The following is a 64,796-nucleotide window of genomic DNA, read 5'->3' on the forward strand; positions in this document are numbered from 1 at the left end:
AGTCTAATTGCCGTTTAACTAGGTTTGGCCTAGTTGTACAATAGGTCCGCTGTTGAGCAAAAAGATATGTTTAAAAAGGCTTACAGGAAACTTTTCTTGCTTCAGTCAGAAAATCAAAGCATTCCCCAGCCATAGCATTGCAGTGCAAGTAGGGTAAAAGTGCAGCATACCTCGGGCAACTTAAAATTTTTAATCCATCTTGCTCCAGCTTGCTGCAATTTTATACTGATACCAACAGAGCGGCCATAGTTGCTCACACAATTTAATTGAGCAGACCGTTTAAAACGTTGAATCTCTCAGGAAGGAACATGTTCGGTTGGCACCCACAGTGTAACAGGAAGCCAAAGTGTGTAGGATTTACTTCCAAAAATTGCGTTTCTTTGGTTTCCCGGTGTTTCAGTGGTAAGTCGAAGGTGACATGTTTCACTGCCATGATCTTTGCGTTACCGGTTTTGATGCCATGCGCCTATAATGTTTCCATACGTTATGCCTTAAGCCCAACGCAGGTCACAGTACACTGAGGAGCAGCTTCTACAGACGATTTATTTTTAAGAATAAATAATTCACCAACTGGACGCTACTATCTTACAGGCTCTATGGTCTCCTGAGGACGGAGCGGGTCTACGGATTTTGCCTTCTCGCAAGAAGTTTCAACGCTTGGAACCAAAATCTCCAAATGTGGACGCCATTTCACAGCTGGAAGATCATTTGGTGGGTTTTCAGGAGTTAAATGCAACACAGCGTCACTCACCAGCTAGCACATAAAAGTGCAGAATATATGGAAGGAACAGATGTTTTTCAAAGGCACTGTTTCAGGATAACATTCCTTAGATCGGCATTACAGCTATAAGATGCCCCAAAGAAGGTTACCATATAAATGATTCTACATATACTCAGTCACACGTAATAATTTCAGGCAACGCCTATGCAGATCCTGAAAACAGTAAATCTTATCAAATTATTTCTCAACTTTTTGTATCTTCAAGTTGAATATGTATCTTGAATGGAACATAAAAGCAATAATATTTCACTCGGAATACCATTCCCTAGTTGGTAATATTTTGTCTGCAAAAATCAGTCTCCTCTAAACAGGCTACTTCGGGAAGTGATCGCTGTCAACTTGGGGGGTTTTGGCAGGCTATTGTAGAGGAGTCTTAGAATATAAGTTTAGTCTTAAAAATGGAAGAAATTTTTGGAATCAAGCTGGTTACACACAGTACCTTTTGACTGTTAGTCAATGTAGACAATTTCAAAAACCTTATCAACGTGTGCTAACTCCGCGTAAATTCGCCACCATTTAGTTAGTACGGGGAGTGTTTGCAGGTGTTTTAACAACATTCCTTGGAGCAAAATTAAACCGAAGCCATGTCGTGAAATGCAGAATCCTGCAAATGCACAACATGCATACTAGAAGGGATTACAAACAGCGGTCACTCAGTCGCCAGCATGTTGAACGAATTATTCGACTGATTTTACTTGCACGAAGAAGCGTGCTAGGTCTTAACCCCATAATAATACCTCTTAAAGAGCAGACTTTTTCAAACACGTACGACATAGTCGAACGACTGCCTTAGTTCTGGCTGCCACATTTTTATATCCAACTGATTATTTGGAAACTTTCGTCAAGCTGGTAGGACAATCATGTGGTCAAATCAAATGAGATAGGTGTGACGAAGTACACTGCAAATAGATTGATCACATACGTAGGAGGAATCAGAACAATCTAACTCATACCCCATACCCATATCCCATACTTATACTCATACATGTGGGCTGATTTTGCCTTGGAGCAAACCTTGTTAGAGGTGAAACTACCAAAAACACATCTGAATTTTTCCTACATCATCTTCATTCATTAGGTATTTTCTCACATTTGAAGATAAAACTAAACGAAGCTGCAGATTCGCCGAGCATATTGACTTTCTGTCTGACCAACATTTATGCACAATCGTGACCAAAAACTTTGTTGAATTTAGAATTAGTCGTTTTTTGAGCCATATGTGTTTATGGTAACAAGAAACTCGCTTTCTTGGCGTATTGCTGGGTCTTCTGATGAAGCCAGTGGATTTTTTAGGTCGGTGAATTTTGGTCTGGATTTTTCTACGCAAGACGTGAAAAAGATTTCACAGAGCTGCTGATGAGCTCTTGTTCTCACGAGCTTTTGTTCTGTAAAAATTCAACATAACGCTTGTTCTGTCGACAAGCTTCCGCATTAGTCTGGTCCCACTTTCTTTTGTTCCAGCAATTTTTGTTCCTTCTTAAAGAAGTGGAGAGAAAAATTTGTTTGGTTTGGGAGCCGTTCTTTCACAGAGCATAAAAAGTAAGGACAAAGGTTGATATGCCCAGTAAATCCTCGCAGTGCGCCAGAAGGCTTAAATTATAAGAAGCTACAACGGTCCCAAAGAAGAACATCAGGCTGATTTTATCAATGTTCTATTATCAGTTTTGCCTAGGTAAGTGCAAAATATTAGTATTTTTAGTAAGGAGAATTGTACTGCTGTGGTCCAAAGAAGTAAATGAGCTGAGATTTTGGTTGTTGATTTTGTTACCTAACATCTTCGACTTAGAAAAATAAATGGCATTCCTTTATTAAGTTTCAGTGAAAAGTTTTCACCTACTCAGTTCTTTGGGTGTAACCGAAAAATTACCAGATAATTCACTGATGATACCCACTCGAGTACTTGGAACCACTTGTACATTCGTAACTCACATTGTGTGATATTTACCTGAGAAACTGGGTTGGCAGTATATGGTTACAAGCCTGCCCCATCCGATGGATATTTTCGAGGGATCCGTATTACGGTACTTCCGAGGCGGTTCCATGTATTCTGCAGCTAGTTTCAACTGGTGATATGCATAAGTTAACTGATCTCATTGCGAAGTTAAGCCGGTAAGTCACTGTTTCCGAAAACAGTATAATGTGGGATATTTTAGCCACATTAACAGCATGTATGCTTTGCTGAGCATCATATATAAAATGCTCACACCCTAAAAATAATTCGTTTCCGAACCGCCAATCGTCCCTGCAGTGGCCTTAATTTTCACTGGACTTCAGAGTTTGCATTCTCGACCTTTTCATAGACTGACTCCGAAGTACATTATCAACAAAATGATAAAAACAGAAGTTCATAAACGCTGCTCTTTGACCGATAAGTTAAACAAAAATGGTATAATTAAGTCCGACATTTGTAACGGCTGTCAATAGAGTCCCCACAAAATGACGATTCAAAGTAATTCTGTTAGCTTCAGATGTCCCGCCCAAGTGATCTTCACGTCTGCTGCTTGCTGATTATGAGTTACTTTTACACTAGACCAGATATACCAAGCGGGTTCAATAAAAATATACACAGGATTTGAAGCCCTCACAATTTGCTCAATATCACTAACAACCTCACAAACTGGTAATATCTAACAATATACACTAAAAAGTAACCTAAAACTCGCAGTAAAATGCAGCATGTTCAGTAAAAAAGTGATATCGTTTGATGTATATTTATATTCCTTATTGACGGAAGAAGTTATCAGAATTTTTCAGACCGAGTGGCGTGTGAAAAAAACAAGAGTTGTTTTCTATAATGTTTTTCATGCCAAAAACTATGACTTTATATGAAGATATGTGGCAGGTACTTTGTTGTATTACACAGAACATCAGTAGCGACGGATGTAGAAGAGGTACGTTAGTCGTACCAGGAGAAATGACATCGCTGTTAGTTGCTAGAATGCAGCCTGCTTGATCTTTGGCCGACAGAGTTCTAAGCGTGGTACTATCCTTTTATGAAAGCAGAATTGCGGACTGTATAATTAAATTCAAATAGGAAACTACTCACAAGGTTGCTGAAAACTCTTCGACAACCCCCAACCATTTTCGCCCTTCTTGGGACTCATCAGTTTTAGAATATCATAAACGAGGGACTCAGTTGAGTCTCTCGCGAAAACCAAATTGATTTACAAATGAGTGTATTTCTCGTAAATTCAAATAACTTTCAAATCTGACTTTTCATGGTGCACGTGAAAGTACTTATTAGCAAAGTAATAGGATTACTCCTATTTCCGCAGCACGTGTGACGCAATCGCACTTAATCCTATAGTTCTTGTTCCGAGCCACTGTGAAACATATTTCATTTCCTGTCGTCAGTCAGAACAACACATTGTTCTCAATCCGCCACCCACTCTTAGTCATTAGCAAATGAATTAACACATACATTAGTTGATCAAGGTTCTTAGTAGCTTACTTTTTATTTGAAAAATGATGACAATTTTGAAAATGAAGTCCAAAATCAAACTAGCAGCTTTACAGGTCGGATCAGTAATTTTCCACAAGCATCTGGTAATCCATGATGCAGCCTAACTTCCGTTAGTTGACGGACTGAAGTAAGTCTGTCTTTATAGAGAGGTGTCATTTTTACAATCTGTCTTGTTTTGTTACGAACTGTTTGATTTTGCCAGTCGTAGTAAAATACTGTCTCGGAAATATTTTACTGCGAAATGTTTGCAGCCGTTTTACTGAGGGGCTGTATTTCCTTTTGCTTTTTCTTACACATACTTATTTTAATTTTGTCCAATTTCATATCTTTTGTGTTTGCAGAAGCAAGTTCATTTTTTGGAGCTAATCATATCAGATCGTTTCAAACGTGCTATTTCTGGGTAATAAACCATTCTCAAAGGAGTTAATTTAAGGTTCATCATGCCAGAAAGGATTTCGATTTTTTGAGTTCTCAAACACCTTCTCCTTAGGTAGTTGCTGATTTGCTGAGTAAAAACAAAAATTATAATGCTATTGTTGCAATAAGTGATTTGAAAACTTTTTGGGCATTTTAAATTATGCGGATTTGGAAACGTAAACGCAGTTGAATTATTCGATGATCCCATAATAAATCACAGTCTTTATTTGCCTCTTGGGCTCTTGCTTTGGCGATAAATTGCTTTAACCATTTGATTTGCCGAAAGCTAGCTCAAAATGGGCGACAAGGCGCTAACCAATATCTACCCTATCTGAGCTCCTCTCGTCGTAGTTACCCATAGTTTAAAGCCAATTGAACCAATGGTTTTGAAATTTTAATTAGCTATATTTTGAGCACATTAATTTGTATTTTATTGCAACCACACTAGGAACAGTAGTTCAGGCTCCATATAGGGAAGTATACAAATTTTTTTAAGTTTCAAAGCCAAGTCACATTACTGAGTCACTGCGTTGGCATCTATTGTAGAAGTGACAAATGTCCTTATTAAAACGTACATGATTGACCACAACCATCACAAAGATTACAAATCAGGGTGACGAAGATAATTATTCATGACCATTTGGATGTGGGATTATTCCAAGTTTCCTGATATTATTTGGGATTTGATCCGTTAATTTAAAATGTGTGCAATCCGTACGGGGCGCAGTGGTATATTCTATTGTGTTGGGGATACTGTATGGGAAAACAAAAGTTACGGATCTCACTTGCTTATGCTCTACCATACAAGATGGATTCGGGAATAGCTTTAGAATACTAGTGGCTAATATTATGGTTTCACCAAGTAATAATCAAAGGTATTGGGTTAATCACTTAGAAATGTGCGCTGTTTTGGAGGTGCACAAGCATTTCTTAGCTTTTTTCTTGATACTTCTGCAATACATATGCTTTACAAAGCAAAAACACTTGATGTTTACACTATTCGCCACGAAGGTTCAAATTTAGATGTGATTTGATTTATGTAAAATGAATGGCAACTTTTACCGAGAATAACGTCATTGACAGCATTCCCCACATCTGATCAGAAAGAATCGTCCTTCCGGGTAGAGCATAAAATTTGCGTAAATGCTTCCATAACATTAACGTATTAATTCGTATTGTCAGACATGAATGTTCCACTTTATGTTTTTTTCTTGCACAATATATATTTAGATCACGTTGCTTTTGAAATATATATGGCATAGAATGAATCTGTACTTTGGTAGTCGGTGGTGCTCGATGTTGATGCTGCAAGAACAAAAGAAAGACGCATGACAAAATAGAAAACGATGCTTACAATCCTTACTTAGTTCACTTTCACATGAAGACCTCAAATAGAGCACCTAAAATCACCGATTATTCTGTTATATATCATGTCCAAGTTTCTCGGGTAGTTTGTTCTGGAAAGCTTGTATTTGCGTGCTGAATAAAAGAAAAAATGTCTCGAAATTAATTCCCAGTGATAGACCAAATTATCATATATGGCATTTTTATTAATTTTCAACCATCAGTCACCTAAATCTGGTTAAAAAATTAACTCCTTATCCAGCTTTTGGGTCCAAAAATGAGGGGCACATAGAATTATTTAACAGCATGGCATAGAGACCGTAACGCTTCACCACCCAAATTTATTCGTTTCGGGATGACTGATTACTGGTTTTGACCCACTGGTTTTTTGAAGACCGTTGTGGTATAATATGCTCAAATAAAACATTCATTCGACGGTCTCAATGCGCCTAGCCTTTGTTGATCCGCCAGCTGTGAATACACAATTGTGGCATCAGATTAATGTCGCTCAGGCGTGACTATCTACATCCGTTCAGATTTGATAATTCAGGCGCGTCTGGTGTGGGATTGTAGAGTGAGGTTCGGCATGCAATGACAGTAATCTTCAACGAATCCAGCACCGAGGATGATTGCACCAGTCGAGTAAGGTAAATGTCTGAACAAAGCTAATGCATCCATATGAAAAAGTATAACTTTTGTTCAACAAAATTTCACAGGTTTTAATGATTCAGTTTTAAACGGGCTGGTGCACTTTTTGAAATTCATACAATTACGGTTAAATCACACTGGAAAATGGACAAAATCTTGAGGACTGCGCGCACTTAATGAGCTGCAAGATTAATGGAATAAGTTGTGGGCTGTCTATTTCCTTTTCAAAAGTCTCGTGAGTAATCTCCTTCAAGATCCAGTTTTGTCCTTTTTAAGGCTCCTATTAGCAGGTAAAATCAGAAAGCAACTGCTATTGTTAGGGTGTCATCTCTTGAAAATTTCTATTTTTGGCTGGTCAGCAATGTCCTCGTTCTCTGGGTTGAGTCCGTTAGTCGCCTGCCAAGTGTCTAAACGTACGGTCACAAACGCACTGGTGGTTTGCTTTTATCAAGACTCAGCTCGAATGAGTTGAAGTAAGCTCATAAAAATGTACTTTCACGTATCTCTTAAAAAACTGTTAAAACTGCTGCTGAAATGTTTTCCGTTTTCGTGGTTTCTGGCCTGTCGAACACTTTCTGTGTAATACACTCTCCCTCTCTGCACAAAGATAAGCAGAGATCGAATTGGACATTCTGTTTAAATGTTCAACATTTAAAAGTTTAAAAGTTCAACATTCAAGTTCTGATCTAACTAAAACCAATATATAATGGAATATTCCTTTTGTTACACCTTGTTGGGATTGTAATAAAAATCTGAGGCACTTAGTTACTTACTTAGATAATGTTGTCCTAGTAACACTATTGATTCAAACCGCGGTACGGCAGTGATCAGATCTACGAACAAAGAATTTAGGTATGATCTTGTCCTCACCTTGTTTCAGCTAAATCAGAAGCTGTACTTTAAACCCCGTCTTGGATTGCCGGAATACTGCTTGGTGTCTTGGATTATGATCACTTTAGCTTTTAAGGATTCGCAGAGGATCTTCATGCCTCATCCCATTCCGTAGTAATAGGGAAATGAGATCCTGGCCAATCGCTGTATACTTGCTTAAAGTAAAACTGATTTGGAGAATGTTTGTTGTACGCCCCTTTCAGCATCTCATTAGAGCACTGCATTTCAGTTTACTGAAAAACGGAATGTTTCCGCGCGGTGGCAGGTCGTTTTAATCGCTTTGGATGTAACAGTGAACACCACCGATTCTACCTCATAATAGCAATGAGTAGCGGTGAAACTGTGGAACAGTACCATTCCTGGTGGTTGATCAGTTTTGGCAATTGGCTTGCGGCAAAAAGATCAACTGCCAACTGATCAACCACCAGTAAACACACCCGAGTTGCCTATATTTCGACAAATTGACAGTACCATTGCTATCGTGGTTTCGGTATTCAAAGACGGTACGACTCAAAGGATGCGTCTAAATCTGCTGTGCAAATAGATTGGGCAGGTACTTTGTAATCAGAGTGCTCTCACAGGAAGCTAATAATTTCGAAACAGCTCTGTGACAACCAAATTGAACGTCTTCGGGTCCTTCTTAGCGGGCTCGGGTTGGTAGACTGATCACTCAAATGATACTGAATCAAATTTTCTGAAAGGTGTCACATTCAGTGTGACAATGACCAGCTTCAAGCACCGAGCATTTTTCGAGGAGCATTAACATCAATTTATCGTTCTACATGATGTTGCTATAGTTCGACGGCCTTACATTTAAGCACTTATGTTATTTGTGTTTTTTTCTGCGAATATCGATTCATCGATATTTGTCAGAAGAAAATACTACAAGTTAGAAGACTGAAACTCAGCCGCACTTTAAGCAATCTCTAGATCCCCTTCGTGAGGGAACTTATTGCTTTAGTTAGCGCTTATACGGATCGGTAATTTGTGATACATCATATTCAGAGAGGTGACCAAAGTATCACACGCAATAAATTTTACCGGAGGGCAGGTACTCTATTACATATTGTCGTTGTTTTCACATATGCTATTCTTTCATCAAGAAGCAATTCGATAGGATGCCTGACAGCACTCTAAATCACAGCCCCTTCAAACAAGACAAACCACTTTTTCAAAGCAGCCTGTATCTTTTTTTCATAAAAACTACTCACAAGGCTATTGAAGAATCTTCGACAGCCAACAACTGGTTTTGACCTTCTAGGGGCTGATCAAGGAGGCGCAGTCCCCGAGTTTTCGTCCGTATCCTGCTTTTGTGTTTTGTAAAGTACTTAACACCGCACTTTGCCTGCGTGAAATCGGCCATTTCGTGCACATATGGTTGTTGCTACCCTATAGGTGTCATTCATCATGTGATGCGGGCTAATCTGCATCTTTTGACTCACTCTCTTTACCCCAAACCACTCATTAATTGCACCCATTTTTCAGATAGTCCTCAAATTCGTCCAAAAATGTGTACTCCACCAACCAAATATCGACCGGTCACGGACAGAAGCATATCACCCAAAGGGAGCTGCATGACTAAGAAATACGATTAATGGTCAGTTGAAGACCATTAATCAGTGTGGTGGAATGTACACTTACTCTTTTCTATTTTCGTGCCCGAAATCCTCGTGACCAGCTCTTGGTTACTAGTTGTCCAGTGGTCCACTGTGTCTCTAGAGCCAGGCGTGGAATTCATCATACACTAAGTCACTTGGGTGTCATTTTTCACGTATCACAAATGTAGGGCGGTGCAAGCATAGAATAGACCCAAGAATATAAGCAGTGTGGAAGATGTTCTGCTTAATTTGACAGTTTTACCACATCATCCGCAGCACCATCAGGCTCCCTTCAAAATAATTTCCCAATGGGTTCCTTTTGGTAGAGCTTACCTTATGTGAAAAGTGGCATGCATCAGAATTGTTCACTATGAATGTTAAAACGGAAAAAGGGACGAACGCTCACCAAAGTCTCAAAAGCTGAATTTATGCTGTCCGAAGAATTACAGTAAGTTTCCATCATACATTAGGTTCCGCCGTGGCTCCAGTCTGAGCCTCAAGAGCCAGCAGTTGTGCGCGGTCCCAGTGAAAGTGGTTTTGATCACATCATTTCAGAATTTTAATTGGTCTTATATGTATCAGTTAATTGATGCAAAATATAATGTGACCGGAAAGCGATTGAATCTACCAAAGAAACCAATGTCATGATCGAAAATTACCAAGAAAGCACTTGTACTAGCCATAGACTGCACTGATAGTAGGTTTTGCAAAGTGTAAACATTTCCTAAAGGGAAGACACTGAAACCTCGGACTGCGTCTTAGTACAGCAAATGTACTTATGATACAAACACTACAGGACATCACTGGATAATAATATCAGTGGAATTCTATTTGGCCATTATAAGAATTACTTACTGCGAATTACAGGATTACGTGATAGGAACGATAGCTAAAGAATTCCTTTGCAAATTTAGAGATGATTCTCCCATCTCAAAAATATCAATAGCAAGGGTGCTTCTATTGGTCGTCTTGCGGATGACAATTTACCTGTTCTAGGAGCTTGACAGTTGGCTTATCTGCAGATGAGAATATGGTGCATGCTCGACGCCGTTCAACATATAATGGCAAAGTATTTACCAAGGACTGTGAGAAATCACCCACTAATTGCTTGGAAGAATGCACTGAGTTACTTCTCTGACACGTTTTGGAACATACCTCACGAATTTCTACGGAGCAAACCCGCCGGGTAGTCGTTAAACACCGTAACATTTGAAAAAACATTGCCTGTTAAGGCTTTGGCTACCTGGCATATCTCATCCCTTGTGCTTCCTTCGGGGACATGGCAGTTAGGCACCGAAAGGGTACTACAACTGAACGATTTTTTAAACGTTACCGACAAAAGATGTAGGTTGGCACTGCAGTAATGTTCCATGCTGCCCTTTTACCATGACCACGTGGGTCGTCATGCAATTACTGTCAAGTGGATTTTTGAATGGTGGTTGTTTAAATCACAAATCCATGAAACTTTCTGATCTGCATTTCCCAGCCGGATGCCAAAAATTAATACGCATGACATCATCACTGAGATTACTGCTAAGGTAGTATAAGGTGTGTGTAAATAAGTAACCCACAAGCTGGTACTACCCAACCAAGCATAAATTCCATTCTTTACACGACCTGAGTTTCGTGAAAATCATTTGAATTCTAATGAATCTAGTAGACATTGTAGTCCGTTGCAAAACCAGTAACCAGAAATAGAAACCTATGAATTAAAATTTTATATATTTGTTACATAGTCCAAACAATATTTATGTCGTTTAGGTTTCACTGAGGTTCCTAAGATATATTGAAGGGAGTGAACAAAAGGATGCGTGTCATATTCTATCAGAATGGTTCTGCTCACCGTGCCACTTATATTATTGCAAGCTGATTTGTTCAGTCATTTCACAGAACATCACTGTTCAATAGAAAGTCGGAAAGCAACATTAGGTGGAATTATTTTCAGGTATTAATAAAATGACAAATAAGTAGAAGCAAGAGTCCTCCAACAGCATAAAAGTCATGATTTTGCCAAAGCGTGTCCTTATCTGTTGCTCTAATAATCTTGCACTGCACAGACAAACTTTGAACTGGCAGTGGAATAGTTTCTCGTTTTTCTTTGTTCATTCAAAGCAGAAAAAGTCAGCATCTTCTGAAGATGTTTCTGAGATTCATTGCTTTCGTTTCGTTTTGAATCAACAATGCTGTATCACCGTTCTTCAAAATTTATTCAGTCACACACACTAACTCTTGATTGAGTACACTGTGCCTTACCATGATTCTAAATCGAGCACTTGGGGAATGGTCTGAGCCCAGCCAAAAGCCTTTTACGCACAATGCAAACCGTCCGAACGTTGAGTGTCACTAGACGTTTCTATGAATGACATGCTCTTGTTTCTTGAACACAACAATTTTCACATGATCAGGTGGATTATATATTATTAGTCATTTATTTTCTAAGGCTGTGATGTTTCCTTTGAATGCTTCTATAAGAGTGCTGTAAGTGCTTATAGTGCCAGGGTGTTTGCACGCACCTATGGAGCATTGGTTGACGTATCCTCAGAGTACATTTTCTGCGCACTAAATAAGGCAAATATGACTGGTAATAAATATTTTACGTGCCTCACTTATAACATAAGGGATAGAATGTTGAACCTTCACCAGAGATTATAACTTTTCACACGAGTTATTTTACGCCATTTTTTGCGTACACGGATGGTTTGGGAAGCCCCAAATATTTTCCGTCGAACCAAGGCTCCGTCTCTCCCACAGCAAAAACACCTGATCCCAACTTTACAGGAAAGCAATGTATGGACATTAGGAACGTATTCGTATGAAAACGCTCGGGATTTTTGAAAAAAATGCCTGTTCAAATTTCAATTGCTTGTGCATCTAATGGCCACAATGTTGTTGGCGAGATTAAATTAAGTTGGCAGTGAAATTACAAAAATAAGTTCTAAATACTGGAAAATGTGAAAAGATTGTTGCCTTAACACTCTGTTTATTAAATTATGGTTGTAATTGAAGGCACATTCTAAATTAATAAGCTTTTGTACAAATGTGATGTTTGTATTTGGGTAAATTAACATAAATAAATTTCTTGATCAGGTCGACCAGATTGAACCACATTTCACAGCGCTAAGGCCAGTTTTAAATATCAACAGCAAAGAGGCCTAAATAAGTCGTTATGTGACTGGATTTTAGCAGTTGGGATTAGTCACGGCCAACTTGCTTCTTCAGTGAAATTTGCATTCAACATACTCAGGGACACTACTATCTGGCAACGATATCTGATTTCACTAAAGGCCTTTGATGGTGATTCCCTGTTTCTCGAGATTCTTGTCGAAGTTCGACATATCACTAAGAGTCTACTGAAAGATATTTGTTTTCAAGTAACTGGCGTAAATACCAGCATTTATGGCTTTCGTCTTGTAGATTGTTTGGAGTGTTACAGGTAATTGCCTTTTTGGCCTGGATTTTTTGTGATAGCAGTGCCTATTTAACAATGTCATATTTACAGAGTGGTAATAAAAAAAGATACCAAATAAAAACACATGTTCAATAAAAATATGGTTACCCGTTGGAGGAAACTGGCATAAAAACTATGCGCTGGAGGCTTTGTGCGATTTTATCATAAACAAACACGTGCCAGCCGAGTTGCGCAATTTCGACCTGCTATAATTATATGGGGTTAAGAACTGCAGAAAAGCAACACCAAGATGTGAAAAGACAAGAAGAAAATCACCCTAAATTAGTGCAATTTGGAACAAACCCTACTTATTTGTTCCTGTTCTTACTTACGTGACTGAGTTACCGAGTATCTCGCACAGTTAACCAACACAATCTTTTCTGGGGTGTCGTTTGAAAACTATTTGTGGTGAAGGTCGCTTTTCTATTTGCATGGCTGTATGGTAACGTTTGGCTTGTCCAATTGGATTTTCCATTAAAGTTTCGGAGTCCATTTTGATGCGTTTAGCTTAATTTTGTGGTCAGCATATATATCTCGATTCTATTTTTATGAACTGTGCTGTGCCCAAAAACCATCTTACGGGGGACGAACATTGTCATTTTTTTAACCACCAGATCAGCAGTGTCTCTAACTTACTGCGGGGGGCGGTATGTGCGAACGTACACGTACACGCGTAGATAAACACAGATGTCCGTTTCCATCCAATCCCCATTTGACCAGTCAACGGATGATGCATTTCCCACAAACAGAATCCCTTCTCCCAGTTCATAAACTCAAATAGCCATTCGTCCAATGATACTCATTACATATGAAACTCAAAAACACCTATAAAGCATGGACCCAAAGTCACTCGACTAGTATAACTCCCTTTAGCGACAAATTGGAATCGTTCCACAATACAATATTGGGTGTGTTGGTGTCCACTCTGTTATTTAGGATATAACTCACATGAACTTCTGAAATGTGCGTTACCCTATGTCCAGCACAAACTACTCTTACTATAAAGCCAACATCAGCATCAGCATCTGCGTTTTGGACTGACAAACGTGGACATTACTCACGACTTTCCTTTGGGATTGCAAGTTGGATGAGAACATTTCTGATAAAAACACTACTTTCGCTTGTGGTAAATGCCTTCATTCAAACAGAGTTGCGATGTCTGAGAAACTATTCTACCATCACTATGACGTCTGCGCTTATTGTAAGACCTAGATTTTCTGGACCAGCCCCATATTACTTTCAAGCACCAACTAACAAACAGATAACATTCCAAGAGCGAAACAATGCCTTGCACCGTGGATTATTTACACCTTGGGAATCTGAAATAAACAGCACATCAGACGTCGAAGAAACTCCAAATGAATCAGAAATGAAAATGACGAAAGGGCGCATCTTGTCGGAGGCAGAATCATCGCCTCACCAACCGTGCCCCAGCTCAATCTGGGGGCTTCCGGGAGAACAATGTGGCAATTCTGTTGTGGCGGATAACACAATTTCGGACGAAAAATACGCTCACGAAGATGAAAAGATCATAGCACTCTTCCAACAACGAATGCTGAAGCAACTAAACTTAAAGGAGCCCCCCAAGGTGACCAACTCATCTTGGTCCTCTATCCCGCGGTTTTTGCAGCGACAGCTACAACATACAATTGAAGGCCACAATCACATTTTGGAAGATCCAGTTGAGCAGAACGAAGAAAAAGAGGTCCTAGTTCTGCTACAACCTCGTAAGTAGTGTTGTTGGCTACATTCTTCCTACATTTCTTCATATAACATGCTAATGTAGCCCTTGTTGAACTGGAAACAAAAGATTGGGTACTTTGGGCTCATTATGCTGCGTGGGTAGTATTTTCTAACAATTGAGGCCACAAAGAAGCTTGCGTACAACAGTGTCCAAACATAGGTGCAGAGCCGCGACACGGCAAACAAAAACATTGTTGCTTATAGAATGGTTATTTGATTTGTGCATATTGATTGAAATAGCGTAATAGGCTGGAAGATCCTAGTGTAGCTGTTTTCCAATTATTTATACATTCAGAATTTATTGCAATGATAACAAATCCTAAGCACTGACGTTTAGGAAACAATGGCAAGTTTGAATTCCCATTGTGATGAATTACTAAAGTTCGAGGTTCTTCCCCATTAAATAGGTAAGAAGCGATATGAGCTCAAAGTCCCTCTCCTGTAAATGCGAAGAAGCGAGTTACACCTTTTTGGCTACAATAGAGTTAACACTTGAGAGCATTTTTAGCCCACAAAATGGAACTGCCTGTAGTTGACTCTACGCCACACCATACTAGGACGAAAATTCCTTTTCCACATCTGCTTCCTGATCTCGAGTCATTGATCAGCCAGATGAGTGTAAGTCGCATCTTTTCGTCGCATATAAAAGTGGCTTTCAGAATCAAGTAAAAGGACAACCTTCACTGCTGAACCTTCGACATGGTACATGATTCCACGAAGCGTTTAGCTATTTTTATATTTCCACCTTCGATGTTTGCTTCCAAGGCAACTAAGTATTCGTGTTCTCCTGTGGTGCTGTTATCATTTATGATGACTTTATTGTGTTCCAAATATTTTACACATAACTTTTTCTATTTCTAATCACCCGCATCTTTTCCTCTGACTAAGTGTATGCAATTAACCATCAGTTGCATTGTTAACTTATACGATTCCGTGCTGTAGGTCTTGGAAATCGCAGAGGAATGTTGTTTGACAAGATAGTAGTATATCCTCTTATCACCCACCCATCTACTTACTATTTCCTGTCCCACTGTCGTGGACTTAAAATGTAAAATAACAGGGTGTGTGATTCTGAGGCATTTAACCGAAACGAATGCACCAAATTCTGGTCCATTTGAACAGTCTTGCATATTCCTTTCGGAGTTAATTTACCTTTCAATGGAAAACGGGCACAGTTGGCCACCGCCCATTTATCAAGAGGCTCTTCTGTTTCCATCACTGATATGGATTTTCGATAACAAAAGGATGGTCAGACTACTCAAAAGCAACCTAAATTTTGTGTCAGCAAATAAAATATGGCAGTGCCATGGTATTTATTACAAGAACAGGTAGACAAATTTTAACCTAACATGCCTGTTCCTACACAGGCCAAACAAGGATAGATAAATCTTCTTGAGTTTCACAAGAAATGAGCTAGCATGAGACACTAAAACTACATTTCTGTACCAAGTCGCTTTACTGCGTTTGTTATCTTTGATCATCCGTTGGTTTCATACTACCGCAGACTTCTTTGCGTAGTCTCAACTAGTGATTTCGCGACGAGGGCATGTCCAAAAGGGATGAAACAGTCGTTTTCCGCTTTGAATACAATGAAAAAAATATACACTTCGGAAATTGGAAAACCATGCAATATATAATATTCTGGAAGAGAACAACCGCACACCCGTGAGAATAGACCATCCTGTCAAGAAAGCCTCGTGGCAGCAAGTAGGACATAATTAAGCGGGATTTTAACGAAGGCTTAGAAGGTGTTTTTGTTCGGCAGAACTCGACTTCCTTTGTAAACTTACTACAACCATTGGTTCCTTTTAATTGACTGTCACGATCACAATACATCTGAAAACATCCTTCAGCCGATTGACTTTTATGCAGAAGAGTCCAGCTTGGTAGTTCCATCCATGACAATAAACCGAAGTTTCCAAGCCATAAAAACGCGTATTAGCCGAAATATCGATTGAAAGTGTCCAGTTTCCAAAACGTTTGCTCACTTGCATGCCAAAATAGTTGTTAAAATACAATAACATGTAATGAGACAGTAATCTGTTTTATTTTAACATTTGAAATTATATTATAAAGCGGTGAATGATGAGTTACAGATTCAACAATGAACTCCATGCTACGTTACAAGACCTCTAGACTTATTATATACCTACGGTAATTTGCATACAGTGTTTTCCCACAAGGGGGTGGTGGCAGAACAGTGTTATTCCTGACAAAGTAGTGTAACAACAGCTCAGTGTATTAGCTCTCGTATTTTTAAATGTTTACTCCAGCTCTCCGAGAGAGTGCAAGTCAGTACATGAAAGAGTGCCTCTTAGGATAGAGTTCTTCCAGTGGAGCAAGATTTTTTGCCTCTTCGGAGCGTGCGTGCTCTCCGTAGGAACACTATATATAATGGTTTTAATGAATATTCTGTCCTGTAATTGGAGCCGGTCCAGGCTAAAAAGCCGAGAATCACCGTTCAAGTATTTCAACTTTACTGAGAACCATCAAAATTGCATATCTTGCGAAACCCCGGGGAATCTCCAACCCAAGACCTCCAGACCAGTAGATTAGACATCTGACCGTTTGGATAAAGGGAGCCGAGAGTCGAACTAGCGAAAGTAATTCAGTGTGCACATACCTACGAGTCCACAACTAGCAATCTAATAGACTAGCAATGGAAGTTTGTGATGTCTTAACGTAAAAATTGAAAATCGTCTTTTTTCGGTCGAGTTTCTGGAGTTGGTGTAATGCGGTAATTACCCTCAACAATCGTAGGTCAAAATTATTTAAGAGGATTGGGTCGATGAGCAAAGTGTTATCAAAAATCCCAACACGAATGGTTGCATGTTTAGTTTCAGTCAGCTGGATTGCCCGAATTTTTTGCATTTGTATGACACCTATTTCATGTGGAGAAAAATTCAGACCTAAAATGCCTCGCATGTCATTCACTCGGATACACCAAGATCTGCTCCACTATTTTATCGGGACGAAATCCGGTGAATAGCATCATCTTAAGTCATTTTACTGGCATTATCCAATACGACAACACATCATTTGGCAGATTTCAAATGCAGATATAGTTCTAGAAGTACGATAAAAGACTTCTTAACCAAGTTGAGTAAACAATATTTTCGGGTTAGTTTGCGGTTATGAAGAACTATAGGAGTTTCGAATGAGCATTAGTTGAAAAACACTGACAAATGTGTGAAAATGTATGTGGGGAGGCGGCACAGTTGGAAGTCCGAAGCCAAATAATTAACCATTTTGTAAAATTGTTAAACCAGGATTTATTTGCGATTAAGCAAAATACACTCACTGGCTTGTAGCTCCGCCGAAGTGGAGTTTAAAATTTCTTCGGGGCAAGATAGTCTGGAAAGGCCACCGTAACACCGGATTTGAAAACCACAAAACTACTCCACTGGTAGGTAAACATTTGCCTTTTTTAAATAAAAAACCAGTCATTTTTAACTAGTTACCTTAGACATTTTGGGGCTTCCAGTTTTGATTAAGTTTTCATTATCAGGATTTCGCCCAACCAGTAAAACAAACGCTGGTAGAAATGAAGATATTTTTGGAAATACTTAGACAACATACTCTTTTTTCATTATCAGGATTTCGCCCAACCAGTAAAACAAACGCTGGTAGAAATGAAGATATTTTTGGAAATACTTAGACAGACATACTCTTTGTGAGTCTGAAAACGTCCACGAAATCCCTTTTCATGGCTCGGAAATGTCAGACCACGTAATTCCAATAATAATAAAAATAATATTAATAATAGTTCATTCGAATTTTATGTCCAAATTTTACTTGATTTTTGTCCTCCATAAACTATCAAAGCATTCTTGGCAGTTTGCTTCTCGATAAGGTGATTGAGCACGTCCAATTATCCAGCTGTTTACGATGGTAATGAGTAATATATTCACGCATTAATAGCAGTTCCTGAATTTCCTATAACAACAACCATTGCGCAGTCTTTGGCTAAATAACCTGATCTGTGCATCAAATTGGCCATTCATCTACTGAAGACTTCTACTCATCCTTTTATCATTTATTAAAAATTATATGAAATGTATATGATATACTGGTAATATCACAAAATTTTTCACTAGTCTGTCAAATTTACTCGTGTGGATGTTTTGGTAAGTCCAGGTAAATTTGCTGTGTAGGCTTGGTGAATGAAAGGCGACTAAAACTAAGGCTGTGTGTATAAATACATCTGAATTCTTGTATGAATTACATACATAAGTTGGGAATAGTCAAAAGGAGTTCAGAGAAACTTAGTGAAATAGTGCTAATGTTGATGCCACAATTTCCGTGACCCCCAAATTCAAACTTATCTCTATTTCTTCCACACAGTAGAACAACTCAGTATTAAAAGTTACTTTAGATATACTTCAAAGTCCCGTGAAAACATTCAAAGTGCCACAAGACATCATAGCATGCTATTGGATCACTGGTAGACATGCGTTTATGTAATTTTAGAGTTCTGTGGAAAAGTTTTGGCTTGAGATAGAAGCATGAGTTTGTAAAATAATTTCCTTACCCCAGGCTCAGGATCCTACAAGTCCCGCTTTACAAAAGTTATCAAATTCAACATCCGAATTAATCCCCGTATCGCCGATAACAATTAACTGTGCTTTCTAGCGCTCAAACATTTATTAAGCACAATGGCGTAAGGGTGAATTTGCATCTTTCACTTCTTTGCTGACGATCAAGCAATTTTCGCAAGCACACTGTTACTATTCAGGTTGTTCTTATCTACCATCTACTGTATGCCCAATAACACCAAATTATTTTTACAATTTTCACATTTTTGAGATACCATCCCTCAAAGATATATAGATTACGCTTGATACCTGAAAGCTGTCAATAATACTTGAAACCATTGTGAAGGCACATCATATTTGGTCTACGGATCACTATGCTGTCATACGCGTTTTAAGCCTGTCTTGGAAGGAACTAGTGAAACGATCCACCACTATTCGACGTGGGGTGTGGTGCCAGTACTCCCCTGGGTAAAGGCTCAATTTATTGAACACCTTTCCCCAACAGCGTAAACCACGCCTTGTGCGATTTCACAGGTTAGTTTATTCGACGTGGGGTGTGGTGCCAGTACTCCCATGGGTAAAGGCTCAATTTATTGAACACCCTTTCCTGAACAGCGCAAACCACGCCTTATGCAAATTCACAGGTTAGTTTGTCTGTATGGTGACTGATCATTACGAGTTAGCAATAAGCGGAGATTTTGTTATCCTTCAGGGATCATACAAGTACAAGTTTCGTTGAGCGTGTTGAAGCTTCCCTACGATGTAGGTTGGTATGAACCTTTAAACCAGTTATGTGTAGCGTCGAAGACTAAGGTGTACGCCTTCAATTCGCATTCGCATTTACACTAGTTGACGGTTTGCTGACTTAATCACCAGGTGTGTTATGCTAGCAGACACACTGTTGCTACTCACCTGCAGCCAACCGAATTCAAATACATCATACAGATTAAAAGCATCCCTTCGCTCTAAGATACAACGATCTTATTAGCCTATAGAAATACCTGTCCACGTAGAGATAGTTACAAGCTTTTGAACAGTGATGATTTCACTTGAAATTATGCTCGCGTTCAAATATGCTTGTGGAAACAAAAATCATCTAATCTTGATGTCTTTCCCTGTGAAGGGAGACATCAGAACGTACAAGGTCATAATTCAACTATACTATACCCACACCATGCTATAAATAAGTTTGTTTTATCGTTTACTCTTTCAGATCCTATTCAGCTCAGAAAAATTCCGTCTCTAGCTTTCACTGTGAAGCTTGTAGACTACATCGATGATCGACACATTCTCCGGGCGCGCATACATGCGGAGGTATGATTCAGCGTGATCTGATAATTTTTGTTATTTCTCATAATATTTGAGACTATATTGGAGCTTATAAATTTATTGTGACAATTCCGCTACTCGTTGTTTAACAGATAATTAGGGGAATTTTTGCTGAAAATCAAGTGGAAAAAGCTTATTTTCGATTTTGTTTGACAGCTCTTTCTTATACACATCGCGCTCAAGTAGGACTACGGCTCACCAGTGAAGTCATATGCTTCAGATGCATTTGATTTGCGCCGGTAATGCTCTGGTTGTCAGTAGGTTGATCCCGAATGTCACATATCTGGAGATAAACCCCTACAATGCCTAAGTAATTCATTCTTTATGCCATGTGTTGCCAGGAAAGAGTCACAGACTTTGAGTACTTGTTTAGAGTCCAGAAAACAGGGACCAAGTTTCTAGGATCAGAGGAACAGGTTGCGGAACTGGCTTTGAAAGGCCTACAATTCTGTTTCGTTATTATTATACTGTCTTTAATATGGGCTTCAATGTAAATGTCAAATTGTTGGCTACAACAGTTCATGTCTCTAAACTGGAACGGTCAATTTGATTAATCATTCTGGATATTTTTCAGGCCTTCAGAGAACTACCTTATGGTTCGGAAATCAGTCTTTGGGAGATAGTCCGACCTTGGCCCGGAAGTCATACGAGACATCCAAAAACTCAGTCATATGATCCCTGGGACGAAACGCATGTATTTTTATCCGGCTCTGGTGCACAGCTTTCGGAGGACGCCTACCCTGATGAACGTGGGGTAACACCCTTTGAGGATATCTCCGTTGTTGGACAAAAGGTGGCGTCTGCTCTCGTATACCTGGATGAATCCGATAAGGTCACCTCTGTGACGTTTAACATTACATCCAGATTGGTTCAGTGGATCAAACACCGCAACCGAATGGTCCTAAATGGTCGAGAGAAGATAAATCACAGACCATTTGTCAAACACCTGCTTTTGATATGTCCAACATGTGCTGGCAGTCAAATCCCAATTGATCCACGAAAGGTGAGTGTTTACTGTCGTTGAACAAATTTTCTTGAGATTTTCTTGTTCACAGTAAACAGACGGCAAGCAGTCCACGGTCCTCTACCTTTAAAAAGCTCTTGGAATTTGACATATTAATCAGCTATGCGCCATGAACCGCTGCATGTCTGTCTGTTTATCAGGCGCTGTGTTAATCACATTTTGGCACGTTTCAGTGCACCTCACCTACCACTTCTCAACAATGGCGCGTAAAGCTGACTCTCTTATTTTGTATCAGCTCTTCAACGAGTTTTCATGTAACCTGGCACAATGGCAGAATGCTGCGCGATTCTGAAGACTATTTCATGGTGTGATTTTTATACCTCGGGTATTTCTTGCCTGGCTTCCTACAGTATATGTATATGTATATATTTGAGTGTGTACATATCTAGAACCCGAATCCTTGAACTGCAAGTTCACGTGGTGAACATGCTGTTTTGTCCCATTACTTGGTTCCCACCTAACCTAGAAAGAAAATTTCGACAGAAATCAAACTGGATTCACGTGAAAAACATCGCACGGTGCATGTTGCTGCATGAACCGACCGTACGATTAACATGAAGAAAGAAGAAAACCTGCTTTTACCACCTTTAGAGTTTTCATTCTTAAAATAAGAGAGGGCAAAAATATATGAATTAAAAGTATTTTAAACAGGACCGAGTGAAACTGACCCACAGTGATGTACCGATATTTACCGACGTATTTACAGGTACCAGTGAATTGTCATATTCTTTGGTACCAAGAAATTGATGAACAATAATTTGTTCAATACAGTGAGAATCCATCAGTACCAGCAACCGGAACGACGAGTTTTATAGCTGTCAAAACAACGTTCATCACATAAGTGAGGGTTGAAGGGCTCAGCCAAGCGGACAGACAATATGACCTATTGGGTCACAGCAGATCAATTCTGCATACATAGGGGAGGCTTTGGTTGATCTACTACAATGTCCCCGGCAAACCTGTGAACACTTTTACCTCGGTGGCGAAGAAAGAAATGCTGTGGCGTTCAGATATTTGTCTCTAGATAACTGTGGTGTCTTCCTGCCACAAGGTAGCCCGGTTTTTTAAACGTTATTTTCTGAGCCAGGTAAGTTCCTGCTGTAGTTTTAGACTCCTACGTGTTTTACCAATGTCACCCGTGCCGCAATGCCTTATGCAGTGGGATTCGCTGCTTAGAAAGAAGCAGCATATAGCTGTAGCTATCTAGTTTCAAAATGCTCAGTTGAATAAGCAATATGACTATGGACACAAAGACGACATATCAGCATTTTCACGAAAAATCAGTGACCGCCTCAAAGTATTGATATCAACCTGTAGGCCGGTGTACTTGTCAGATTTAAAATTGTCAGTCAGGCTTTTTACAGTGGAGAGCTGCACTCAGGCATTACAACCTGGTCTTTCACGAGTGTTCATCCTTAACACCCAATAAAATAATGGTATCTAACGAAATAAAAATAACCTGAAGGAAGTTTTGTTGTCCTGTTTTTATTCACCTCAATTATTAGGTTCACCCAGGTGTTCATTCTGACAAACATATGGCTAAGCGGATCGTTCAGGTTTTCATCTAATCCTCGCTGATGAAGTCTCGGTGCCATTTACATAGGCATGTTTTGAAGCATTTGCAGCAGCCCAAACTGAGATCTCTGTCAGCGGGCTAAGTGAACATAACGTCCACTCCATTCCCATTGCTTGGAATTCGGTGTGAATTTGATGCCTGTTTAAATTAACTCTCCAAGCTTACTAAAGTCTAATATACTGTATCGACTGTCCTAATACCCCTCTTTAAAGATTAGTGGCCTAAAATTCAGGCCCTGAAATCTTTTGCCCATTAGTACCAAGCAAATACAAGCAGAATTAGTTTCTAGACAACTACGGAATTTGCCTGATCAGACCCCCTCGATTTCCACGACAGAATGCAATAAGTAATTACTTCGTTTTGTCCTTCGGAGGGGTAGTTCACACAAAGTGCGCCGATATCAAGTGCTGGAAAACCATTTTAAAAATCTTCAGACTCAGTTGACAGCATGCACAATGACCGCATTTAAGCTGTAATCCACTGAGCATTTTAGTATTGAACGAAACACAACAAGCTAATTGAAATACGCCATGAAAAACTCCATTAAAGTTTGATGTTTTCTCTTCCGCTTTTCATGAGAATTAGGAAACCATTTATTTTATTCCCCTTCACAACTGTGCGATCTATTGTGGTAGTCATCGGTAGTACTCCTCTCGTGAACTTCTTGCAATCTCCCTCAGTGTGCATTTACACAGAGCACTGTGTTTACAAATTCTTTGACATCTGATACGTAATCATTTGCTGATTTTCTCATGTGACCTAGGGCAAGAAACGTTCTGCGATTATCACGGCTCTTCCACTCGAGACGTTGTCCACCAAGGAACTAATGTCCTTGCGACTAAGTGACAACTACGTGATGCTTCGCTGAAATTTGAGTACCACTGTGTCTTATTCAAGTGCAAACTAACTACACTGCTAATAATCCAATCGATGTGGCCTCCAACTAGTGGCCGGAATGTTGTTCGTCCGAATCATCCTAGAGATCCGTGAGATTCACACTTCTGAAGTTCTTCAAATTATACTAAACTGGTGTTCAGCGTTTCACAATACTGAGTGGCTTCACACTTGAGAAGGAATTCAGACTGCAGTTTCACAGCCTTCTCATTTTACAATCAGTTTTCATCATTGACAATATGGCTTTTTTATCAACAGTAGCTCACATGGTCAGTAAGAGATATCTCCTCATCAGAATCTTGTTCCAACTGAAGACTGTCATTCCGCCTCAAGTTATTAGTCTTTGTTAGATGAGTAGGACAGCGCTTCTTATTTGCACATAGAAAATCTTGGAATTTATCAGACTGCACTGGTAATCAATCACAAATATGCCGTCGTGCGTTTTCCGCTGATGTGATCGATCATTTGAGGGTTGTTGTTAACGAAAGGGCGTTGCGGCACCAAACGAACTTATTGAACCGCATATCGCTAGTGAAGTCCATAAACAAGCAGGTGATGTCCAAAATTATCCTGACGTTTCTTGGAGATGGAAGAATTTTCGGTGCACTGTCTGTTCACAGGTATTATCGGATATTTTGAGATGACGTGGAAATAAATGGTGAACAACGTAAATCTGTGGTGGGAATTAATATCCTCTCATCAGCCACCTCCCAAGGTGAAACTTAAATGGTGGAATATTTAGGAACTGGTCAGCGTATTTACCAGTTTAGCGGGTTGAATTTCGATGACGAATTGGTTTGGTGTGAGCAGTGTGGTAATGGAAGACTTGTGGACAACCGAACAACTTAAAGTAAACGGCAAATATATCTGTATAGCTGAACAGAAAACTAAAAAACGCAAGTGTTTTGTAGCAGGACTAAATCATCATTAGCATTACGATCACCGAAAATGCAACACAATTTGTCAATGACGGCTGGGGCGAGAAAAACCAGGGCTTCTGAAAAAAATTCAATATTTTTTGCTCCTTTTGGCTGAGCAACCGCCAGGGGTAACATCCAAAGAGAGACGAAAGTGAGAACAACCTACTGTACCTTTCCACCTTGGTGAACGGTGTTTGGATAATTCTGTTGTAAATTGGTTGAAATCTTTTATGACCTTTATACTCTTGGAGTTGCTCGAAATTTGCTGTGATTTATACCGTAACTACGGTAGGTTGTGAAAATGTTAATCAAAGCCACTGAATTTATCGAGTAATCAAGTTGGTTAATACATTCAGTGTGGGCATATGCTATCAACAAGTATCTTCCGAGTAGCGCCAGATAATCGCAAGGCATTCCAGTTTTGAGCGACTTTTTGGATTTCAAAGAAGGTTGCACTTAGACACAGTTGAATTTCAAGCCAAAAGCCAAAAAGAAATTGTTGCGCTCTCCATATTGAGATGTCCCTTAGTTGTTTATATGTCTCTGAACGGACACCACTTTTAGCATAAATTTTTCACCGAACTTTATCTCAAAGAATTCCTTTAGTTACGGTTTGCTTTATTATGCTTGGTCTTAGAGATGCTTTTACTCACAAAATGAATGAAAATGGGATTACTGTACATATCGAATTAATGATTTGGAGAAGCGGAAACTCCTTTTTACTACAATGAGTCCCACGGGCCAATTCTTTGCGGGGAGGTTTATGTCAATAACTGAAATGTACATGTGCTGATACACTGAAGGCGTCTGTTTGGCCCCCATCCCTAACTAGATCATCTCTACCTTCGATTCATTCCATCCAGGTAGTAATGGATATTCGGTATCGCGCAGGACTCAAGAGGACCAAACGTGCAGCAGGAGGGAGCGAAGAAGGTTTGAGTAATATGTGCCAGGATGTTGGACACCAGTTCACATGCTGCACGCAGCCTTTGTCAATCAAATTTTCCGAAATTGGATGGAACAAATGGATCGTTTTTCCGAAACAGGTCGAACCAAACTATTGCCGTGGCTCTTGCCAAGGTAAGTCAGATGTGCAACAGGGCACACTAGGTATATTGCCAATTACTCATTTTACCGATCAACATATATAAGACCTCGTGCGACATGGAATGACTTACCAAAGAAACCCTAATATCTGATACTTTATTTCCGGTAAAAATCCGAACGATATGTTGTGAACTGCAAAACATTCCACAAAAATATAAGGTACCCAGGATATCACTCGTTAATAAATACGTCATTTCTCAATCGCTAGAGATGGGGACTTTAGCATCGGACCGTTTGGCTGGCCAAAACAAGTGTTCCCGGGTAACCAGGGATGTCCGTGCTAACTTTCGAATCGAGATAAGCATCTAAAGGGACTCCAAATGACCTGCATTATCATGATTAGCCGTAATCGGTACAGCTGGATCATCTAGTTACCTGTTCGGCCGGCAGTATCATAAGAGAATACCACAGTACAGATGATTTCAACCGAGCCCAGCGCAAAGGCATCCTAGGCTTTAATAGGAATGAGTGGTGACACTGGCTGTTCAATAGCCTGTAACAGTGCAGCAGATTAAGTTTTGACTGTCAGCCAACAAGAAGCGTCAGCTTCAAACATTTACGTATGGCTTAGTCCATGGTACTGTCGTCTAGGAAATGTGTGTTCACGACTACCGTGAAAACGGAATCATTGTGTGATATGGCTCAAAAGATTCTGCAGGTCCTGACATAAATTTGAAAGTCTTATTCGAGTTTTTCTCATGCCGATTGGTCCATCATTAGCTTACAGCCAAACCGGAAACATCCTAACTGCCGTATGGAAGTAGCGTCTGTGGGTTGAACTTAGAATTTACCTCAGGCTAGTCAGCGAAAACCAGGCAGTTAGGCAATATCGATGACCATAACAATCGTGTAATCTCCATCCTAGAGTGCCATCGAGCATTTAGGTTCATTTTGACCGGACAAAAGAAGAAATCCGAATACAATGGCACAATGGTGTACCCCTATTCCATCAGGAACTGTAATGCATCTCGCGAAACTGGAATAACAACACGAAAATTTCCCGCGTGATTACTTCTGTTCGTTGAAAAACATAAACTTGCTGTCTCTGTTTTCACTTGGCTTTCGTAAATAACTAAGTACATAAACCTAGGTCTTTGCTTGGAACGTCTCATTTGTCAGTCAAGTTCATTCCCAGTAAAACCAATGGAACTTCTGGGTGCCATTTTGAGTCTAGTTATGAACCACCCAGGCTTGAACATACTCGCCAACTGCATCCAGCAATGAGACAGCACACATCATTAAAGTGGTTTATCAACGAATTTTACTGCTTCAGATGAGCCAGGTCAGAGAATCGGTAACTATTTTCTGGAATATAACCCGCAGAGCTATCCCACGTTCAATGCTGTTCCCGTCACAGAGGAAAAAATAAATTTGAAGTAAATTAATTCCACCATCCGTTCCGTTTCACTATACGTTTCGATGCATGATGAATACGCGTTTCAGGTACTAATAAAATGATGGGTTTGGAGATTGCTTGTTTGGATAATAGTTCCAGAACACACCCTCGTGAACACACATGAGAGAAAAAGCTTCATAATCAATTTTCTGGCACCACTTAACTGAACAGCGACGTCGGGTTCAGTGGCTCTGACAGGTATACCACCGACTCATATACCATCATATTCAGGGCCGCCCGTGCTCCGAAATTATTCAGACAACAACTTGAGTCGACGGAGATAGGTCTGCAGACAGCACATGGCCTAAGCAAATAGGGACAGAAAAGTCTATGAGAGCCCCACAGCAAAATGATACTCCTTGGAGGCTCTGCTTCGAAACATTGAATAACGCTGTATATATCTGAATAGGTCACAGCCAAATACATTGCACTATTGACGATGCTTACCTGTTTAGTCGTGATAACCCAGCTAAAAGTAAAACACTCTCCACACATTTCAGATGACCAAATCTTGAATCCTTGCCCATATGATAATATTCCGAGAGATGATCGTCTCCATTAAGGACATATGGTTCGTTATTTATCACCTGGTAGCAAGAAAAGGTGCACAACCGTCACCAGAATTGTTACGTATGTCTAATGGTCAGGTACACTCTAGAATACCGTAGAAAAATGCAACTTGCTTCCGCTTGCATCCCAATTTTTTTCCTTCGGTGAATGGTGTCGTCTGAAACAAACCGGGTCTCCCAAATTCTACTTACGTTAACAAAATTTCGCAGGTCTAGAGGCCTTGATCTGATAACTCTTTGGTATCTGTTTGGATAACCGTCGTCTAGCTTCCTTGGTAGGTTAAAAGTGAGGTAAACGAAGTATCGTTTCATATGACAATATTTCCGTTTTTCCGTGCGTTTTATTCAACCACCCATGTCCATCTGCTTCGATTTCAGCTACAGGATCTCGCAGCTCTCATTATGATATACTCAACCTGCTGCATCAGAAAAATTCCACCAGATTTCCGGGAGTGAGACGCGATGAACTACAATCTTGTTGTTATCCCACGAGGAGAAACAGCTTTTCAATTTTATACATGGCAGGCGAGAATGATATTCGAATGCATGTGCTACATAACCTAATAGTGCTGGGATGTGGATGTAGCTGAAAAGTGGTCATTCCGGTGATAGCTGCACTGGCATTCTTGTACTATTCCAATTTCCTCATAAAAATGTCATTTTGGTGGCGCGAAAACACAGTGGTTATCATACAGATTCAGGATTTTCCAGTATCACTCATTTCATATTGTCTGAAAAACCATAAAGGACATAAAGTTCAACTTTGTCATCTTCAACATCAAAATTGCCCCTACCCAATCTGTTGACCATGTTTTCATTGCGTTCGTGATAATTTTCGGTGCCGTTTGCACTTCGAAAACATTCCTTTCACGTACCAGTAGGTAAATAGCCCAAGTCCATGTCTCCGGTGTTCTTGCTAAATGTTCATCAATTGTGGAACGGAAACTCATCTAGTTTCGTGTGGACATCGTTCATGATGGTTATACCTACATCATTCAACGAGTGGTGATTTAAGCCGTTGTTCGAGTGGCGAAAATGCTATAAGTTATTTCATCACCAAGTGACTGTGTTTATTTTTTCACTTTCGACGTTGTAATTGGACTTGTGAAAAGTTCGGATTATAAATGTTCATATTTGAATCACATTTGCTTGTTTTCCGTGGTAAATTGTGCGTCAAAGGCTTGAGAAAACTGTGTTTCGGGGCTGTTTAGCCAGTCCAGAACAGCCAAATCGAATGAGTGGGATTACATTAACCGGATGTCACACCGGTCCGACTCCGAAGTTCGGATATCACCGAAAGGTTGACCATTCTGCTCTATCTCAACTACTACATTTTTTTCAGTAGCGTAAAATAACAGCTAACCGCGCCCAGCATGGGAGACGTGGTTTCGGTTGATTTTTGTTTCTGGGCCTCTGTGCTGCGGTGCTGTGTAGTGGTGACCCAAGAGTGCCCAAGGAAAACAATTACTCCAATAGTAAATGGGATTCTCAGGTTCCATTTTTACCTTAATAGGGTGTGAAAGCACTTTCAGTCATCGAATGATCTTTCTTAAGACGAAAAACTAAACGTAGTCTAAACTACAAGCTACAAGCCTCTAAAAGCTTATTAGTCAAAAAATAATCGCTCCGCTTTGTAGGAAATTTCTGCTATGGAGTTTTAACACTGTGAGATCTGTCTCCCCACCTCCCTTAAAGTGACCTTTGGTATATGCTGAGATAAATATATTCATAAGACAGAAAAATTGTGGAATTTGGTTAGGATTTGTCCAGCAATTTTAACAGTGATCCAACTTGAATGTCCTTGCCTTTCAAGCCAGTCAATAAGCCTAATTTTCAAAATCATTTTTGCCTGGGTGGAAAAATTCGGAAATGCTTATTTCGATCATATTATTCATCCAGGTCAGGTGGCTGTCACAAAAAATGTCCTTGTCATACAGTAGCTTATTCAAATTTATAAACCCAAGTACCATATGTAGACATCTGTACAAGTTCCACCCGGTTCTGTCGCCACAACTTCTGATGGATTGGTTCAGACTGCTAAATGATAGAAAAAAATTCCACTTTCTCACATTACTGGTCACTCATTTGGTAAGCGTAGCTTTCATTACCCATTCGAACTTCCCCCATGTAATGTATCTGGACACTCAGTCGCCTCTTCAGGTTCTGTCAACTTGGAACACTAATGAATCCTTTGTGGTACCTCCGATGCATATCCTGCGCCTTTAACGCAGGATCTGCGCAGTTGGGTAGGCACTGCGCACTGATGATGCCTCCTCGTATGGGGACGAAATGTTTGCAAGTCAATTCCCGAGTTCGGTGAACCGATCAACAAGCACCTGATCAGCAACCAATGAACTCACCCGAGCTACTAATATCTCGACACATTACAGACAGCTGAGTGGCTAGTAAACAATCAAAAACTGGCAACCAGGCGGTGACATGCCATTCTGTCGTTACACTCAAATGTCCATTTTTGTACGGACCATCCCAGATAATCTCGGGACTGAATGCATAGTAATATTTTTACATGACCTTGGAACTATTTCCTCGAAATGTCGACTGACTTCCACAGGACTTGTTAAGATCGGCGTTAGAAACGTAAACAGACGTTTAAAGGAATGTCTAAAGCATCAATAGAACTTTAACTAAACGACCTTTAAGGACACATTACTCTAATATGTGCGTCCAATTAGTACAGAACATGCAGGACTTATGTGAGGACAGCACATAGCAAAACTGGTGCAGGTCACGAGAGAAAATGTTGTAATACTCATGAGTCCGGCACAGCACTCTTGCGATACATGGTTTGTTTTGAAGCTGTAATACCTGCTGCAAATTGGCACGATACTACCTACAAGCCGGGCATAAAGGCATTATCAGCGAGAGATTTGACCATCTATCAGAACACTGAAGTACTTACAGCTTTCAACTATGTCACGGTTGTTATGTTGTTGAAATCTCGTCCTCCTGCCAGTTGATCAAGTAATAAGGCTAAGTAGAATTCGAGAATAATGCCTACCGGACTAATTCTAAACGAGAAAAAACTGGGATCGGGCTACTGTTTTTCGGAAATTCAGATTTATTTCAGAAGAGCCACAACTTCCATCTTTCTCAGCGCCCGTTGTCCAGTGAGCATACTAGGAAGAAATCAAATATCAGCACGTATCAACAAAACTTCTAGTAACTTTTCGTTCAATCAATCCGCCCTACTTTGGTATCGTGAAATACAGATTCTGGCGCGCAACTGGAGTTACCAGGATACTTTTCTGATCTCACATGAACATAAGAACTAGCAGTGCTGAAAGCCCACGTAAGCAAAAGTTTATTTCCCACTAAGTCAACAATATTTAGAGCTTCTGATACTTTGGAATGTTCAGTAAAAGCACAAAGATCAGGGTTAGTGTTTAAATAATGGATTCAAATTTTACACGTATTCAGAAAAGCTTGGGAAGTTATCCGAGGAGACCTGTCATTTCTAAACTTGTTCCAAAAACGATATTAGAGATAACACCCCTGTGAAAGTTACACTAGAAAATTTAGCTTCCAAGGTTCATTTTTTATAATCCAAATAAGTCTGACGGTTGCAATAGACCTTCCAATTCGCCAGTCTAAACCCAATCAATTCACCAAACAGTATAAAGGCAGGCAAGATGATGACATGAGCTCTAGAAAGTTCAATCCCTTATTTTCATCCTAAATTCACGGATAGAAACGGTGATTGGTCCCAAGTTTTTGCCTTTGATCAGTACTACAAACAAATAAATAATGGACAATACAGGAGAAAGCAGCAAATCGCATCTTGGTTCAGTCAGTTCCGGTTCTTAATCGCAAGACAAGTTAACATCCTGCGTCAAGGATCTTGTCCAAACAACTCAGTCGGTATTGCTCGATCATCTTGGACCCAGTACAGCAGGATCTTAAACAGATCACTATTCGTGATTTTTGAAATATTTACGCACTCGTATTCTGGCTCACTGGCGATCGCGAATTTACAGCCTGATTATTTACCGGGACACAACCAGAGTTCTTATCCAAAGTGTTGAACTTGGTCATGACCGCAAATTCCAATGGCAAAGTCCACACGGGAGCTTAGAAGTACTCCGTATTTAGTCACACATTCATATCGCATCACACGCTAATGCTGTAATCAAGGAAAAGAAAGTACGTGGCCACAACCAAGACAATACCGTCTGGTGAGAAAAAATTCCAAAACATTCTGGACCACCTAACAAAAAAGTAGACGGGGTAGAAACCCAAGACCAAACTGTTACTCAGTTCTATTTCCATCGTCCTATGAAATTAACGACAACCATCAGAACCAAAACACAACCCTCACGAGAAGCACCTAAAACACACAAAGAAAAGGTTCCTATGAGATCGATCCTGGCTACCTGTGGATCCATCCACAAATATTTATGCAGGTGGTCCGTCAAAAATTTAACTTCAGTACAGTTGACATTGAGCTCATCAGACACCATTTCACACCACACTGTAGATCATTCTGTCAGTCCATAATTTAAAGGGCCCAACTAATCACAAACTTACATTAAAAAACCACTTCGTGTAATCGATTGTACGTCACAGCCGCTCAGCTCCTCCTGCTCTAAGCAACGATAAAGATTAAACTGCGACGCAGCGCGCCTCATTCACATGTATACCAATTCAGGTGTAAGCGGGGTGAAATCTGCATATAGAAACTAGAGCGAACATGTCTTCATCTATCTTTGTCGCTGTTTGTCAGGTGATACATTGATCGACCGGTAAATTGCAACCTGAAACCAGAGAATCTGCCCCGAAATATTCTAACAGCTAGTCCCAATGTCGACCAAAAAAACCTTTCGGGATTTTACTCCGTAATGTCAACCCGAAATGGTTGACTTTCAAGACTTGGTTGAACGAAATTCCTTGACACAAGCTACCGAATTGCCTTGTGAGTAAGAAACGGGTCACGATGTAGCTGGCTCAGTTTAGTGTCTTATTCATTTTACTTCGTATGCGCTGTTAGTTTCTGCTTTTGAAACAGGAAGAATAAGGACAAACAGTTTAATTCCTGCAGTCTATTTCACACAACTAAATTGTTCAACCAGAAGTATCGGCGAAATATACCACGTTTAACCCCTTTGACCTTCACATTAAAACGCTGGGTAAAGTGACCATAAGGGTGTCCCTCAACTCCTTTTGATACTAAAAGATAGGCTTTGTGTTTCACGATTTTTTTAATCTCTTCAACTAAGCGGATTTCTACTATGGTTTGCCGAACCCATTTTTCACAAATATTGAAGTTCGACTATGGGTTTTTTGACAGTGTGCTCACACTATGAATGGAAGTTGGAGTCTCAGTGCTTCTTAATTCAATTTTCTAGTAACGTGACGAGTCCTGAACCACAGAGTAACGTGGTTAGTGCTAAAGCGGCACACACAGTCATGTCCAGATTGAGGTATGTTTCTGAAGAATCGCTCAGTTATTAATTACTAATAGGCGTGATTTCAAGTGGATTTCAGTAACCACTAAGTAACTTTGGCAATTTCCAGCGTCTGTTTACACAGTGTACCGAACGATAACGAAGCGATGACAACATTTTGAGTCCCAATGTTTACTGGGTTAAGCACACTGTTTGGGAATATCTGCTATTGAGTCTTTACCTAAAATTCGATAGCGAAAAACAGCTTGTAATCAAAGTGCTTACTAGAGCTTTTCAGCTTCGTTGCCAAATCTAATGTTTCTGAGGCTTTCGGAGGTACCTTGACGGAGCTACTTTGTGCACCACAAGTCAATGTGATAACGGTTTCACAGTTTGCCAAATGACAGACAGACGCGAAGCTTTGTCATGAGTCATCCAGCCATCCTTCGTTGATCTGTGCGCATCATATCAGTCCAAAAGAAAGGAAGGTAATTTACTGGGTGCCTCTTTCTCTACCTGACGTAGGCTGTACTAGTTACATGCAAGACCATTTTGAATGAAACAAGGTGGTTTTCTTATCCAACCGTCGCCCCGACTACCGTGCATTCTCTTTTCCCCTTCCACTACAGACAGCTGAGAAGCGCGTTTTTTTTAAACTAGTGTCCTCCAAAGTACCCGCTTACCATTTCATTTCAGCCAGCGTGTCGATGATGTCTAAGATAACAGACTATTGAATTTCGATCATGCCATTAGCTGCATACTCCGCCTCTACTGGAGAAGCTCAGCTACGGGCCGCTGGCTGGATACGACCCATGACGGTTTCATCTGACCTGCCGCCTCTTCTTCATAATCACAGATTTCGTACTCAAAGTAGATATATAGGGAGAGAAGTCATAATTGGTCAATGCTTTGTTGTACACATCACATTATTGTTTCGTGAACTTAATGCGGTTTGCCTTAGTTTTACTGCTAGTGTGATCAGCTAACTACGCTCTACACAACTATCTGATATATTCATCTCACACGACACTGGCATCCAGACGAGTAGTCACGTGTGACTAACAAGGTCATGACAATATGATTGAGTCAGTTTTCCCATTCCGTGCTTTTCATTTGTCCAGTGCAACTTCATACACATTACAACACACATTAGGCCACATAAATTGACTGCCAATCGGCCAGTGGACAAGCAGGCCGACCCACGGTACGGAGGGCCGTCTTGTTTATTCGTGAATGTGTGTACGTTAGGTAGCCTTGGTCGCAAGTCGCCGTATTTAAATGTTTTAACAAGCATCACATTGCCCACATTTGGACAAACAGACCTTCGTTTAGAGAAAACCAGTTTTCATCATAATATCAGTGTTTTAACAAACAAAATTTAGAGATTACGGCGATGTGACCGTGGCTCAAGCATTATGCTGATACTCGAAGATGATTCCAGTGATGTATCGAGTACTTCAGAGTTTCTCGTATTCATCCTGCAGTCGATTCGGTATACCGTGTAGCGGATTACCAAGCAACCCATCATGAAAACAAACGGTGTTCTCAACGAAAGTGCATTAAATCTTATTAGACTGTAAGCCTAGTTGGAAGTACCCTTATTATGTGGGAGGTATAACAAAAGTCTCACCCGATATTAGAGGGAGTCTAGTAAGACAAATAGAATGTCATTTGGAAACCACTGGCCCTCTCCGTGTTAGTGCGCTGTACCAGCATTCTATATAAACAGTACTACATCAAACCTTACGATCCATATTTTTCCGGACTAAACTGCATCTGATCCATTTCAACATCATCTTAAGCCCTTTCTGAATAAATCAGTTCCGGTGCCTGCTGTAAAGTATCTCACACTCAAATTCAGAAGTCCAGATGAATCTACGAACTCGTTGTTGAAATTGGCTTGTTTCCCACGGAAAACGCCAAATCCCATTCATGTTGATATACGCAATACTATGTTAACAATTTGTCCATGTGATAACACCTGTTGAAATCGGTCAGTTGAAATTGTAGCTCGTGATAATAAGAAGTCTGCGGTAACCTCTCTGAATAGATGGATGTATATTTTTTCACAGAACTAGCGCTCAGGTTGCAGGGATAATTTTTCATACGTGCACAAAAAGTACAAAGAACAGCAGGCTGTCTCAAAATACTTTCGAGTAGTTTTCAGGGACCTCTTGCTTGACCACAGATCTAGAACAGAGAGGTGATTTCTGCATGTTTCATTTGATTGAATGTGAGAAGAGCTGGCAATGTTCATTTGCTATTTTGCCCTGTAGGTAAAGCACTGTACACATGTCTCATCTTTGTTGAGACTGATCAGAAGTGAGCATCTTACGAAACTCAAGGGCGTTTTGAACCCACGAACGCCCGCCTTGTAGTTGTAAAGTCTTGCGACCACAACTGGTTGAAAAATAGTTTGATTAAGTCACACTTAGTATGTAGCGGCATTCAGCCTTTATTCGCGAAAAATGTCTCACATTTTTGTGTATTGACTGGCTTCTTGAGTGACTGGTGATTTCCAGTGAAGATGGAACAGCTGTACGGTATTTCTCGGCTTTTCAGCACAGATTGACCACGCTTACAGAACGAAATCTTAACGGAAAATTCTGCTTACGACAGGAGAGCTGCGTTCAGAACTGGCCACTCTGTTGAATAAGGTTTTTTAAAGACGAAATCGGTGGATTGTCCTAACCTGATCACGTAAGTGGCACAGTGCTTAAAAACATAGCACGGACGTACCAAGCTACTCATAAGGTTGCCGTAAATACGAATCGGAAAAAAATCGCGAAATACGCTCAATTGTATACTAAGCTGGCTTTAACAGCAGGCCAAACTGAATCCGTCTGGATACGCGCATTGGTGAGGACGAAGTTGACGAGTATGCTACCATTCGATAGGTCTATAGAAGCGCTTCGGTCACCTGAGATTCACAGCACATCAAACTTAGATGTCAAATTCAGCGAGGTGCCTTCAAATTGCCCACTGTAATTCTGGGCAAGGACACTGACTGCAAGACAGAGGTAACCCTGTCGAGAGCGGACTTGTCCGCTGGACCGGTATAGTATAGCCAGAAGTAGGCGTTCATTCCCGACACAGAGATTCATATGGCGGTCTTAGACAATAAACTGACCGATAGCTGTAGAGAGCACATATCGTTATCCTTCAACTTCCCTCGCCCGTAAAACTACTGATATTCCAGTAGCTAGCAGTTGATGTCCAAAATGCATCAAAGCTGTACTGGTTTTATATAGGCGCAATTCTTCAGGAAACTCGAAGGAATCGATATTTGGTAAAGATTCGAGAATTCCTCATCTTTCACCAAGATACCTGCCTGTGATTTTGTTGGAAAAACCAAACTGGATATATTTTTTGCTTTATCGGATGCCTTTAAGCCGGTATTAGTTAGGTCGTTTATTTCTCCACTGTTTGACAAATACAGTATTGTCTTTATCCATCTGTCCAATCATGTTGCTGTCCGTTCCAATGAGCGCACGGAATTCTGCTTCAGGGCTTCTTCGTATGATACTGTGCAACAAATCCCCGACCGAGTCCCAATCAGTGAAGACGAATATCCAAAACCCAGTCAAATAAGGAGCGACTAACTGAGGGAATACAGCAAATTCTACCCATCAAAACCTCGATAAAGCCAAACAATTCCAGTTGCGTTGAATGGGTAATTATAGAAAGGAATAGTCACGTACATGCATTTGAAGGAAACGCAAAACAGAGGGTATTGGCGATTCCCTTGATTATGTTATGGTTCCAGTTAGTTATGATGAAGTCATTAATGGAGCTTAACTCTTGCGTTTTCCTGACTCTTGTTCCTAACCGGGCCACCTTTTACCATTGGCCCAACACTATCTCCTTGAAATTGCCATCCGCAAGTACTGTACCACAAAGTAGCCATGTGCATAGGCCTGGATGGATAACACAACAATCAGGTAACATCCGTGGGGAAGGTCAAACAGACGTCTACCGCAAAGTTAGGTAGCCTCCATCACTGAAAAGACAGTCTTCAAGAGATTTTAATAAAGTGAGTTTCATTGGGAGATGTCTGTCAACTGGACGTTCTGACGTCCCTTCAAACATGTCAAAATTCTAAACCACCGATAATTCACGTCCTTCCATTAGATGAAAAAACTTCCGAAATATGATTTTCAGATTGTATTTATTAAATGTCAGTTTGGTTGTGGGCTACCAGGGCCTTGATAAGCTAGAATCCCTAGTCTTCCTAACTAAGGATCAGTTTCGAGAGCCGGGTATGATCCCAGCTTATATTAGGCTATATAGACCTGAGAATCTGTTCAACAACACTTACACACAGCTATTGCATGCTTTTTATACAGCACTGCACTGCAAGAACGCATGGCGCTGTCTGTTCACCGGTCAGGCTATTGTTCTCGGAATAACATAAACCAGTGGCTCAGAAATGACTTTCTGGTGAAGACAGAACACAAGTGTATATGAGCAAAACAAATTAAGCCATCACAAGTGAGCCCAGAGGTGGACAGAGTGAGAAGCAAGTTTTCCGTCAAGAAGAAAATAAACGGCGAAAATGTAACCTAAGTTAGTTAAATTCTTTTGATATAAAGAAAATCATGAAGTGAGAATCACACTGCTTGACCGTCCTCGAGTGTAAGATAGTCCAACAAATGCGTAACAATTAAATAATCGATGCTTGTCGACTCGACGTTCACAACACCATTGCTGCCGTTCGATGAAGACACAGGAACAGATTTTCCAGGCCTCGTCCCTAACTTCGCGGTTTCCGGATTTGTCGCTTCGTTCATCACAACGGTTAAGCAGCCACAAAGATCGTAAGTACGTGCAAGGTCAGCGAGAATCGGAAAGCGAACCACAAGGAAGTATATAGAGCGCAGAAGGTAGGTCGCTACGGAAGGTGGGAGGGGAAGGCAGATTGGGAAAAACAAAAAAGTAGTGATCATGCGACAAGCAACAAGAATAATGGATAACTAGGAGGGCGAAACCGCATTGCGGCTGGTACACTTAAATAACAGAAGGGGTCGGGTAATGTGATGATGAAGAAAGTCGCTAAGTTCGAATCAGCAAAGGAAGCAAATGAATGTGCTGTGTTCCTACACCTTCCTTTACTGATAATGCATAAGAAAAGGAATTTATCCACTGGTACCAACTGAGCGCACACACACCGGGGCAACAAACGCCATTGCTCAAACCCACACATACAACCTTGAGGAATTTACTTTTGAATTGAATCAAACAGTGGGTAAACATAACGCCCATGCCTTCATGAGAACAGTGGTTTTTCTGGGCACCAAGACTATATACTGAAAACGTGTGGTAAGGGTTTACATAAAAGTCAACCAGTCAGAGTCGCTTTTTTGGTACATCTAAAACCCCGGGCATGTTGGCAGATATGTTGGCCTACTATGTGTTGTGAACCAACCAACCTTTAAAACTAAGTCGATCTTATAGAAGGATAACGGTCAAACAAAGTCAGGTTGCTACGTATCACCACTGGCAACATCCATGTTCAAAACTGATGCATCGCAGCCGTACAAGTTTACTTGAAAGCCACCGTGTGTAGAAAAGAATAAGAGTGGACAGGGAACCGAACTAGTTTTAGCCTATCACGAGGCGCCTACACCTCCGAACTCTCATTCGGTTAATCTGAGTAAAATGACTACAAGGACACCTTTGATGTCGAGTAGTGGTTATAACTTGCGGCGTCTGCAAACATACACAGGGGATCAACCGTACTCCATCCTGGAAGGCCACTCGCACCGACATTACGCAGACTTTTGACAATCGATTTCATTTCCCTCTGCGAAGCCAAATGGATCATCGCTCGCGCCATTGGGTTTCTCCATGAACCATTGGCCCGTACGGCTCGCGCGAATACTCGCGGAGTCTATCACACCTTGTTAGTCACTGGTTAGAGAACCTGCCAACACAGTATCCTGGTCCACCAGGTACGGGTTCGAAGATGGGTGGCAACCTGTTCTTTGAAAAATCTAATGCGTTCACATTTCACAACAAACACCGTTGGTTTGATATCAGGGGACCCTAATCGCCCTCTTGTTCAGTTTTGGGCGTCATGGCAGTATCCTTGCCGGTAGGCAACCATGCTTCTTACAACTAAGAATCCTGATAAGCCATATCGGTCGACGCATGGTGTCACAAAACGGGTGGCTTTAGTTGCCGTATACAACTGGACGGGTAAGTGAAAACAAGGTTGGGTTACTTTTTTCGGAAAACGACATTTCGGTGCGCGCAGTACGTGACCAGACCACCACAGCGTTTTGTGATGGACATATTCTCCGGCATAGCCGAACACCAACTATCTAGTTTACTCGTTTCGGATTCACCGACACCAGCCTACACCAGCCGTCATATTAAAATCAGAACTGATTCAACTTCCAAGATACGTAAAACACGCCACTACTACCTTTCCCTGGATTGTAGGCAGTATGTGCAGGAGCAGAAGCTCACACTATTTGGGCGCAAGGTTTATGCCATAGGACGAGATGACTTTAGTTAGTTAATCCGAAAGCAGATACAAATTTTACTCATCTTCGAACAGAACAACAGTGCCGTCTGTAGAAGTCAGGTCAAGGTTTTCCTAAGCAACCATTTGAATAGCAAGGTTTTGAAGAGCTCCCAGCGCAGGTCGCTTTATCGCATCAATCACAAACTTAAATAGGACTGAAGATAGCGGGTATTCCGGTCGACGTCACTTTGTGTATGGGAGCTTTTTGAAGTCTCCCCGTATACTCTCACGCACTCGGAAATCAGAATATAAATAACATATTATGGTGACACATGTCTAGGACAATCTTTGGTTGTTAGGCAGGACGGACCAGTCAGCCTAGCCAATTACACCTTGGAAACCGAGCATTGCTTAGAGTGTGGGTCGCTTATACATATGGCGTTTTGACGGAACGCGAAGACTTTTCCAACACAGCCCCCATGAAGACGGAATTCTGCTTGATGCTGCCGAATTAAAGCTTGACGAGACTCCATAAGGGGAAAGGAGAACTGACGCTAAGAGTGTCGTTATGACTAGTCAGGCTAAACCCTCTTACAGTACCAACTACGTGCCGCCTTTTTGAAAATGGGATCTTCCCCAGTTGCCTGGGACAGTTCCTGCACCAGATGGAGGTTATCAGATCAGAGACGCGCTGACTGTGAATTTCACCTCCATCGTTGAATAATGCGAGTTGGAAGTCATCTCGAACGGCGGCTCAGTGGCACTTGACGGAACCCATGCATTCATAGACCTCCGAGCCCATAAGGTGTTCTAGGTTTCCAGAGTTTAGAACTGCGATGGAGCGGCAGCAGACGGTTACGAGAAATGTTTAAATTGCTCAACTTATGAAGGACGAATGGACTCGTTAGACCTAACGGATGAACCCACAAGGAGAGTTAAATTAAGAGGGTGGGGGAGGAAGGAAAAGTATGTATGCGGCAAGTAAGGTCACTCGTTTCATGACACTAAGCGACGCCTAATTGTAGGAATCATGGTTGTACGTGGGCAGGGATAGTGCTATGGCGCCTAAACCTAGATAAGAGGACAATTAGAATCCTCTGATTAAAAAGCCTGACCTCAAGGTAACGGTGTTCGGTGGGAAATGTGAATAAAAAGATTATGTAAACGCACTAGATTTTTCAAAGAATAGGTTTCTACACATGTTCCAACCCCTAAGCTGGAGGGTCAGGGCCCTGTGATCAACAGGGTGTGATAGACTCTGCGAGTATTCGCACGAGCAGTGTAGCTCAGTAGTTCATGGAAGCACCCAAACCCCCACACTACAGTACGGTCGGCTCTTTGTGACGGGTGCTACAGACAGAGTGTTGGCAACAAAACATCAAGAACACACTCAGTTGCTTCCATGATGTAATAATGGTTGGCACAATGACGAAAAGATATCAGACAAGCTGGTGACTACTGAGTGTCTTAAGAGTAAGAATAAAAGACTAATCCCCCTTATAGGATCAGTGCAGAAATAAGATGGCTAAACAGGTCCGAAAGAGTGCCCTTTTTTACCTTCGACAGGCTGCTTGTAGGACTTGTCCTGAACAACAGCCAGATGAATAAGATAGGTCCCGAGTTCCAAGGCCTCTTCGTCTGACAGCTACAAAAGAACAAGAATCGAACAAAAAGGGGATAACTAGGTCTCCAGAGGGAAACACTGGATGAAATACACCGAAGAGATGACTGCGATCAATGTACGGAACATTGGTTGGTAAACTACAATAAGACAGTGCTATGACTCCAAATGTTGTAACGTAACACTAATCCAAACCTGCACGGATTCTGTAAGGTCACGTTAATCAATAAGTATGGACCGGACGTACACAGAAGTGCTTTGGAAAGGCGACTCGCTTTCGTTGACGCCGACTGATCTCTGTTTCTATCGATGTCTGCGAAATAAATCATCCTTAATAATGCGGATGACGAGATCAATCTGTCTAGTCCTTATGCTCAGGAAGTGGGCTAACGAGATGCAGTATTCAACTCAAATCATTCAGGCACAAACCGTGCAGCGCCTAGCTGTCGCAGTTTTTATGTTAGTCGACGTTAGAGGAGTTTTAAGGGTAGAGTTGCACAATAAAGACTAGAGTTTGCGTCGTATTCATGTGAATCGTGCTTGTGATAGGACGGCAGCTGGATAACGAAGACTTCTAAATGTAATCAGAATGTGCTTGGAGACAGCCATGTGTTGAAAGTGAAGTCACCAGAAATGATAAAATGAGATGCGCTAATTGCCTACCGAGCTTGGCAACTGGAATGCTCACGTCTTACTGACAACGGAGGTTGGTCTCAATATGTTGTTGATTTTAGTGCTTTTTTCGATAACGGATCTACTAAGAGTTGTAATCGGGGATGACGCAGCCTAGTAAGTGAGTCCGTCAACGGATGTTTACTCCACTGTTAGATGATCGCCGTAATAGAGTAACTGGTCCATGTTATAACGAGAAAATGCTTAAGGAACAGTCACAACAGTGAACAGATAGAATAGTGAAATTGGCTAAAAGGTACATAATTTGAGTCGTTCACGGTAGAGAGGTCAACCGAAAACCCTAGAGGCTGACGACAACTCACGCCAATAAGAAAATCGTTCAGCTGTAATAACTAACTGCCTAACTGCCATGCCACAGGGATGCACGAGGCTGGAGTGCTTGCCATGTTGCCCAAGCCTAGACAGGGGAAGTCGAGAGGCAGATGTCGGGTTGGAACCACGTATCTTCCGGTCAGTAAATTCACGTCCTAAACAGAAGCAACTCGCCTTACGCCAGTAAGATGATCACACCAAGCTACCACTATTCCCTGAACGAATACGTAAACCATAACCGTCGGTGTAATCACGATGTCACCGTGAATAGTGACAGAACTCTTGGAATCCATTTGCTGAGCTTGGTAGTGCCATCTAAGAACCTCTGATCGGGCGGCAGGCGGTTCCGAAGTGACTGATTGGGGACTTAGTGTTTGTTTGCCAGATCATCGTAGGACTGTCCAGAGAGCATTTCCACGCAACATACGGCTGAAACAAAAGCGAAATACAGATAAAACTGTCGTACGTTGTGCGAAGAATGTGGTCCAGCCAGTGACACGTATACAGCGTGATCACCTAGTCTATCATACGTGAGGTTTACCGTAAACGACCCAACCTACGCTAATGGTTTTTACCAGACCCAGGGCAACTCATTCTAGGCATCGACGGCCAAACGATCCGTAGTGGATGGGTTTCTGCTACATTCAACTGGTTTCGGTAGGCTGCAGTACTACCTGAAACGAACGTTAGGGATTGTTACCTGTGAAATTCAAAGTCAAAAAGCTTTCGTGGTGTCTATCTCATCTGCTCCAGTGAGGATACACCATAAAACACGTTTAAGTATGCGTAGTTTCAACTGAAACTTATTCCGATTGATAAAAAACACCGAATTTGGTAGGTCCGCCTAGGTGCATCGAAAATATCTTCAGAAACAACCACAAAACACGACAAAGCAACCACCTCTTTTCGCGTTTATCGTATAAGTTTACATTCAGGTAAGGAAAAGAGTCAGCGATATTGAACCTTATAGCAACCACGCGTTTCGACAAAGAGTGATACTGTATTGAAGACCTTACAGTGGATCTCTATCGTATCGGTGTCTTGTGGTCATCAGGATATCTCCGTGATAACCCGTGCATCCGAATAAGCCACTGAGTAGGCCTTTATAACCTTCACCTGGAGTGATCTCGGCAACTCACCTGAATATTCAGCGCCAAGTTGTGTGCCAAGGCAAGTCCAGTATAACGATGGTCGGGCAGTAATGTACGAGAATCATGACCAGGCAGTTGATGCTCATCGTGTCCCAGAAGTAGCAGACAAATGTTAAGAATCGGTCGTAACTCGACGACTAACTCCCGATTGCCCTCCAGGGGCCAGTCTTGAGAAAGACCCAAATAGTTGCACAACTGTGACAGTGGAAAAGATTGTATATACTTTATCAATTTTAATTTAAAAGTAAGAGAGAATAAACGCCATCGCAATAGCAGCGGCGGCAGAAGCTTCACCCAGGGTCCTAAATCCATGCACGTGAATCGGTGGACAGGCAGTTTAGTATAAAAAAAATACGAACACAACATAACGGAAAAGATGAAAACCGCCAGTCCCAAAGATGATGTTTAAAAAGAGTTGATGCGAGGGTGATTAAAGTGTCTTTCGTTAAGTGTCTTACTATAGGAGTTTCGAAACTGCGACCCACATGTAGTTGATGTAAGGCTATCGTCCGAGTTGTGTGACAGGTACGAACCGAAGGTGCCTCAGTTGAACGACTTAATAGTTACTAATAAAGTGCAACTACTTCTCCTCCCTTTCACGCAACATAGAAGCATGTCAAATAAAAATACCAATTTCATCATTTGAAAGTCCATCCATCACCTCAAAGGTATAAAAGCTATCAGAGTACAATGAGCTTTTTAAAGTGTATACAATGCCCGATCTCTTGACAGCTGAATGAACTTCGCATAGAGCTTCAGATGGATGCAGTGCAAACAACAACGATGACTAGTGTGTTTGATGCCAGTGCCCGGTAAACTGCATTGGACAAAACACACTCCATAAATGTCAGCTGCAAGCTTTTCTTGGAGAAATCCGTTCTAGGACTTACCACGTTGCGTCTCAGTTTGGTGGCTCAGGTTTCGCAAAGTAATTCGGGATTTGCCAAAATATGAATTGGAAACGACGCTTTTGTGGTAGAAAGGGATAAAACGGAGCGACATTCGTCAAACCGTTTAACGATTGTTGACTTGACACTTTAGTTAACCTGATGCTCTACCTGGACAAGTCCAACCTGCGCACAGAACGAAGTTCTTCCAGATTTGCGCAGTATAGTGGGATTTCGAGGAAAACCGCGTCTCATCACAGTCAACGTCATCATCACGAAAACGAACACCAGATGGGAACACTGGTGCCTCATTGTTGTGAAATTAAGTCAATTTACTTGAACAAAGCCTTACAATGGAAAGAAGAAAAATGGAACACGGACGAGAACCTAGGGCTGGAATACAACAAACATTCAAGGTAACTACATCTTGAAGACTCAGTCAAACAATCTGGATAAAAACTGACAGCATGAACGCTACCGACATCGGTTATCCGCCATATCTTTCAGTATATATAGTCAAACGCGGAAGGTCGTGTGGATCTCACTCTGAAGGGCGAACTGCACCAGAAGTGCCCAAATTTTTGCAATATCCTTCACTTCCGGTCATGTCAAATCCTGTCCTCTGGGTTTTTGCCACTCTGAATTGGGAAAACAGTGCCCCTCCCGGCAGGCGATAAATTGATACACGTAACACATGCGCAGCCACCCCGGCTTGCAGTGCTAGATGCATTCACTGAGAAGGGTACTGTCCACTTCATCAAAATCCATCCTGATCACCTCATTCCGAATTTACAGGCTTAGGCCGATTCCAAATACGGTTCTGAGAAACCGGTGTTCAAAGACCGGGAGATGACTCAGACCCTTTGGCCGGTATGGCTATGCTTCGCAGACGTTCAACAATACAGCCCGCACTGTAGTGTGACACACGCGTCCTTTATGATTCGGTCAGATGCTTTTTTGATGTCACAACTAGTACAGATCAGCAACGGAAATTCTGGTCATCAACATTCCTGCGTCAACTTCGTCTGTTACGTTGCCTCCAGAGTTAAAACAACTGCAGAAAAACGCTTAGCGTTTCACAATTTTCACTGTCGCTCCTTGGATTCCTAGAAGCCTTTTCAGAGACTGTAGGTCCCGCATCATGATTATTCACCTCGTGACCATGAAACACATGCCGAAGGACCGGCTGGCCTTGGCACGCTTTTCTAGTAGTGCCTGCGACTCCTACTCATTTTCAAAAAGGAGACAAGATTCTCTATTCCACTGTTCACTTCACCATCTTATCACTGACGGAAGTAAACAGAAATGGGGAGGGTGGATATCCTTGTCGGAGAGCATTGATTGTAGGAAAGCTTTTAGAGAGCTCCATATAAGCTCTCACATGCCCACAAACATGTGAAAGCAAACAGCGCAGGATATACACGAACTTCTGTGACACGCACTGCTGCCCAATTGTTGAGAACTAACCGGTCGACAGAATCCAACGCACTCAAGGAACATCAAGGTTGTAGTTAGTCTGTAACACCGGACGGAGTGTGAAGCTGCGGTTGATGAAGCTTCTGTCCTGGGGAACAAAATGATGGAACGCAGAATCACGGGATATTGCGCGTTACTCGAGCGCGGTTATGTCTAAGGGTAAATTTGTGGTATTAGCCTGGTTTTACTGCGATAAGAGGCCGGTCGAATATTGACGGCCCCTAAGAACCGGCCACAAGCAAACTGACTTTATTCAATAAGACCGAAACTGAAACCTGAACCGAAGTCTGGAAGTGGATATTTTCGAATTCGCAAAGTGAAGATCACAAGTATTCAGGGAACAGTGGATAACGCTTTGAACAGGGCAGTACTACGAGACCCACTACAATTCAGCATGAATGGGACCACAGACATGCGGTCATAACATTAGGAATTTCGAGTAAACATGGAAAAATGCGTTCTCAAAAATAATAATGAAAAGAATTTCATTCGCTTGATCAAAGAGTTGCTCCTACTCTCACTGATTGTCTTTTTTTACGGAGAATAGCCGGCTAATAACGCACTGATGATGTCACCTCGATGGTGATAAAACGTTTGCAATCAAATTGCCCAGCTCAGCGAACAAGCCAACAACCAGTCGGCAATATAATTGCCGAGGGAGGGAGAGAAGGCCAGGTTAGGCTTTCAAAGACGGAGAGATACCCTGAGTAGAGAACGACGATCAAACAACGGAAGATTGTCCCATAGGAACAAGAGAAGAGAGGCTGAAATTTCACTGGGCTCCACAGGATACTCCACCTATTTAGGAGAGGTATCACGAAACTTATACCCTGGCTCCTCTTGGGGGCGATTAACTGGAGTGGGGTATCCAGCTGGCTTTTTGAGAGTTACAAACTTAGAATGGACCCTTCTGTAAATATTTCTGTACGATACATACATGATAAGTAAATCACAGCCGCTTAGCAAAATAATTTCTCCAGATAATCGCGTCATCTTGAACTTTTTCACGATTGTCATTCAGAAAACCAATAAGAATGTTAGTATGATACCTAGGAACCACGTGACATCCGAAGAATCACGACAATCATGCCGCCATGCAAAAGGATTAATTGTAATTGGAATCGATTGCGCTATTTCGCGATGTGGAACTCGGGATACTTAAACGTGTGCACCTAAGGTAGGATAAGGTAACAAACCTGTCGGTTGGAACGGAGTTAGTAACCTGAATTTCACGAAATATGGGTTTTCTTTCAATGTGTTTCTGAAAAGTTCATCATCAAGAATCCGTCATGATGAAACTCACAAATATCAACCGGAATCCGATGTTCATAGAAATAAATATGGACGGTATGTTCCACCTTCGCGAGGAAAAATCAGCACAAAGAAACTCTTGTATACCGAACCCAGAAATCCTCAATGGGAGGCCCGAAAGTCTTCTGAATTCAGTTGAAATCAACAATCTTTTATACAATAAAGAGACCGCCCGATGTTTCTCAGAATGACAAGAAACTTTGTGTCGGAAGCCTCATCCGAATGCTGTGCAGAAAATAAACCTAAGGGTGGATGATGCTAGGAAATGAGCAGGTTTGAGGTGAGCTGACAAATCGAAGTGATGACAGTAAGCCAACATGAGGCGCGCGAAACAAGACCAAGATGATATCATGTGTGCAACAAACGCAAAAACAAATGATAAACTAACCAATTTGGCCTTCGCCACGGTAAGATTTAACACTTCATTCGGATTGGTTACGGGTAACTCGGTCACCGCCAACCGATGCAAGCGCCGGTCGGGGTCTGTCAGCATGGCTGTAAGTAAATCCGGATCCCGCCACAAAGCCAACCGAAACAGCTCACATACTACTAGACACTGATCCGCAGTTTCCAGTTCACTCAGTTCTGAAAAGCGAAGGGGTGGTGTAAAGCACATGCCATTGGCGGAAAGGACAACAAAATCTGATGGTTGAGAAATGTACAAATAAAGGCTCCAAACGAGAATTCGCCAGCGGGTACGCCACCAGATACTTTACCACTAAAAGCATGGGGCATATAGATGCAAACTATCGCTACGGCTTGGTAGCACAAACCGAACTGTACAGTGGAACATAACCGGGTGATCACACAATGCACAGCAAAATTACTGAATGAAACGTCGAACAGCCTCATTCAACACGTTAGCTGTGCAATTATTAGGATTCCAAACAGGAACAGACAAACCATTGCATCCAAACTCATTCACCTCCCCCGAAATCAGCTCAGAAAAGACTTATCGATGCCAAGCAGGCTTTGGTATGAAACAAGCACAAATTCCAAAACCACCAGCTACTCTAACATCACGTTAAAAGTGCAACTAGACAAGATTTCAAATCATTAGAAAGCGCCCATACTACTGAACACATTTAGCCAATAATCAGACATCTGTAAACTGTGTTGTAGTGGAACCGCACGCTAGCTCTGCAGGCATCATGCTACGCAACACTTCAGGACTAAATTCGCGTTTCGGTACGAGAACAATGTTGCAACGCGGTCAGTTATCTTTGAAACACAGAACCGTATGTAGAAATTTAGAATAATCATGCTTATCACGCTGATGTTTGGTTACATGAATAGACAAACCTAGAAAAATATCGGTTTTCGAAAGTATCACTTTTACGTTACCCAAGTGAAGTTGAGACCTGAGATGGCAATATCGAAACCGTTCGGGAAACTACTTGCGTACGAAGCGTACATAGAAGGCGCAGCTCGTTCTACTTACTTCAGTACCTTGCACGCATTTATTACTGTAACCGAGTGACTCGGCAGAATACAGAGGCATTTTAAGCCGAAAATGAGTAACTTCAATGGATTTTTGTTCACTAACGAAAAGTACCATTCGAGTGCGGGTTTCTCCAAAGAGGTGTGGAAAGGGCCGAGAAGTTCGTTTTTATCTCCTATCAAATTTTCCTCGTTAGATGTACACACCACGCAGTGAGTAAACTGTACTGGACCGAAGCTCGTCAGGCAGAGGAGAGGCAGACGGAGAAATAATAACTATTAAGGCGTACGTACAATCATAATAATTTGAGAAAGAAGTGAGATAAGCCTGGAAAATACAAATGTACCTAGCAGAGAGTAGTGCTCAGGGTTCAGGTTGACAGACGATTGGCTTTCAACAACAAGCTTGGTGACATCCACAGCCAACTCAGCTTTCGTGGAATGGTCGTCACCAGACCACAGAAGATGAACGCGATGTGGAAGTATGTCCGAGGAGAGGGGTTCCTGGAAAAAAGTATGCAGAAAAGAGTTCACCAAAAAGTAAATGAGGCCTCAAAACCGGTTCACTGCGAATCACTTAAGTGGCAGTAGCAGTTTTACAGGACTGAAGGAAGCTACTTCAATTGCGCTGTGGAATTTGAATGGCTGACTGAAGTCGACCGAGTGCCTTGCTGTCAGTATGTTCATTATGCTGGATGATGCAGTGTATCTAGTTGCTGACTGGCGGTGATTATCATATCAGCAAACACCGAGTGATTCGGAATATGTTGAGCTATTTTTTTCGGGAAAGACGCCAGCTACGGTTACATCGTTCAGCGTCGCCACAAGTGTGGATGTCCTGATAAGGGACATGGTCTTATGGCATCTGTCAGTAGGAGAACAGATAAGCTAGTAAACGGGATTGACAACTCTCTCAGAGATCGGCCGAAATGCGCACGACAACAAATACCATGTTGTCGACGTCCCCTCCCAGTCAGTCGTTCACATCAGTGTCACGTAATAAAAAACATACCATTTCCGCTAGAACAACGAGTCTAGAGTGTTTAGGGTCCCTAGAAAATCGTCCTCTTGATTTTAGTGGTTCCTGCCTCTTGCTCCCAGAAGCTGTGTGGGACTCCAACCATCGTTTCGTTTAAATCCATACATATTAAACCATATAAGTGGAAGTCAGCTACCACGGCTCCTGTGGCCAGGTGTATGGATTTTAGCGCACGCTAAACGCACTAAACAATGACATATTAAAGCGATTGTGATCAAGGGTAACCATGAGTTTCAAAATTTTGTTCCATATGTTTAGCCACCAATCGGGGTAATGTCTACGTGCGTGTTGGTGTACTGGTAGGTGTATAGAGACTAGTGGGGTGCTTTGAGATTGGATTGTTCAAGAACAGAGTAGTCCAGGGTGACCCGTCTAACGATCAGAATCTCGCCATTTGCATTACAAACAAGGTGAATATTGACGCTACTGAATAAAAAATAGTTACCTGGGTAAAACAGCCCCCCTTTAAACGTGACCTGGCCAAAATATCAACAAGACTGATACCGGTGACTGAATAACACAGTAGATACGAAAAAAGGTAAAAATTAGGGGGAACATGGGGGACGATATTTGAGTAATGCTTGCTGGAACGCCCTAAAGATTCAGTCTGTCAACCAAACCAAAATAGCTTCCAGCTCAAGCGAGTTGCGATGGCAATGTGAGACTTCAGTTCAGTAAAATGGTTAGCTCAACCGAATCGTCGGCCGTTACAAAGAATAGAGAGAACAGTGCTGAGAGCCAAAAGACTGAAAAATTGTGAAGCTGTAGTTTTCAGCCAAAAGATATACGGTCAACCACAGTCGGTAGTGTCCTGAACATTAACAACAATCTGAAAGATTCCATAGCCCACATTACGTTGAGCCGAAAACCAAGTGACATCCAGGTACATCCTACATCCGACAGTTGAGGAACAAAGGCAACTTAGACAGACCACATCCATTACGTCTCATGTGACGATAACTGAAGATGCATTCAATCATTCTAAACCGTACTTCTCGCCACTAAGAACAAAAGGCAGCCCGATCGCCTCCCCAAATTAGAGTGGCCAGTGTTCATGTATTCAACATTTGTATACCTCGGTTGGTGATGTTGAACCCACCAAAACACGTCATTAGCCAATGTGTGAAGTGGTATATCCCAGCTCCCTAAAAGAGAATGCCTTTACTATTCCTTCGTGGCATAAGCTTGTCATCTTAGAATTGTAGCAATTTTTCGGGACAGCTTCAGTGGGCCTTATCACAGTGAAGCTTTCTGTGCTGATAACTTTCGATGCATGAAAGCGATGAAAATTATGCTGGATTATCAGTGTTTCAGGAACAATGGTTACAGAATAGTGCAGTAAAAATTGCAGAGTTTCATCAGTGACTGTGGTCTGGATAAGTAATTGCAACAAACTCCCCTTCAGTTCTGTTTAATGAGATTTCGGTTCTAGGCAGCTGCAATAGCCCACCAAAAAGTGATCAGTCACAGAAGAATAGATTGGACGATTTCTGAAAACCGGTTAATTCCGGCAAACCCATATCCACTAGAAGGATATTGCTTGGCCCCGTGGTCGATCACTTGAGACTGTTAACCAAAGAGACAGGTGACCCATTCCTTCAACAAACCAATAAATCTCAAAGGTGAGAATGAATTTTACGGGGTTCGACTGCAAGTCACCTATCTCCTTAATTTCACTGGTGCTATGCAACCGGGAATTGCTCACGCCAAAACTGCCATCAACCGGCCAATGATAAGTGCAATATGATGCGGTATGATAGTTATCCTCATCTAAGGGACTACATAGAAGGGCCGATCAAAAGTGGGCCTTTGGATGACGATCACCCTGGGATCAGTCTAACCACAGGATATAAGCGTATTCCAATTTCCGTGACAACCTCCATATAAATAAGACCTCTGAAGAAAAACAAGAACTGTACCTAACGACTTATTTGGCGCCATTCGACAGCCCTGCCTGGCATATAACTCAAATAATATATCCAGCTGTGCAAAAGTAAGACATATTTCATATTGGTTGAAATAAGCAAAAAAACACTACTTGAATTGTTTTACAAGGGTAATTTTTAGCTTGGTAACAAGCCTTCGCCAATGTAATGTGGATGGTTTTACGAATAGAAAACTGCACTGTTCTTTTAAAACCATCTTCATTTCGGGCTCACCTTATTGAAACAGGCAACACTATATTACTCATTGAATACGTACACAGCCAGTAACATTAGGTAATACGGCTACCCGTCAACTGTTTACTGGTCCCACAGCCTTTCTTGAGCCTTGTGAATTGCCTGTCCGTGCCACCTAGCTCACCAAACACTTTCCGGACCAATCGAAACATCAAATGCAACGGATTTACAAGAGCATGATGGATGATACTGATATGAAATTGAAAGGATAGCTATCGCAGTTGACGTTACAGTTACTGTATTGGAAGTAACAGTAACTCCTATTCAAAATCAAACATGGAATTTGAAAAAATATGGAATAAGATAAACTCATACTTACGTCAAACAAGATGGGGACAAAAGAGCGCCTGATATCTTCAAAACAGTGATTATTTGTGTCTGAAATAGAGGTTGTTAAAACCAACTTGGTAGTCACACCTATTTCCTTTGTAGCCTCCAAGCCAAACTGCGGTACATTGTTGAGACCAACTGATAGAGTGTTCAATAGGGTTTCCAAAACTGCCCCGAGTGGTGTAGAAGCCACATCAGCAGGCAGAGAGCTTNGTTTTGTTTGTTGGTCAGGTAACCACAGAGGTGGTTGCTAAACGTATTACAGTTGTGATCGAAGAGACGGTAATGTCCGCCCCTAAACGAGTTAATATGGCATTAGTGTGCAAAGATGCTTACCGGAAAGAAGTGAGTGCAAGATGTTCCAAGTAGCTGGATAGTTCGGCTTCCGTCACAGATGTCTGGCCCATGTAAACTTTCTGACCAGGTTTACCCAAAACCGTATGTTCCTGTGTAATGATAAACTGGTTTGAGATTAGGGTGAATACACGTGAAGCATGACAGGGTTCTCAGACAATAACCAATCTGACCTGGAAAGCCTACATGACCTACACTGTCATCAACCAGTATGGACATCAGGCTATTGATCGATATCGAAGTAGGCTGACAACAGAGCGGACATAGTCTGAAGCAAGCAATGTCCTTTATTGCAATGTATCCTCAGTAATCATGAGCCATGAGTTCTCCTTGGACTAAAAGATGTCGGACTCCCTACAACTCCTATTACGTCAGGGAAAGATGCCAAAGTCGTATCAACCAGAAACAAGTGACAGCAACAACATTTTTTCACATCACCAATGAAAAATAGAATCGGTCTGTGGAGTTACGTGGCTCTGCCCATACTAAACGATACCATAGTCCTATTTCTTCTAGCTTGCGTTGGACACCATTGGGCAATTCGGCTTTGGGAACTTACCAACTTATTACAAATGGATATTTCTGGTTGTGCGGTGTTCTTTTCAGAGATGGGGTATCCGTTCAGTCACCATTAAATAGTAATGAGGTAAGTCACAGAAAACTTGAAATTTGTCTCATAAACCCACTATGAATGCTTTTTAGCATGAATTTCTTCGGCACAGCACAACGAATGAAGAATTTTTACCATATGCTGACATTCAATCATCAGAACAAAAGTGGAGATGTTGCCCATTATTCTCAAACACTCAAGCAGCCTATTATTTCATCACTCACCAAATGGCCCAAAAACGTCTCTCTCTAGTACCTTTCCATTTGAGTTACTTGTTTGTGCTTTGGTTATTATTATTATTATTATTATTATTATTATTATTATTATTATTATTATTATTATTATTATTATTATTATTATTATTATTATTATTATTATTATTATTATTATTATTATTATTATTATTATTATTATTATTATTATTATTATTATTATTATTATTATTATTATTATTATTATTATTATTATTATTATTATTATTATTATTATTATTATTATTATTATTATTATTATTATTATTATTATTATTATTATTATTATTATTATTATTATTATTATTATTATTATTATTATTATTATTATTATTATTATTATTATTATTATTATTATTATTATTATTATTATTATTATTATTATTATTATTATTATTATTATTATTATTATTATTATTATTATTATTATTATTATTATTATTATTATTATTATTATTATTATTATTATTATTATTATTATTATTATTATTATTATTATTATTATTATTATTATTATTATTATTATTATTATTATTATCAGTGGTTGAAGTAGTAGCAGTAGTAGTAGTAGTCGGCGAGCTGAACCACCTCCTCGTGGTGCCGACCGGGTAGCCTGGACGTCAGTCTGGGTGAGCTAAGAGTTCAGCAACTCCAGAGAGGGCTAACCACCACGTTTGGTTTCAATATGCTGGTTACTTTCGACAATGTACACTACGAATCATCTGGCGCCTCCGCACCAGTTCCAATCAGTACACAGGAGAGACTCATTGGGTTCGCGTGTGAGGAATGTGGCAAGTGCTGCAAATCGAAAGCTGGCTCGGTAGCCCACCACCGAGTTCACGACAATGAGAGTGTTGGTACGAACACAGTTGCCCAATTGGCCTGCGCTGAGTGTTCCCGCCTTTTTTCGACGAAGATTGGCCTGAGTCAACGCCGCCGGCACGCACACCCCACCCAGCATAATACAGACAAGCTTGGCCGAGTGAAGTATTCCAGTATGCGCTGGTCCCAGCAAGAGTCACAATCACTCTTACGCCTGGCTAACAATTTATATCCATCTTGTGGCACGCAAACCGGGCTGTTCACGAGATTTGAGCAGCATTTTCCTGGTCGACAGGCTATCAGCATCAAAACCAGGTTACGGGTGCTTAACTGGCAAGCACAACAGGACGAATCATCATCTGGTGGACCCAACTATCGGTCAAATGACGGCCTACTCTTCAGAAGCCGATGACTACAGCGTCTGGTTTAAACAAACTGTGGATTGCGCCGTGTCACTCTTGGAATCCCATGCTGACCGTTCGCTTGCTAGTATTGACCTTCTGACATTTGCCCGAAGGTTGCAGTTTGGCATCATGACACCGGAGCAAGTCCTGTCGCTTCTGGACCTCCACGCCTCCAGCACATTTCCACACACCTGGAAAACTGTTTCCCGATGTCGCCGTCAGTTATCCCATTGGATTCCGGTCAACCGAAATCAGATCCGCCGAGCCAACTACGCCACCATTCATACCTTATACCACCAAAGACGGAAAGATGCAGCGTTTGCTGTGCTCGATGGGTCATGTAAGGATTTATACAAAGGTAACTGCGGCCTACCTATGGACGCCGAGCTGCAAAACACGCGGATAGTCGACCAAGTCTCACAGTAGTACTATCCGACTGGAGCTTGATCGAGCCAATTACAGGACAGGAAGTCGGCCGTACGATCCGTTTAATGGGCAATTCGTCCCCAGGCCTGGACAAGCTCACACCCAGGATGATCCGCCGGTTCAATGCTAATGTGGTCGCTGGGTATTTCAACTTACTGTTATTAACTGTGGGTTGTCCCCCACATCTGTGTCGAGCCCGTATTACTATAATTCCGAAGGTCCCAACTCCGACTTCATCAGACCAATTGAGACTGATCTCCGTGTCATCGATTCTTGTCCGATGCTTCCATAGGGTGCTTGCTGATCGCTTGAGTCGTAGATTGCAACTGCCCTCGCTCCAGTTTGCATTTCTACATTGAGACGGTTCACTGGAAGCTATATCGCTGTTACATGCCCTGCTTCGTCACTATTTAACTACTGGTTCTAACTGAGCTTGGCGTACGTTGATATCTCCAAGGCTTTTGATTCGGTTTCGGATGAAACAATCGTCAGATCCGCCGAGGCGTTTGGAGAACCGCCACCTCTAGTTTGATACATTGCACAGCCCTATGAGAATGCTGTAGCAGTTTTCCCCAACTTTTAGGTTCACTGCCACAGAGGTATGAGGTAAGAAGATTAACCCTCCACGTTATTGTTCATCATGGCAATGGATGACGTTCTAGAATTTTCGATGCCGCAACCGGGATACCAGCTCCATGACACTCTAGTAGATGGCTTTTATTTTGCTGACGACTGGGTTGTGTGTGCAGAAAGTCAGGTTCGCCTTAAAGAAAAGTTTGAGGCTGCTGCGGTTGAGTTGGGAAGGGCTGTTGTGATGATAAACGCTCGAAAAACGAAAGCAATGGTGCTTTGTGGGGAAAGGAAACACCTGGCGAAAGCAGTCTCAGTCGAACGGTTTTGCTTCGCCGAGGAACTCATCACCCCTCTGGGTCCGACGGACACCGTAACATAGTTGGGCACTCCCTTCACTTTCAAGGGGAAAGGGGCCTTCAACCACCGACAGCACCTGATCAAACTGCTCGAAGAAGTGACGCGTGCCCCGTTGAAGCCGCATCAAAGAATGGATATCACGAGGAACTACCTGATACCAAGGCTGACATATTCGCTCGTGCTCGGCCAAGTCCACAGAGACACGATAAAAAGATTGGACAACTACATCAGGCAATATATTCGTGGCTGGCTACGTCTACCGAAGGACACCCCAATCAGCTACATCCACGCCGGTAAACAACATGGGGGACTTGGTATCCCAAGTCTGAGTGCAACAATCCCGATGCAGCGGAAAACCCGTATGGAAAAGCTCCTCTCTACTCAGTGCCGAGTACTACGCAATGTGGTCAACGACTCCGCATTCGGCAAAATTGTTCGGGATCTCAGCCTTCCGATCCGAGTCCATGGAGCATGCGTAAACACCAAGGAGCAGCTGGTGGCTGCTTGGGGTGAAAGTCTGCACAACAGCGCTGACGGTCGCGATTTACGAGAGTTGGTCACTTCGCCTCTCTCGAATCGATGGCTCGTATTCCCAGAACGAGTGTTTCCACGGATATTTATCCGGGGTATCCAGCTCCGATGCAACCTGCTTAGGACGAGAGTTAGAAGCGCTCGGCATAGTCATGGGATCGCCGTGCAACTGTAATAGACGTCAGCATAGTCTCAGATGGGCGTGGAGTGACCGTGTGGAATGAGAAGAAGCAGAAGTATGGTGCTGATTAATATTCCCTGGCCATAATCTCAGCCCTACATGCCATCGGTTGTAATGTCGACTTTTCGGTTCACCAACCGATGATCATCTCCTCAATCCGCTAAGGCTGTTGTTGAACTGGGACTTCCTAAGGTCGCAGTCAGTGACCTGTGTTTACTTGCCATTGTAGGCTCTCTGCGTACTCATGACACTTATGCGCGGCACATGGCGTTGGATGTACATTTTTGCCATTTAATCTCACACCAGACCCAGTATGACGGAAACTTTGTGCCTGATGTGCAAGTCTTGACTCTGCTAGTGCCTACCGCGCCTTGAAGAGCATTCACTATTGTTTGTCCTTTCTTCGGTTGTTGTTCTTTAGACGCTGGTTTCCATATCAAAGTCTTTACATAATTTGGGATTCATGTCATCAGACTGGAACTGTTCTTGGCATGATTTCGAATGAGACGTTTCTTTCTTTTCTGCCATATTCTCGTCACTCTTTCGCATTCATCGCTTGCATTCACTTTTTATGTTTGTGACCATGCTCTTCAAAAATAAATGATAATAAATAGTAAAATTGGGAACTAGTTTCAGGGATAGAGATAATGGCCTCTTCCCCTTGTACTTGAGTATGCCATTCGCAAAAACGAGGGGTTGAAAAGCAGTATCAAACCCCATCAATGTAACCAGCTTCCAGTACTTATCGACAGGCCCCAGCCCTCAAAGAAGCGGAGTAGGTTGCGAAAATGATATTCCTGCTGGTACGCCTTCCACTCACTACTAGTGACAAATTTGGAGTCTATGACATGTGGGCGCTAAGTGGAAGCCAGAAACCACCAAATCAACATTGCCTTTTTCATGTCGGTCAAATTCTTGAAGTGACAGCGCTGTAATATAATTCGAAAGGTGACTGGACGAGAGGTACAGAAAAACTAAATACATCTACTGATCAGAGAGAAAAAAAGTAAACGGTTAACCACTTACTGGTGTGCAAAAAGAAATACCATGGCTTCCGTAAAAATATTCCTTATTATGCAAGACCACGCTTGTATGCCAAATCCCATCAATTTGTTTGCCTAAAAAATTATGTAGTCAAAGAATGGACGATACACACCCAGTGCAATTGGACTTAGGGCCTTTACGACACCACAGGACAAATCATATACGTATAGGTATACATCAAACATTACTAAACAGTAAGTGTATCGGAAAACTGATTGGCGCGCCCCAACCGATTCCCCACAGTTCGTCAGTAAGAAAGGTGGAACAAAAGCTGTAAGGAAGAAAAGCGATGTGGTTACCAGATATAAAAGTTGATGCGGACCCCATGAATGTGAGTTTCGAGAAACACGAGGATAGTACTGGATATCTAAAGCAGATCGGTCGCTTTTAAGTAGCATCACAAGCGGGTAATTGTGAAACCAGCTCCATCAGTCTGAGGAAGCAGTAGCGGTAAGGCGAGCAATTTACCGCTGGTGACGGTTGGTGCACTCAAAGAACTCATCAGTAGCGGAAAAATTCACGAAATCAGTCTTCAGGAGTGTGGATTGATTAACTTGCATGAATAAAGACAATTCACCAATTCTGTTAATGTGACGCGGAGTGATGAGTTTGTAGATGAAAGGTGAACGGGTGGGCCATTTCATTGAGGGTGGCTATAGGGGAGCATTCTGGAACATGAGGTCTCAAAATGCAGGAATCTGTGGTACCCGACGACAGGATTAGTGAACGATTGAAGAGAAGGTTGTCGTTAGGTGGAGAATAATGGGCGGCTTACTTCTAAGATCCTATCAATTTGGCTACTCTTAGATGGGTGTATGCTCAAAGTAGAAAGATACTTCAATATCGGTTCAAAGCCTTTAAGGATAGGCTTACTAACCACGTGTGGACTATGATTTTGTAAATTCTCTTCTTTCATATTTTACATGTGGTCCTCTGATATCAAGGTCCCTACCACTTGTGATTTTACGTTTTTTGTAATAAATCAAGCAGTTGAAAAGAGACTATGCTTAAGAGACGAGCACTGCCCCAACTCAGTATACGCTCAACTCCGTCAAAAACAGTCTAGACCTCATGTGCTACGTAGTGCGTGCACTTTTGTTACCTGTACAGCTATCTTCGAGGTTGTCCGTGTGACATTCAAAGACCCTCGATGGGCATAGGCCAGACTAGCGCAGCTTCCTTGTGCTACAGGTTGAAAATTGAAACCTATGCGGCGACATGTTCCTTAGAAGTTGCGCTACTCTGGTAGACTCCCGACAACTCTCGTCGCCTTGGAGTGAGGTATTTCAGCCAAAGAATTCGGTTAAGGACACGGATCGTCAACTTGTCAGGGTTTGGATGCCCTGGTAGTATATCAGCCTACCTACGACCGTGGACTGAACGCATGACAATAATTTCATGCATCATCGACCGTCCACATGATGCTATCATCCGGGTCGTCTTACTTAGTGTACACAGCAGGGTTGCTACGCGAAACCAGCTTAATGCTGGCAGCTCTAATCTTCTTTCCTATCCATTTTAACAACTAGCTTTGTGTAGACCCTAGGTACAGACGTCAGTCTTGCATGAAAAAAAGTGACCAATAACATGTCACCGCCCACGTTTCTCTTCGAGTCCCTTCTAAAACTTTGTTCCACTGTTTTTATAGACAATTTGGTATCCGGACTTTGAAGCGAATCGCCCACCAAGCCGCCCTGGTACACTTTTGACACCTTGTCTACAGATAATTGCAGCGTGTCCGAAACTCAGATACAACATTCACGTATGGTAAGCGAACTTGGGCCACACTCATCAACTAATATTACCGCCTACTAAATTGGGGTGATTCTGCATCTGCTGCAACGGGGTTACACCAGCATTAGTATAGCTCTCAGCTCCCGAGCTGAGGCTCATATACTAAAGTTTTCTCTGTCCGTTCGCCAACTTCTACAAGAACCAGCAGTTTCCGAAATCACGTTTGTTCTGAATTCCCAGTGTCTCCGTATCCACAAACGAACTGTAGCTCTGATTCGGTGAGACACTTTTTATCGTGAAATAACCACTCTCCTATCCGATACGAGAAGTCCAGCTTTTACCCAGTGATATCAATCAGTAAACAAGGCATTTGAATTAGTCAAAGGTGCGACTTGGTCGCCTGTTCAGAATTATTGACAATTGTGACAATCATTAGCTTTGCACTGATCCTCAATCGTTCCTCAGAAATACTACTGACAGATGCAGTAACCACGGTTGTTACCCTTTCTAAGGAGCCAGATTGAGCAAATGGCCTCCATCACATAGTGCCACGGTTCTGATCTTGAATCCTGGCGTTTTTGGACACTCCTGTCGTCCGGTGAATATTTTTGCCAAGCTCTTCAAGGGAGAAAAGCTTCATTTAGTCACCGATAAACTTTCTGACCTCAAGTTATTCTTATCAATCTATCCTACGCGAAGCTTTAAAAGACGAATCATTTACAAATGGGACGAGATGAGCGCAAAATTCACAGGGTAAGAAACTAGGCACATTGTGTTCCGAAAGCCTGGTCAAATAAGTACTGGAATGCACAACGGTCAATACCGCCCCTTGTAGCGAGACATCGGAGCCCTTTAAACCTTAAGCAAAACTCAGCCTTAAAAGGGCTACAATTAAATCCGTCAACAAGAGACTGAACCTTACTGTGGTGTTACGGTTCGCGCACCTCAGCAACCTGTTGAGCGATACTGGGGGTGTCCCCGCGACACGCAGTCTCTCATACCAGGTCGGTCAACAGTTAGAGGTCTGATGAAAAGTCTCCTGGTCCTCCAGGTTGAGGGTTGGAACATATGGCCACTTGTTTCGTAGAAATGGTAGTGCATCTGCATTTCCCGCCAAACACCGCTGCCTTGTGGTTAGGCTTTTGAGTCAAAGGCTTTGGTTGAGGACCCTAATCGTCCTCCTGTCTAGGTGTGGGCGCCCTGGCAGTATCCTAGCCCACGTACAACCATGAATTGCACATAAGCAACTAAACTCATGGCATATCGGCCATCGCGTGGTGCCACCAGCCGGGTTGGCTTACTTGCTGCATACAGAAAGTTGGGTAAGCGAAAACAAACTACTGCTGACGCCTCACTTCGTTTTCAACATACTTTTCCTTCCCCTTCTTACAACCCCATTATTAACACTCCTCTTGTAGGCCCAGCAGTTAAGACTGATGACCCCGTTCGTCTTGCATCGGTTCCGCGTGTAACATCTGCCCGCCACATGGCGCCAACATACTCAGGTGTCTCCGAATCCATCAAGCCTCAACAACCAGTATGTCTAGCCACCTTCAATGTTTGCACTCTGTAGCAAGCAGGACAACAAGCTGCTCTTGCTCTCACACTGGATCCACTCGGCATTGATGTATGCTGTGTCTCACAAAGGAGAAATCAGGATGCAAGCGCAGCAATTGAGCTAACCAATCTGCCACTCTCCACTGGCTTCCGGCTACGCCCCTTGGATGAATTATTCTTGCTTGACTGGATACCTATTGATAGTTGCCTCTGCGCGGTTCGTCTGGCAACGTCTGTGAAGGAGTCTCACGAGCGGCAAGTTGATTGATGTGTGTTTATCGTGTCTGCTTACGCCTCAACTGACTTTAGCTCCGACGCCGTTAAAGACAGGTCTTATGACGCCATGAATGCCCAGCTGCGGCAAGCTAAGAGCTCGGACATCGTGCTGGGTGCCGGAGATATGAATGCACAGTTAGGAGGTCGACATGGATTGGATTCGGTACGTACAGACAGTAGTGAACGATTGCTTCAGCTGTGTGCTGACCGCAAGCCATTTTTATGCAGTACTAACTTCCGAAATAGCCGAAGTCATCTGGCCACATGGTGTACTCCGACAGCACGCAGGCCACAAACTCAAACCGACTACATTGCCATCCGATACCGATGGCCCGGATCCTCCAGTCATTTTGAAATACAACTGTGAATTCCATCCGGAGTGGCGTCTCCCTACGTAGGGTTCGGACAAATCGCTCGACAATTGAGAGGCTGGCAGACCCAGATGCTGGACAAACTTACCAGAATCGTCTTCCAGAATCTCTTCCACATGCTCCACCATACTGGAACGAGATTAGCACCTCTTTGCAAAGTGCTGGGAATTTTGCCTGTGGCACGGCATCACCAGACGCACGCAATCACTAGATATCAGACCCAACGGTGGCACTGCTTAAATCTCGGAGAAATATTCCAGCCGGTCCCGAACATAACTAGGTGCGTCGAATTACCACACGTCAGGTGAAAGTGAGCGTGCGAGCCGACCGTGAAGTTTGGTGGACACACAAGGCCAAGGATACGTAAGAGGCCCTGAAAGCCGGTAATGCCGGAAGACTATTTCAGTTGATCCGTACTACCGACCCCCAGAAACTGTGAGCGAAACCATCAAGCATTAGAATGAAACGACCATCTTGAATAGAGAACGCCCCGAACGGTGGGTTCAGCACTTCGAACAACTGTCGTGGCCACAGGGTGGAACTCATCTAGAGCCCACAGTTGCCGTATAACCCTGGAAGGTGAACGCAGAACCACAAAAGGCCTTAAAAGTTTACAACGTATATGCCACCGAGCTTTCGGTCCAGATGGCCTCCCAATTACATCGTTAAAGGATGTGAGTAGTCCTGTCATCGCTTGTCTGATGTTAGTTTGCATTTGTTAAAAGGAAGCTGTCCCAGACAACTTGGGAGAGTAGGCGATAGTGCCCATTTTCAAAAGAGGGGCTCGTAGAGAATGAGGGGCCGGCTTGACCCGGTCGTAGCGAGACTGTTGGCATAAATTGTGCTTCTGGCCTTACGGTGGTTCGTGAGACAGAGTGGAGAGCTGCAAGCGGGATTCCGGCCTGGTAGGGATTGCATTGACCACATCTTCACACTCCGTCTGGTGCTAGAACAACGCCATACGTATAAGCGATCTACAATTCTAGTACTTCCGGATTTCCAAGGCGCATTCCACTCGGTTGATCGGTTTGTTCTTAATACACTTGCCCACCAAGGAATGCCCAGGATGTTTGTGAACATAATACATTCTTTGTATTCTCACACTTCCCCACGTAAGAGTATATGGAGAACTCTCAAAAAGCTTCCGTCCACAAAGCGCTGTCCGTCAGGGACGCCCACTCTCTCCATTTCTTTTTAACTTCGTGATCAACGAAATAGTGAGGCTAATGCTGGAAGGTCCCCAAAAACCTGGTGTTAAATAGCCTGTGAAGAAAGTCGTGTCGATCTGAAATATACACACGACATTGCTCCTGTCTTCGAAGAAAAGAGGCCACAGGTGTTATCGGATGAACGGACCAAAGTAATCCTGTTCTTTGATACGAACTCTGCACTCACAAAATGTAAGGTCATGCTCCTGGACATACAGTCACTGAACACCCCACTGTTCGTCACCCATTACCGTTAGTTGCGATATCCACGGTTGACTTAGCCGGCAGGACAGTATACACCTGGACGTAACCTTCTTCGTTTGATAAATACCCCCACATGCAGTCAATCCACTGGGGTCTATACAAATTAATAGTTGAATAAACTTATCCACCACGTCTACTGGTCGGTTTGCAAGCCTTGGGTTTGAGTAAGAGAATTTTCAAGCTCAGAGCACACACATTCATTGGACAAAATTTTTTCTCATTTCGGGTAATAGGTGCGTGGAACGACCTTCCTCCGACGGTTGTCCACGCTCCTTCTAGAACCCAGCTCAAAGCACTACTAGACATTTATTTATGCGAATCCTCGCGCTGGAAAGCATACTTCCCCACGCTGAGAACGTAAACAGCAGTGCCACACCCTTTTCTCACTTGTGCCTTTAAGATGAACGACAGCCACCGACCGACAAGAACAAAAACGAACCGGGAAACTTGGGCAAAAGCCTCGATCCTGTATATCAATCCATGAATCCGTGAGTGTGACCCAACCCAATGTTCAGAAACACGCCGCTCTGAAACATTTTACACCTAGCATGTGTAGAGTGCATACCAAATAGTGACACAAAAATACTCGGCTAATTTAGAACGACCTGTATCTTCGAAGGATTTGAACCAAGGGGAGTAATACTGTCCACTTAGTCAACATTTGAGATCAAACCTGAAGAACCTCGGTACTGGACGTTTCAGAGGCACGGAAGGGAGTTGCAAACAGCACGACCTCAACACTACTGGAATTTGTGAACCCAGACCAAAGGTTATTGCATGTATAAATGCATACCGGGATAAAGGCATTTACCCAAAGGGACAGAACGTAACAGGATGCAACACCAGTAGCCAGGACAACAAATTTTAAGCCAATCAAATTGGCCTATCAGGGTCAGATTCACGGATTGATACACAGGATCGAGGCTATTGCCCAAGTTCCCCAGGTCGGTTTCGTTCTTGACGTTCAGAGGCTGCGGTTCACCTGAAAGGCACAAGGGAAAAAAGGGCGCAGCATTGCTCTTTATGTTCTCAGAGCGAAGCAGTATGCTTGCAAGCGCGATGATTCGTGCATTTAACTGTCTAGTAGTGCTCAGAACTGGGTTCTAGAAGGAGCGTGGATAACCGTCGGAGGAAGATCATTCAACGCACCTACTACCCGAAATGAGAAAAAATTTTGCCTAATGAATGTGTGCGCTCTGAGCCTGAAAATTTTCCTAATGTGTCCCCGCCGTGTATATGCTGGATCAACAGGTGAAGAACCTGCTGGCTAAACTTTATTCAAACAGGGAATAAGTAAGAATTAGGTCCTCCCTGAGGTGACGTTACTACAGAAAAAAGAGATCAAGCATCGCGAGACGGGTAACGTGGTCCCCAGATTCGAGGCCGACAACCAATTTCGTAGCGCCTCGCCGGACATGCTCAATGAGGGTGACGTCTTTCGTGCGTCCTGAGTAGACAACTTGGTTGGTGTATTTCAGGAGCGGTCTTACGTAGGCCCCATAGAGTATTTGGAAATCCATGCGAGTAACGCAGAAGAAGGTGCGGCGGATCGTCCGTAAAATGGCGAATGCCTTTTAGGCCGATTTCTCATGGTACAGTGAGACGGACAAGTTTGAGGAGACCCAGATAACAAAATCCTTTTTCTATCTATCCTCATGATGTTTTCTGGCCCTTTCCCACCATGCGTGACAAAGGCATCTGCTGAGTCTCCTCCAAATGACACATGGATGCACTTTCCGTCATTCAGAGGAAGATGCTAGTCCAAAGACCACTGCTTGGCAGCGTCTACATCCATTTGGAGGGCACTGGTATTGGAACTCCAGGATTTCAAGTCGTCCG

At 42.1% G+C, this 64,796-nt stretch overlaps 2 protein-coding genes across 2 annotated transcripts; one reads left to right on the forward strand and one right to left on the reverse strand.

Moving 5' to 3' along the window:
• Positions 1-13,551: 13,551 nt before the first annotated feature.
• T265_05750 (hypothetical protein) lies at positions 13,552-28,579 on the forward strand (the record flags this gene model as incomplete). The annotated part of the gene is made up of 5 exons (XM_009170830.1): positions 13,552-14,317; positions 20,082-20,182; positions 20,772-21,200; positions 25,475-25,691; positions 28,062-28,579. 5 exons carry the CDS (start codon positions 13,552-13,554, stop codon positions 28,271-28,273), a joined length of 1,725 nt encoding a protein of 574 aa, XP_009169094.1.
• An 8,929-nt stretch (positions 28,580-37,508) lies between these two features.
• On the reverse strand, positions 37,509-60,388 carry T265_05751 (hypothetical protein; the record flags this gene model as incomplete). Its single annotated transcript, XM_009170831.1, has 10 exons — positions 37,509-37,976; positions 41,112-41,199; positions 43,320-43,526; positions 47,394-47,590; positions 48,793-48,949; positions 51,984-52,203; positions 52,331-52,440; positions 57,530-57,621; positions 57,660-57,818; positions 60,235-60,388. The coding sequence occupies 10 exons, from the start codon at positions 60,386-60,388 to the stop codon at positions 37,696-37,698; spliced, it is 1,665 nt and encodes a 554-aa protein (XP_009169095.1).
• Between the last annotated feature and the right edge of the window lie 4,408 nt (positions 60,389-64,796).

This window comes from Opisthorchis viverrini (genome assembly GCF_000715545.1).
Source record: "Opisthorchis viverrini unplaced genomic scaffold opera_v5_106, whole genome shotgun sequence".
NCBI lineage: Eukaryota > Metazoa > Platyhelminthes > Trematoda > Opisthorchiida > Opisthorchiidae > Opisthorchis > Opisthorchis viverrini.